This window comes from Ips typographus, linkage group LG6, assembly GCF_016097725.1.
Source record: "Ips typographus isolate SLU linkage group LG6, UJ_Ityp_2.0, whole genome shotgun sequence".
Lineage (NCBI taxonomy): Eukaryota > Metazoa > Arthropoda > Insecta > Coleoptera > Curculionidae > Ips > Ips typographus.
In genome coordinates, this window is record NC_138427.1 from 3,438,315 (window position 1) to 3,510,403 (window position 72,089).

The window sequence follows — 72,089 nt, forward strand, 5'->3', positions numbered from 1 at the left end:
AAATTAATGGAGGACAAGCCGCAAAGGTATGCTTGAGGGTTCAGATTGATGCCTCTACTTTATTTTAACGACCCATCGAAATAAACTGCATACAATTTAGACGTCGGCATTTTTTTTTTGCCTGCAACCACTAAGCCCGCAATTACTCACTCTCTAATTACGTTAGAATATATCGAAACGAAAAGGGTGTATTTTCTCTATTTTCAAAGTTGAGCACCAGAAAATCAAGTTTGAATGTGCACTTTAACTAGAAGATTTGCTATTTTAAAAATTTAATTCTATCAAAGTGTATTTTGGCAGTTTTTGTAAATAGAAACTGTAAAATAGATATTTGGTACCTATGTGTATATGACAAAATATCTTAAAATTCTTTTTCTTACCGTACTCTAAATCCAGCCTTTCGTAGACAATCTACTATATTTGTTTAGGAGGTAATACCATGAAAAACGTTAAATTAAATCTAATTGAAAGGGTCGGTCTAACCGAAATCAAATCATTCCAAAGCTGTGTATGTTTGCCCTACATGAAATAGGCGGACGAAATAGTAATTAGTATCTGGACGTCCAGGCAGAATGTGTGAACTTAAAATTTATCTGAGGACGAGTTTTACTGCATTACATTAAGTTAGATAGTTTATAGCATACAGCATAAAATTACCAGCACTTCATTAAAAAGATGTAAGGCAAATTAGTTAGACACAGTCATAGAATAAATTAGCCACAAAACAGATACCAGCACCTTACATTGTCTCTTGTTCTGAATGTCTATGACGATAACAAATGAGCCGCTGCTGGCGATAATGGGGAGAGAACTACGTGGTAATTTCAACTTTCTAATATGCAGATAGGTCCTTGGGTTTATACGAGAGCATAGCAACATTGATAATGGAAGGTAATCTGGTTCAGACGTCGTTGCTGGCTTCGCAATGGTAAAATTATCTCGGTCCGACGACTACTAAAACTGGGTGTAAATTAAGCGCTCCAAGTTTAGAATATTTTAATATAATTATCAAAGAATGATTGCGAACTCAGCGAGCGGGAATAAAAGCAGGCGTTGTCTTTAACTCCGATTAAAGTTATGCTAATGCTTTCTAATTTATATTCAACTTTTTTTTTCAGAAGCCAACCTATTATTTGGATATAAAGTCGATTAACGCGTGAGGTCCATAAAATAAAAGAATAATATTCTTCCTACACTCACGTTTGATAAATTTAAAATAGCTTGCCTGTAATAATACGTTGAAAAAATGTATACACACACCGGCAAAATTAGGGAAATGGTCAAAATTTACATTTAGTTTAACATAAATTTTCTCTGGAACCAACGTATTTTTAATTGATCTCAATGTATCTCCACGTACTTTCCTGTATCTCACTGTAAATCCCTGCGTTATAATTTGTATTTCAATAGTAGCAACTCTCTAAAATAAAGACCACTGTTTTCAGGATAATTGAAATACAAAGTAAAAAAAATGTTAATTAGGAGCCAAAAAGACAAATTTGTATTATTACATGAGAGATTTTTAAAAATTGACTAAAACTTTCATGAAATTAACAACTTAAACTGTATTAGAAGAGCAAATGTAACTTAAACTAATCTAAACTTAACTTACAACAAAAATCATGGAAAAATTTGTGATTGGTTAATAATTAAATATTTGTAATGTTTGTACTTTTTGTTTGTATTAAATTGGTATTGACTGCAGATCTACAGCGCCATACAAAATTTGAATGGTTTTCACAAATTTTTAGTCTTGTTTCAATGTTATCCAAACATTCCTTCTTTCTTTTCCAAAAAAATTATTGTTATTCATTTTTTTTTTGTGATTCCATAATAACCAACATTTGGTACAAGAGTATATTGGTCTTATTATGACAAAATTATAAAAAAATCCCTACATTATTTTTTAAATGGTGGTTTTAACAGTTTTTATACTGCAGTTAAAGAATATCAAACTATACTGTGGTAGTATAAGTAAGTTGCGTTTTAATGGAAGGGAGAAAAACAAAGAACAGGACAATACAAAAGGCACCCTAAGTAGGACTTATTACCTCATGAATCAAAACGTTGACGTCATAATGGGACACGAAATCAATCTAAAATTCAGTCTGCAGCTCGACTTCCGAGTGAGCACAATATATTCCCCATTTTCCCCCATTTTCGTACCTCCAGAATTATTTTCAAGCAGAAAATGCTGTTAGGATGCTACGTCATGTACACTCCTACACATATAAAAGAGATCATTGACGATGTAGGTAAGGTCTTCCACTTGTAAGGTCATTTAAATTCGACGTTGTTAACTTGAATAGTCTATTACTTTTCCCATTAAAGCACTATTTTGGCTAATTTGATTGGCTGTACTTATTTTTTGTGTAAAAAATCATTATTACAAACAAAGTAAAGTAATTCTGGGCGAGCTGCATTCATTTATCATTTCAACAACTTTTTGCCTTTAAACGGAAAATAGACCTGAAAGTGGCGTCATTATTCATCACAGGCTCCACTCTTTGTGCAAAATTGACCCGCTTTTTACCGAGGTCCATTTGTAATGCGAGACGCAGATGTTGCTTGCGGTCAGCCACTCGTTAAACTAGTCTCCAGAAAAGTTCGTTCAGGAATAGCGTGACACCAGTGTGGCCGTTGGCTAGAAAATATGAATTTATGCAATTCAGCCCTGCGAGGAAACTAGTTTATATTTCAGCGACTAAAGTGTTTTAGAGGGCACTTTACATTTGAATATTTCAAAATGAGACTTTTCGAGCTTGTACGATTCCATCGTCTCGCACGTTTGGACGGGCCTTATTTGTGGCTCTTCTGATCATCAATAAAAAGATTGTCCATTTTGCAACAGCATCTGTCATTTCTGCAAACACATCCGGCACATAATAAGCGTTTGCTGTATCCAGCGCAATGGTGAATAGCATTTACATCAAGGAACTTTTTCAATGTGAGCATTGTCAGTGATACGATAGTAAATGTCGTTCTTTTTTCGGAGCAGAAATATTTCGTGAGTCTAAATGGAAAAGCTGATGTTTTGATGCTGGATTTGGTTTCCCATGACGCTCTTCAAATGCATCTATTCTGGTTTTAGAGCGAGACGTCAACGTTGGAATATAACTTCATTTCATCATTTTGTTTTATGGAAATATACCTATTGTGATGAGAATCAACAGTAATCCCCTATTAGTCATTGTTTCAATTTAATTTGCTGACAACATAAGGTTGTAATGGAGAGAAGAACAAAGAGTGTCGTGTTCCTTAACCTTCCTAAAACCTTGACCACTTAGTACTAGCATATGAGTTTACTACACTATATTCCAAACATTTTATCCAGAACTATCCTCAATGACATCGGCACATGCAACAAGACGTATATCACCAACAATCTAACGTCGTTCACCGGAAGTTTTGCCTCATTGCTTTGGCCGGTACAGGATCCATAAAATGCTGAGCTGGATCGCCTCATCAACAATGGAACTATGACTCAAGTGAAATGCAAGAGTAAATGACAAAAAACTCAAACTGTCAGTTTGAGAGATCATATGAAGAACGAAGAGATTAGAAGAAGAACCAGAATAACGGATATAACCGAGAGAATAGCCAGATTGAAGTGACAATGGGCAGATCACGTGGCCAAGATGAATAGCAATAGATGGACATCTAGAGTATTGAAATGGAGACCCTGATAGGCTGATGATATTAAAGCCGTAGCTGGAAGAAACTGGACACATAAAGAGCAGGATGTCTGGAAGAGACTTGAAGAGACCTATCTCCAGCAGTGGAGAAACTACGGTTTATGAAGAAGAAGAAAGACGGTTTATGAAAGAAGGCCCTGTATATTATTCTACTGTTGATTAGAGCTCGTCGACGCTGAACTGTGCATGCAGAGTTCTGTGGCGAATCCTAACAATAAAACACAAATTACCGGCACACGTTTTCCTGATATTGAAAAGTCTCAATTGTAATTTAGCGTATTGGGTTTCAATAATAATTTAGGGAGGACATTAATAAATAGAGCAATGGGCCAGAGCTGCGATTACATTGTTCGACGAACAAATGACAATTTTCAAAGACTTCCTACTGTCGAATTCCAATATAAAAGCGAATTAATTTCGTTCGACGTTTAATTTCCTACATTCCCTCGGAGTGATGTTAGGGAAAGCGCTGCAAAGTTCGTTACAACACAATAACATTCTGCAAAGCCGAAGCGGTAGTCGGTGACAGAATTTAAAGTATGCTATAAGAATGGCGTCAGGACGGAGCCGTCTGCTATAATAAAACGATGTAATGTATGTAAAGGTTGCTTATTTTAATCTCTTTTCGCCATTCGATGATACCTTTTGTAAGTTATTGGGGCACCACGTATTACATCCGGTTTAATTTGTATTCTATGGAAAACGGTTCAAACTTGCACGATCATTCATCTATAAAGACAGATTCACGAGTATGTAGAAAGCCCTGACCATAAACTAGACTAGAAGACATGTTGGAAATTCAAATATTTGGTGCATATACCTTAGGCTAGCTCGTCGAGCCATGGCAACGCTAATATATCACGCTAAGCCTTCAGCATATCAAGAAGAACAGTTCAATAAATTGTAGTCTTTTCTTTCTGTTTTTACCTTCACGTCTTGGAAATATTGCAGTTCAGGAATGCAAAGTTCTAGTTGAAAGTTAAAAGTTCTGTCTGTCCAAACTAAACTAGTAAAGTTTATTTGGTTTAGTAAATTCATAAATCATTAACTATTTTCAATCTAGTCGATGTTAACTTTTATAGCAAAGAGTGTTGCATTCTGAGAGGTTTATTAATAGTATTTACATAGAAAGTGAAACATTTTATAATAATTTTGTAAACAGCATTACAACATTACGGAAAAGTTTGAGACAACCAAATTGTTGATCATTTTCAACGCCCTGTATCTTCGAAATGTTTCAGCTCAATGTCATAAACAAAAAATGGTATGAACGGCTTTTATTTATAGAATCAGCTCCTCAGATTGATTTTTAACAAAATATATCTTTTCATAGATACACAGGGTGTCCAAGATAAAGATGCACTACCTGGGGACTAAATTAGGAAAAAGTTGAGCAATTAGAAGAGCATATACCCCCATAGTGTTATCAAAAGTAATAATTTTCATTTCAACATTTAATTATTCATTTTCACAACACTCGCCTTTGGCTAGTATCGCAAACTTCATCTTCGTGAGTAATAGCTATCATTACCTGCTCGTTGAATAATATACCATTATTTGAAGATCAACTTTCCAAAACCTTCACTTTTCAAGTTGTCCTCTGTTTTACCACTTACTACCAAAAATAACTTTCAGAACACGATTGATTATTTGGTGAACATCTGGCTGTACCATATAGTACCTTTAGTAAGACCCACTTGGCAACGTTAATAAGGACAGAAGCTATATGGGTAAAACAAATTGGTGGTTAATCTATGATTTCAAAGTTGTGTAGTAAAACTAAGGTAACATATTCCAAATAAGTTTTATTTACCTTATAAATAGTAGCTAAAAAGAATATTCATATTATATTAGATATGCTACTAAAGGCACTGCCTTAGATGTTCTTCGTGATTTCTTAGCAAGTTCTGGAAATCTTAATGGTATTATCCCAATTAAATCTAATCTTCCTACAACATGAAACTACGCGTCGCACATAAAATTAGGTTGCCTTATTTAACTACGGGATTACAGTTTGTTCTCAATTACGCATGCGATACAGACGGGTAATGCTTACCCTAAAATCTGAAACTAAGAAGCTTATATCTAGTTAGCTAAATATTGTCGATTCTAGTTGAAATTTACAGAGAAAAGAGAAATTAATAAATCCTGCTGTTATTGAGAAGATTAGATTAAGGCTTAATTCCAGCCTAGACCTTAATATCAGAGTATTATAGAACATAATTGGGACTAGTAATATGGCTGTCCAGATTGAACTTTTCGAGGGCCGATAATAGAGGAATTAGGTCTTTAGCGGCCAACTATTTCATGAAATTCATTGGCGTAGCTGATTTAGAAAGTTTTCCAAGAAACACCACCAGCAAATGAATATAAATATTCCCCTGGGAGTGCCGCCATCGCCCGGTCTCGTCTTATTTATTGTAAGGGTTAGATTGCACTCCACATTTTATAGATGGCAAAGAGAGAAGGAACTTTAATACGTTCTTGGAATAGCTTCATCCCAAAATCTTTTCATATAAGATTTATCAAAAAACTTCCAGATCACTTAATTTAAAGAAATGAGACGTACACCAAAAAGAGCAATAGTAAAGTATGACAACAAATTTGCAAATTTCTCAACACTTAAAATGTGAAACGAATATCCCAGGATATGAATTTTAAACTTTTCTATTATGGCGTTCTCAGATAAGAGAAAATGTTTATTATTTTTCGCCTACTTTATATGGCCACTTTGCATTTTACTACAATGCAGCTGGAGATTTAAAGTGATTATGCAAATCCGAGCTTTTTAATAATGCTGAATTATTAGGCCGCAAAATATCGCAACCATGTTTCTCTATGTGGAATTGTATCGGCTGCGCTATGCCAGCCTCGAGAAACAATTATTTTAAAATGAACAGTGGAAAAAACAATTAGACTATTGCAATTAAGCAAGATTAATACTTCAGTTCCGCAGAGGAGCTCTACACTGGTATTAGCATCATTATCTTGGAATTAATGCATCGTTAACGTTATGTAGCGTATTTCCTCCATTTGATACTAATGATACCTAATTAGCGATCGATACGCTGTAATCAAGCTCCAATGAATTGTATTTATGTTGTAATGAAAACTCTAGATTTCAACGGGGAAACTGGAAATTATAATTACTTTCATTATACCATTACCAGCTTAGGTGTGAAAATTATTGATATAATGTTAACTATTGCGAGTTTCCTGATTACTGATATTACTACACAGAAAATCGAACTAATTTAGGATGATTAGTAAATTCGAATATTGGCGATCATCCTGTATATTATTAGTTCACTGCTGCTTTAAATAGTTCTGTAGTAGATTGAGAGAATCATGTTCTTAAGTTTTTGATATTCTCCTTATTTCTAGTGGTTTTCTGCCATAAACTTTCCTTTGAAGTACGGACTTTGTAAGATAATATTTGCTTTCTTCTATCACAATATATACTCAAGCTTTCAAGCTCTTTTAATAATCGAAAAGTAGTAGTCCATATGCACACAGTGGAGTAGTGAGTGTAAGTGAAATCAAAACTCAGAGTCGATCTCCACAAATATTAATATTTAATTGATATTTATGGAGATCTAATAAATAATCTAAAGATTTAATTAATATTTGTGGAGATCGACTCTGAGTTTTGATTTCACTTACTTTCTTTTAATAATGTTTATTACTTCCAAGTACTTCTTCATTTTTTCCATCACTGCTTTGTTGGTCACTCTGTCCACCCATGATATTCTCCGAATTCTCCTGTAAATCCACATTTCTAAGAGTTTTCTTTGTGTTGCCTCGATTAATGTCTATGAATCCATCCCGTAGAAAATAATAACATTGAAGGAGTCTGATTTTGATGTCAATGTTGAGGTTGTGACTTTTAAACAGTTTACCCATTTGGTCTGTATTTTACACCTGATCCCTGTGAGTGGTCACAATAATTATCATTGAATATGGTTCACAGATAGGTGGACTATACTACTCTATCTATTGGTGTGTTCTGATCGTTAAGTCGTACCTTCCACCAGTTTCTCTGCTAGTTTTAGTATGCTTTTTGCCTCCAAATATGTTTTCTGGACACTTGACGTGGTTTTGACATGTTTTGAAAACTTCTCTCCACTGTGTAATGCCTTGTGGTACGTTTTTGATAGACTAAAATGATTAACTACTAGGTCATACAAATACCTTATTGCAAAAAAAAATCCTACACAAGGCAATCAAAAGCACACAAAAATGAGCGCCAACTGTCTGACAAAAATTGTGAATGCAGTGTTTTCATCACAATAAGTAAAACGCTTTTTATTCTGCACGTTATGCATTCATTTAAATGCACAGAAGATCCATCAAGGTATTCATTTTAAAAACCTGCATCAGGGATCTCTATGTATTTTTTTGTCATTGTCCTAACACAAAAACTTTTACATTTATTACTCCTTTAACGTTGTTCGTGAAAGTGTACCCTTTGTTAATTAAGTAGCTTGTAAATATTTGTATTACTATGTAATTAGAATTGTAATTAACGTGTAAAATTTTCCCCCACTATAATAACTTGTACATAAATATCCCATTAAACTTCCCGTAAGCGGACACTACTGAGATCTGGGATTCGTTTTAGTTTATTCGATTCGGTGTCTGATAGATTTATGGCCCTATAGGATTTCAAGCCCTGCACCGACCACGTGATATGTATAATGATTACGTGATATTGCTCGCCAATTTTGTAGACCCGTTTTAAACGCCATGTAATGGATTTATGTGCAATATACCCGAAAACAAATGATTTATTACTAAATCTGTTGTTATTGGAAACTGTTGAGCATAAGTTAATTACTTTTCCCTTCTTGTTAGAGGACTGATAAATTTTAAGCCGGTTCAAATTATGCTAGGAATAAATCAGAGAAATTTCGAAATTTCCGCAGAATGACGCTTTGTTGTTGTAATTTGGATGACGGGATCCGAATAATAGATACATAATGCATTAAAATGATTCTTTATTTCCTCCAACATAAAAACCTCAAAAGTAACTGACTTGGAAAGAGATTCTGAAGGGGAATTGTTGTTTTATCGTTCCCTTTGCGGAGTTGTTATAACACCCTAAAGCTACTCAAACTTATAAGAAGTTAGTCTGAAAATGTATTCGGTTTGTGTCAATTTTATTGTAAACTCACTCAAAGTGTCGGGTAAGATTACAGAATCGGATAAGCTATTTATCTCAAGAGGTAATACGCTATTCGTCTTACACATCACACACACACACCCAAACTGAAGTTTACAATAAAGCTATATTTGTCTAGCTCAGCAAGGCTTATAACACAAATTTCTCTCTCAAAGACGTATACACGTTACTTACACAACAAACCCCCTTTTTCGTCGCGACTTGCTGACAACTAAAAACGTTCATCTTCTAGAGCTTTGTAGGTTTCTCGCCATTTATCACCGACAGACAGCGAGACAGCACCTATTTTGGCACAAATGGACCGACGAGACTCAACAATACGACACGAGGAACATTCAGAATTGTTGTTTTCATTGTGGCCGCCCCCAAATTAAGTTTCCGAGGGCGGCCTCGGTTATTAAGGTTCTCCCAGTAAAAAAAATGATTGGTCGTAAATTTCTTTACAGGCGCTTACACCCCGTCGAAGTAAGGATCTGGGTTAAAGTGTTTTTACAGCAAATACTACTTCCTTTATCCATTAAGGATACTGTACTATTACATAACGTCTAAGACAGTCCTTCTTGTCAGTAAACTGACTCCTCAGTATGTCTGTGACCATGCAATTACATTGCCTCCATCAATTCATATTTTTGACCAGTCAATTCGACGAAGGTTCTTCTTTTTGTTTCTTTCTAATATGGGTGTTCTTATAGGTAGGCTAATGCCTGTTTTGTCCTATTATGCCTTTTCGGACGTTGATGTAACGCACTTTTTCCAGCGTTTTGGAGGTCTGCCTGACACGGTAAAAATTAAAAGAAAAGAATGTGTATGACCTTAGAGGAGTCCAAGAAGGTAGGCCTCATCATCAACGAGAACAAGACCAAAATGTCAGATGGAGAGCAGGAAGGGACAATAAATAGATCAAAACAATGCGTAAACCAATTTCAGTACCTAGGAGCAGATAAAACTCTAAAACAAGACTTATTTAGATCATCCCGACTGATATCTAAAAACTCTAAAGTAGGGATATATTTGACAGTAATCAAGCCAAATTATTATGCGTGGTTCGGAACAAACATGGGCCATGACGAAGCAGAAGACGCTTTGAACGAAAGGTAAAGCGGAAAATCTTTGGGTCCACAATAGATAAGAGAACGGGTCAATATCGATTAAGAACGAATGAGAAACTCAAGAACAAGTACAAAAAAACGAGTTTAGGACAAACAAATGAACGTGTTCTCAAGAGGATATGGAGGAAAACCCAGTGGAAAAGAGACCTTTAGGAAGACCAAGCCTTAGATGGAGTACCTTAAAAAACATAACACAGTACGTATCGGCTCTTATCAAATGCCACTTTTAAAATTCTGACCTACTTGAGATGTGTCAGCAAATTTAAAAACTAAGTTTGTTTTTAGGCCAGTTCTTCCTAATTAGTCGTCTTTTAACATGCAGCTGCACAATATGCGCCGTGCTCTAAATTTTTAATCAATCTAGACTAGAATTTACTTGACAGCGGACTTTAAATAATCTTTATTTCGCTTTCGTTAATAAATTGCTCTTCAAAAGGTATGACATTTTAATTATCTTTTCATTTACGTTACTAAAGGCGGGCTGCCGTTAATTAATATGTTTTGTGCCCTTTAGTTAATATTAATTAAGGTGTCTAAACACGCCCTTTTCAGGAGAAAAATCTCAATTAGAACGTTAGCTATGTTTTTACCATGTTTAAAATTCGTGGTAATTATTTCGAAATTTTTTATTTTAATTACTTGGGGTGGCTGGTACTAGATAGCATTATTGCAAAGCTTTATCATGTTGCTAATTAGAGACTGAACTCGAAGAACAGATTTAAATTTTGACCTTTAGAATACGTTTGTATATTGCATACTCAGGTGGAAAGTGTTTAATTTCTGTCGAGAAAATAGGTTATTAGGTAGAACTTTATCTCGAAACAGCAATTAAACTTCTCACCGTTGTTTGTATCCTATTTTATTTTCAGCCATTTATCAGAATCTTATCAAACTTTTAGTAAATCATTCAGTTGAAATATTGATCGCTAATAGTCTCTAACAATAATATAGTATAAGTAGGAGTAGTTGTGACTTCATTAATATTTTCAGCTGAAACGTTTCTTAGAGTGCTTTTAACATGGAGATTTCTGAGACCTGAGCTGCAAGCTGTTGAAGAGGTCGTGCAAGAAAGTCTCTTAACTGTAAAAAGTAAGCCCAGATATGACAAAAAGCATATTGACAATCAACTGGGTGCAAAGCACAGTGGAAAGGTAATTTCCATCTTTCCACCTGGTTTACACATAAGAAATAACGTTATTACATAGATTGAAAATAAAATGTATTAGTCGCTTCAAAGGGTTCAAAAATGATCCTAAAGGCACAGGGAAATATATAAGTAATCGGACCTAACAAACTTAGTCAGCAGAAATTCCTTGCCTGATTCGACATACATCAAAGGACTTTGTCCTTTCCAAGTAATCGAACATGTTTTATTGTGTCAAACGTATGAGATGTAGACCAAGAATACGGGTTTCGCTAAACGATTTAAGCCCTCTGAGGGGATTTAGATGATTGCCCGACCGTAGATTGGACATTGACCGGAATATCAAACTCGGTTCGTTTGGAGCTTAGTTTGAAAACGTTTTCCATTAAACTTCCCTATTTCGAATTAAAGCAATTCGAAAATTGACTGCCCTTTTCATGTATGATTAAATTGAAGTTCTGCTCACCTTACTCCGCAATACCCTGTGTATGAAATCGTCACAGTATACAAGTTGTAATCTTAAGTGAAAAACATGTTTTACTTATTAGAGGAAAAAACATAAGTAATTTTCTATGTTACACAACGGAAGCAGAAAAGTAATGTTGTGTTACCTTACTGCCAGTGTAGCTTTACGCACGGCTTTAAAATGTTTGTTTACGCATAGGTTTCCATCGCGGAAACCACGACTTACATCGGCTTTTGCTTATTTTTACGGCCCGTCTCTTACGATAATATCTCTTAGGGCGGTAAAGTAAAATAAACCATGCCCGTTGTTTAAATTTCTTTATCAAAAGTTCATTTGTACGTATCATGGGCCTATCAAAAATAACTAGACCTTTGACCGAATACGGAAAACACTGCTGCATCAGGAATAATCTTATTCTTTCAGCTCGTGATACGTAAATAACTATACCGTATCTATAGAATTTGGTAAGCAAAACATTAAAATTTATCATATGAATAGCTCAAGAAAAATGGCTGAAAGGAATGGTGGACACTCTACTGCCCAAAGGCATCAATCTTTCTTTGAAAATCACACAAGGTAGTTTCACAGAGCAAGTTTCAGCACACAGAGTAGATCAAGTTCAAACATTTTAGACGTATTTGTAAAACAAACTGATCGGTTTGTACTTAAAAATCTCTATCTCTACCACTCTATCAAACTCCTCTCTTCTGAATTGCACTTTTAAAGCCTCTGAGATTTCCTTTTAGAAATAAGTCTTTTTTCTATGAAAATCAGTAACTAGTCATACAATAAAATCTGTCTTCATTATTTCTTAAAATTAGAACAAAATCCTTATCTTCAAAAAAGTTATATACTCGTCGCTTTTGGTCATAAATTAATTTTGTTCAGAAGTTCACCTCTAACTGACTGTAACAGACATGATCAAAAGCCACTATAACAAACACTTATTCTTCCTAAATAACGACATTTAAAATCAATACATTTTGGAGGTACATTAAACTTTCCACGTTGCAACAGGTTGTTCAATGAGCATTTTATGTAATACAAGTTTCTCTATATTTTTCTACTGGGAGAAATACCACAAATAATCATAGAACTCACCAGAACAGTCGACTTCATACCGAAAAACGACATCCCAGCAATTTAATCCTCCAAGTTTAATTGAAGCAACGGAGCGTGAGAACGACTTCCAATGTGATATTTGCTGGAAACATCGACCTGACTTGCGGTTAATATTTTCGAATTTCATTAAGCCTCCGACAAGTTAAATACCCGAGAAATATTATTAAAATGATATTTAAGTTGACGTAGTATTTGAAAATTCACTAATTAATTTAATATTATTTATTAGCTAATTGATGTGGTTTGAGGTTTATTGATGTTTTGTTGAAGGTATATATAAATGTTTTATAAATTCGGTATGTGTTTAATAGTTATTAATTATATAAGGGGATTAAAAAGCCTTTAATCCACGAAAAATGTAATGTCGTTAATGCCCGAATTTAATTCAACGTTTTATCCACGATTACGGCTCAATTACGAATGGAAAAGCAGACAAAAATTCCTGTTTTTGAAAAACGTCAAGATTTACAAATTTACTTTTACAAATATAATATTAAACTGAAAAGTATAAAACCTTGAAATCAGAAGCAACTTTATGTTTGCTACCAGCGAAAAGTAAAAGTGTATACAAGAAGGAATTGGTGGAATTCAACAACTGGAGAAAAAAAAGGGGTATAGCAGAAGAAGCAATTACAGAAGAGGTTCTATTATCTTATTTTTTAATGTGAAGAAACGGTTTGCTGCTTCTTCAATGTGGTCAAAATATTCGATGTTAAAAGTGCATAGAATTACTGATAATTCAAAGTATGGTAAACTTAATTCATATTTAAAATCCGCATCAAGAAATCACAAACCGAAGGAGGGCAAAGATACTGGAGAGAGAGCAAATTGAAAAATGTTTTAGAAAAGCACCAGATCAGGAATATTTACAAGTCAAGGTAGGAAAGGTTCACGATGTTAATATTTCAATTTACATATGAAATGTTTTATTTTGAACCTTTTACAGGTTGCATATTTCATGGGAGGTGCTTGTCGATGCAACGAATTAATTTTTTTGGGTATCAGCCAAGTCCAAGACAATTTTTTCGAATTCGAAAACAAACATTTCAAGAAGCTTCACTTCTGGCTATATGTGGATGGAAAATGTACTACACATCCTATAGGCGTCAATATAATTTTGAAAACTTTTTCAAAACTGGCGTCATTTCTTGGATTTTCTGATACAGAAAGTTTTACCGGACATGAAATGAGTCGCTCTTCGGCAACATTATTTTGGAGAATTATGTTGGAAGTCGAGTACGGTAGCGGAAAGTTATACCTATTGAAGATTCATTGTGCAGCAAAATGCAATTGCTGAAAAAATACAAGTATTCCCAGTTTAGTGTTTAGTTTAGTTTACGCGGCTTCGTGCGTAACTTTTTCCATATCGTGCGTAAAATGCTTCTTACAGCACTAGTTACGTAATATACTATAAGTTAACTGCATTAAGTTAATCCAATAATCATTTTTAACACTACCATAATCGTAATTATTCGGGTACCATCAGGCTTGACAATTAATTAATTAGTAGGAATTACCAGATCAAGTAAAGCGCATTTGGTTCCCTCCCGTCCAATTATTCATTAATCTCCACATTATCAATGCCTCCCCCCTTTTTGCGGCTTGTCCTCGTACGCAAATCCAATTAGACCTAAAATCCGAAATACACAGCAAAGATAACACTGTAATGAAGCGTTGGCAAAAATATGCGCATAATTGGTGGGAGAGAAAGAGAAGCCAAACTTTTAATGTGTTTGTTTTCTGGATGCTCTAGGGTGTGCTTAATAGCCACCATATTAAAACCAGTAAGTGTAAAATAAATTTTGTGTCTCGCCAGAGCTCTCGTAACCTTTAATGACTTTGTAATAAAGGCTGCTTTAAAGCTTTTACGTTTGGAACATGCTTTTTCATTGTCATGAAAACTAAAGTGGATTAGCAGAAGTTGTCAAACTTTGAATGATGATGACCAATCGTCCAATGTTGACAAGTTCTTTAAGTCCATGTGTAACCATATTTCACTTTAGTATCAGATATTGCACTAGAAACACTCCTTGCGTAGAGGAAGGAGTTATGGTATAGGATTAATAACTAGCAAATGTCACGTTTTCCCTGGATAAATACTAATTTGATATTAATATATTGTCATTTTCCACATACGTGGCATTAGTACTTGACTCTATATTTACCTATCTTCATTCTTAGGCATAGGTTACCATTTCTCTTAACAATAGTAAATAGTTAAAATAATCGTAGTAGTATTTCAAAAACGATCTTGGAAAGTAAAATTTCTCCTTTACAGTAACACCTCATATATTGAACACTCCGTTTTTTTATATGTGATTAACCTTTGAAAAGGAGTCGATAGCTGTTCTCAGCCCTTTTGCAAAGTCAAAGGTCGGATTCTATTGAAGAGAGAATGCGGAGAGTGCAAATGCGCCATAACACCACACAAAGGGTAGAAAAGCCGTAATCCTTTTGCTTTATACATACGGAATTAGAGTCGAGATAGTTGTGCACTCGAAGATCTTGGGAGCTTAATATAATATCAGCCGTTGAAAAATAATACGACTGCTTTTCTCCTGCTTCGAAAAAAAATAATATCTTGTCAAGTTTTAAACTAAAAAAAAGTTTAAATAGAGATTAATATATCAAATTTTGATGTTGGAAGAAGGTTGTTTTTTAAATATAGATAACATATTACATCACCAAACATATTGCTAATAGTAAAGTCTGTTCACGATTTTCGTGAACACTACCATAGATTTTTCACATTTATTTGCCCCAAGTGTAGTTTTATAATGATTTTCATCACTTCAAGAAATTGTGAAATACCACATCATCTTGCATCCAACATTTAAGCTCTCCCTGAAACATTACAAGGTTCAGTAAGCCCATTGTGTGCTGTCCTATCAGCATGATATTTTACCATAATTGAATTGATGCTTGATTTGAAAATGGAGAGTATACGAACAGGTTTCATGTTGTTTATTTTATACAAATACTTTCGACTAAATATTTCCTGGCAAAAAATCTTTTGACCTATTTCCCTAGCAAAGTTTTGCAAAAAAGGCCATTTTAAAACATAAAGGTCCCGAGAATATAATCAATTATGAATACCTACTTCGACAATATTTCTAACTTTAGTTTTTATAAAATTTAAACTTTTGACTACAGAATCAATTAAAACATTTTCTCATTTTATCCAGTGTTCTAAAAGCATATTAGACAATTCCTTTTTCTCCCTTAATCACATTGGAAAAACTTTTGGAATTTTTTAGGTAAAATGTGCAGATTAAAACTTTTAAACAGCAACTCTCGCTTTATCAAATTTGTTGAAAAGCGTGCATTTAAATTAGTTTCGTGGAAATGATTACCTAATTCTAAATTTAAAACCAACTAGCTCGCTGTTTACAACCGTTAATGAGGAACGTAGACAATTAGGTAAACAGTTTAGGTGTTAAAGTTTGTTTTCGCTTCACTATAAAAACACAAATAACTGACTTAAACCTTGACAAAGAAATAGGCAAATTAGTTAATTGGTTTAGTTGACTGGGATTATGCTTCCAAAAGTTTGTATGTGTTACAGCAAACCTGGGCTTACTCGAATTTAAAGTGAAACTTTGCCAAGGCTTAGTAAAATAAACTTTGTTCAATATAAGTTTCAGTATACGTAAAACAGACGTCGCTCTAACAAATTGCTCAAGACAATTGCTACAGCACATCGGGCACATCAAACTATTAAACTGATCTTAGTTTGATAGTTTAAAGGAGAATGTCTGATAATTTATTTGAGTTAGTAAGTTGTTGCACGCCCAGAGTGTCATTTCCTATAAAGGACAACAATCACAGCTAAGGGTTGGCGAAAATTGACAGTTAAGTAATCGATTTAGTAGATTGCAAAGACAAAGTTTTAGAATACCTCAAATGGTGTAACCAGAACACTATTTTCTCATTTTAATGGTAAATAACTATCATTACGCCTCGTTTTCACAATATTTTTTGGATGGTGTTCAAAAAAAATTAAAAGAAGTATTTTATTGTTCTTGGAAATACAATGCTTTCCGATGGATATTTGTTTACGTACTCAAATGCGGTGGTTCAATTGCTTCTGATAGAAATTTGAAAGCTAAGACAGAATTTGCTTATCTTTTTGGGGCCATCGAATGCTTATAAAGAGCTGGGCTAAGACTGAAGTTTTTGTTTTGATTGTTGTTTAAAGTTGTGAGACCTTAAGTTATACGATATATGTAGTGCAAAGTGGAAGTTTTTTGCATCTTACTTAGGAGTACGCGCTCCATTGAGAACGTAAATTCGGTTCAATAAAATTTTAATATAAAATAATGACACCAGACATTGACGGTAATTTTTGGAAAATTGAATTAAAGCTTTTAACATTTTCTTGAAAATACCCTTCTCTTGCCTTCGACTCATCTTTTTAAGTCAATTATGAAGTTCAGCCATTAGGTCCGATTATCCTTTATCGGCTCTTAACTGGTCGTTATACTACCAAATTTGATAAAGCGTTGTTTAAACACCCTTGGACTGTATAAGGGGCTTTATATTAAGCTAAAATAACAACAAAACATCCGAAAAATCGCAATTTTATAGAATGTATACAAGCAGAGTAAACTCTTTCGTTCTTCCTCGATAAATTTCTCGTTTCCTCGCTGTTCCCTGTACTAAAATGTATACAAATATCTGTCAAGCTGAAATAAAATCCAATGTACTGAAAAATAATTTAATTTAACTGCATCAGGCACATGCCTTCGAAATTAAATTGCCTGAAAATTTAAAATATGCTTACACCACTGATATTCTGAAGACGCTGTCGAGAAAACTGATTGCTGGAAATTCGGAAGGAAAATATTGATTTGTACATGTAAATATACGTATGCATGTACTCAAGAATGGACCACTCAACATTATGAATTCCTACTATTCCCAAATTTTCAAGTCCAAATTATAAATCGCAACCCCTTTTTAAATTATTACATTTTCTATCACAGAGTCTCTATAGACAACTTTAAGTACTTATTTATTTAGAAACGCGAGTTGAACCTGCTATATCGAAGCAGAAAAATCAATCTAACGGAATATATCTTAAAAGGTCTAGAAATTTGAGCCTTAAAGCCGGTTACATTTCCTCCCCCGGTTTGCGTATAAAAGCCTCACATCTTTTAATCTATCAGCCACTTTCTTCGTAAAAGTTTAATAGGTTGCGTTCAATTCGGAAGGCTCTTTTAGGCACCCCTATTGTAAGATGAATTTATCAAATTCAGGTCCTGAAAAATAAAACCCTTAAAAGCACTTTAACTCTGCATAACCGCGATAAGAACAAGAGAAGGTCAATCAATCAATTTTTTCCATTAATCTTGCTTTATTCTGTAAAACATTGCTCCTATCCATCAAAAATTCATACCTCTTACGGCTAACCGGATTATGTACTTAAATTCTCAATATACATCTTTAAGATATAATGTACGAGTTTCCATATCTATTAGAAAGGAAATTTTGTTTGTTTGTCGTGCTGAAAATCTTTATGCTTGATGAACTAAGACACACGTCGCTTTCTGTTTATAACGCAAGGAAATGTTACAAAATATTTTTTTATAAAATCATGCAATATGATTTTTAGTGCAAAAAGTTTCTCTTTTTTGTACTATCCTATATTTGTATGAAATAAAAATCATAAACATAGTTTTTCATTTTTAATTAACTATTCACTACAATTTAATGTTAAAAAAAACATTACAATTAGAACAACTACTTAAATTTACATTAGACGGAAGAGAAGAAAGCACTTGATTGTTATCAACAAATTGACTATCAGTAGCCGAAGACGCTGGTCGAAGCGAACAGGAAGGTGTGTCTGCTCCCAGTGCTCCATCATTAAAATCAGTTGGAATCTTCACATATATTGAAGGTTTGCATTGTTGTGCTGCAAATCTTGATGAAGGTAAATCAATTTCGAAGAGCTTTGCTGTTTCTATTCTACTGAATAAAGGCAACTGTAGAAGACTTCCACCCAAGACAGGCTGAGTAGAGCACTTATTGTTTTTGTAAAAAACAAAAAGGCTTCTGTGAGGTGTTTGAGGTCTGCGTAAATTGATGTATTTACGGTAACTTTCTAGTAGTTTGGTAACAACAAACGATCTTGGCTTATTAGTTTTGATGTCTGGAATTTTTGTTAACAAAATATCTTCTTTTTCTTCTATGTTATCAAGAGTTATTTTATTCAGTTCATCTCTTCTGGAAGCACCTGCCATTCCAAAAATTGCAACCACCTTCATCATCAAATATGTGCTATCCGGGGCTTCGTTCAAAAACTTCTGTACGTCTTTTTCGGACGATAACTCACTGAATTTTGTTTTTAAAATGCCATCAACTTAGGCTAATTCTTAATATTACAGCATTGATTTGACCATAGAAAATTCCGATCATAAAGTAGATGGTTTTACTTCTTTTAATTTGGATGAAAAATAAGATAGTTCCATTAATCTTTTTAAACCTTTCATAGGTCGCCTCATATACCTATCCCTTTTGACTTCATTGGGATCAATTTGGAGTCCCCAAATAAGCAATAAATATTTTTGTTTATACATAAAAAAGTCTTGTTTAGGTCCATATTTCGGGACGTTTTTGACCATTTCCTAATTAACGACCTGTGCCTCACAAAATATTGATGTATCCGAAAAATTCGAAAATTCACAATGGGGTTAAATTTTTTCTCCTTAAATTCTTTTCAAAAAACGGTTTTTTTTATGATTTAAATATTATAAATTAAAATAAATTTTTCTTGAAAACTAAAGTGGTTTTTATCGCCTTTTTAGAGACATCCTGTATTTCTAACCCATACAAACCAAAAAAAAATTATTTCAAATATCTGTTTTGTTAAGCAGAAAACGACACGTATGTGGTAGTCAACCCCTTTTGATAAATGGGTCATTAACAGTAAACAGCAAAGATAAGAGCTTTCCCTTGGATTTAGTTAAAAAGGTCTGATGTCCGCTGAATACCGAAACAGACATCCAAAATGCAAATACGCGCAATTTATCAAGCAGGATGGAATGTCTGAAGCAGATACTGGATAAATTTATCTTGATTTCTTTACATATTACATGTGTTATTCGTTATAAATGGCAAGGCATTTTGGGGAAAACTATAAATTCAATGAAAGCAAGATAGTGAAACTTTAAGTCAAAGTCAAATTCATGGACAATTTTTCATATGTTGTAGCATGTGTAGCAGCAAATTTTTATAATTTCTCGAGTAAAGTTTATAGTTAACATTAATTTGGAGTTTACACTATACTAAACTGAAAATAAGCATTTTAATGTGATTAGCAAAGTGAACTACACGTAGGTTTTAAAACACAAGAAAACCAGCATTAACCATTTGCAGAACTCGTTTAAGTCCCCTTAAATCGCTCATTGACTCGCCTAGATTGCAGTGCATCTTTTATAATCCCCACAATACAACTAAATAAAACTAGTTTCCAGAGAAGTTGAGAAAGAAATTCTATTATACGAACTTTCCAAGGTTTTTCAGCTCTCCTTTGTCTATAAGAGAGGCAATTTATCTGCAGAAATTGATGCGGTTTTATGGGCTTTCTTAGGTGCTTGCAAGTGTAATTTATTTTTGTTACACTCAAAGAGGCACTTTTTTGTTCCAGAAGGGTAAAAACAGTGGAAATGAGTCGGATGGCTAATGATTTTATTTTAAATATAATTGGAAACTCGACACGACTACCTGCAGGCCGATTAAACTGTAAAACTGTAAATGTACCAACTTTCTTGCTCAATTAAAACTGGTTTGGTGTGTTTATAGCTGGAACAGCAACAGCTGAAAACAGTAGTTTTAATTAACTAAAACATTTCATGTGTCCTGCTTTTTGAATTATTTTATATTTGAATCGCTTAACAACAGTAATAAATGTTTTTAAATTATTAACACGATTGGTACCTAAGATGTATTGAGTTACATACAATTTATTATACGTGAGTGTCTGACTTTTAAACCTTTTTTAACAAAAGTCGGTAAAGTCCAAATATAATTACATTTTGACTTTTGATCTGATGTGCAAAATAAATTTTAACATTTTTTGTTGGTCAGATTGAGTGTCTTCCATTTACACTTTTACTACGCAATGTATATTTATTTTGTGTTAAATCAAACTGACAACGATGTCGACTGACCTACCAATGAAAATCACTATTTTTGATAAAATGTCCAGTTGGCATATTTAAAAATTCGGTCTTTCGGAAATTTCACACAACGACAAAAGACAAGAGTAAATTATATCTCAAAACTCTGGATAGTTTTTCAACTTATGTTATCCATTTTTCAGATAAACTAGCAGTTTTGCTAAGAACAAAAAGTGCACTTTTTAAGGTTATAAGTTATTAATAGAAATTAAAATATGCTCTAAAACTTTTCGCTATCGTATAAATTGTTTCGAGTAAGCCCGACAGAAATACGGCGTTATTCCATTATTAAGGCCCCCGTAAAACTTTTCAGATAATTGTAATTTACTTCTACCGATAAGTGATAAGCTGCTCTGCTCTTCTCACTTGCCGTCACTTTGATTTATAAATCTACTTTAGACAATAAGACCGTTCCATTTCCGAGCTCCTTTATTTAGAACATTACGTAAAAAAGTGAAAGAGCACATTCTAGATGTTGAAAAAAATAATTATACTACTTTCGATATGTTTTACATAAGATTTCTTCTGTCATTCTATAAGAATGGAGACATTTTTAATATTGCTCCAGGCATCTTCTACATCAATGTCTTCATAATTTAGCTGGATCTAAAAAAATGTTGTGAATATTGTTGTTTAGTTTTAGTAACTTTCGTTTTTGTGGTGTTGTTCTTGCCTCTGGATATCTAGGCGTTTTTCTTCACATGTATCTTGATCTTGCTAAGCAGAAGACTATGATCTGAAGGGACATCCGCCGCTGGATACGTTTTGAGGGATTTTACGGAGTTTTGGAATCCATTGTTTATAAAGATGAAATCAATCTGGTTCCTAACGACTTTTTGGGCGTATCAGCTGGAGAATTCATGACGGTGCGTGAGAATCTTCTTAGCTTCACTTCGAGACCTTCCTGACCTGTGAGTGTACCTACCAGTATCTACGCTACCACCGGCACTGCTTTCTGGATAACAGTTATTGAGCCACTTCACCAACTACAAGGTGATGATTCCCTCAGCAGGAATAATAACATTACTTAAAAATTTAAACAAAAAACGCTCTCATAAAAAGTGATGAAGACATTTTGGTCATATTATCTAAACTCACCTTGTTTTTTTTTCGTGAACAATGAAATGAAAAGTTAAAAAGCATTTGGGTCCGGTCTTATTGTGGATCAGATATCCTCGTTATATAGAAAAGAAAATCCGGTGACGTCCTGATAAAATAATGCTCCTCCACACAGATATATTTCACAATGCACCAGCCCTAGAAAAAATGACGTTCCCAACTCTTTCGTTGAGCTTTTGCTCCAGACAGGTCCCACTTGTTATTTTTAGGGTCTGCCGGATTACTGGATCGGCTGAACGCAGCCAGCTATACATTCAGGGTTTTAGCATGGTGTTTTATTCGAGCAATTCGAAAAGGTTTTCTTTTTTTATTTTAGACTGGCGTGACAAATTGAAGGGTCGGATCTAAATGCGTAATCAGATTTCGCACTTTGCTTCACACCGCCCTGTATTTTTTTGTGAATTTTACGGTTACCTGTGTAAAATATTCTCAATATCTTTAAAACAAAAACATTTAATGAGTTATTCTATTAAAAAGCATGTTTACAAGTGTGAACAGATAATCCCTTAATAAATATTAATGAAACTCAAAATTTTCCTCGTAATCTATAAAAGCTTTTGAAGGTTATGCAAATGCCCAATGAAAATGCTAATTTCATTTAAACTCGCTGAATTCGAGGAGTTCCTAAGTTTCTGAGATTTTATTGTGTTCACCGGTGCAGTTCGTAGCACAGCGTAATTTCCTTTTGTAACTAACAAATAATTGTAGTTCAATAGCTAGAAAAGGTGCTGATTATCGATATGCATCTTAGCAGAGACTTTGGAAAGTTGATCCATTAAAACTTCGGAAATTTGCGAAGTTTTACACAATTTCGTTGAAATCGCTGAGTCTACAACGCAAACTGTTTAAACCTCGGCGTTGGCTACGTTCAGTAGAATAAATTATTTTATATTCCAAATCCATTTTATTGAAATTAACAGGAACGATTCATATTGAATATAAACAATTTTTTTAGTGTTAAATGTATCAAGGGCATTAGGTGAATGTTTTAATGTGGACATTTGATATTAATCAGAATAAGTTACGAATCAAAACAATAGTACTGATACTCAAACATCATATTCTTGTTATCAAAGCTTTTGATAGTAAAATTGATGAGCCCAAAGAATGTCAAGAAAATATTTTTAGTTTTGTGAATTGTTCGCAAGAAGGCAATTGGAATTCAATATATTTACTACTATTCAATTAATTTACGAACCCGGTGCGGGTTGCAGAATTCGGGACGACTACATTATGGTGTTATGAGGCGGAGTCTCCGACCGTCTCTCTTACCAACGCATGTCTAGCTTAGTTTATATCCGATTGATTGGGCGCTTCCCCTTTCTGCATAGCAGTAGCGGTGATTTGTCATCACTAAAAATAGCAATGATGCACTATGTGCATTCTGACTGTAACCTTGCCTCGCGCATTTTATTATTTTTCCATCTCCGAATATCTGCTTTAATTCAATGAATTTATACTTTTAAATAATAAGTCCATCTTTTAAAGTAATGAGTCTTCCATTCGTGACAATATCAATCGCCAAACATACTTTATTCGAGCAATAACCCTGTTTAACATGATAAATGACAAATCTGACAATGACAAAACCTCCTTTTTAATAACAATTCGACAAATAAACTTTCCTTGAAATACGTGTACAACTTATTCGACAATTGATCTTTGGGATACACTTTAGTGGCCAAATAGTTATAGGCTATTTCATAAGGCGGATCCAGAAACACCTAATCATAATCTACTATTGTTGACCTTTTGTGCTTCTTATTTCCATTCCATGGTCACGAAATTCTTCTGCTTTTTCAAACAGATTGCCTTTAAAAGGCTTAATTAACACCGTCGGATTCCAAAGGAATGACAAATAAAACAAAACAAATTCATCTGACGATGACAAGACATCTTTTTGAATTTCAATCCATCAAATAACAATTTGATAAATAAATTTGCAATGAAATAAGAATGCAACTTATTCGACAATTAATCTTTGAAATACACTTTAGTGACCAAATAGTTATTAGCTACTTTATTAGCAGATGGAACAATGTGTAGTGACAACTTTAGAAATTTTCTTCGCTTGCTCTTTCTGTTTTTTGAGAGACATTCAGACACGTACCTTTTATGCGATCAGTAGCACTCAAAATTCCCTCTATGAATATTCCACGAGCCTATATAACGTGTCTAAAGTTCCGTCTCTTAGAAGTGCGATTTGATTACATTTACGAGACTTCAGTAAAAAGGCAATTCCAGGCCACTTCTTTGGTTCACCACATAAAAGGATCGTAAAATATCTTTGACAATGTAGCAGGGTTGCTTTCTAACTTAAAAGCTCTCGGTGCTGGCTCAGACGACAATAATTTTCCCGTTTAGAAAATTTTATGTTGGCACACTTCGGTGGCTACTAAAAATTGGTTGTTGTTTATTCGTTCCGAAAAAATTATATACACATTCAGGTCATGTCACTCTGAAACAAACTGACTTTAATTCGATTATAAGAGGCAAATCCGGTTATCAAAAATTGATTGAATTTTATGATTTTATTGATGGGATGTTAAAACGAGTGGCGTGACGATTTTAAATTTCATGTCACAGGTCAAAGAGGATTCATTGGGGTTTCGTTTGGATGTTAATTGTTTTTCAGCGCTTTGTCAATTTGCTTTTGTAGTATAACATTTAGATCAATAATTATAATTTAGTTTAACGCACAGGAAAAATCAAAAGATTTTCTGATCGATGGTAATTGCAGCTAGCACTGCGTGTTTTTCATCATTTTTGAAGTTTTATGACGGAAAACTTCGATGAATCGCAACTTTTTTTCCTGAAACAAGAACGACGGTTTTAAGACGGATAATATCGGCAGTAAATATAAAGTGCGCCCGATATGGAAGATTCGAGAGCGTAAGTTTTGAAATTTTTACCGAAAATTGATAGCGAAATAGCGAGATGAAAGGCAATAAAACTGCTTGCCTATATTCGATATAGAAAGGGAATTTTTGTTTGGCGCAAGCTTGGTATAAAAGCTTTCAAAATGATAAGCCGATTTAAATGAGTAAACGGAATACGATATTCAGGCACGTTTTCTACCATGTTCTTACTTTATGTACGTAATAGAGAAAATCACGTAATCCCTCGAATGACTGATATTTTCAATGGTTGTTACTTTATCATATGAACTTGTCGAAAGATATGTTGATATCCTACTGATGATATCTTGTCCTCCTGCTTCATCGTCATTTATGATTCATGTTCAACATAACAGCAACAGTCTTACTAGTTATTAATTTTGCAGGACATCTATAGAATTCTGCTCGAGGTGATGCATTATATCTCGGCCAAGGAGAGAGATCCTTACCTATCGCTAAAGAGTCTTGCCATTTAATTGGAAATAATCCTGGGTCAAACAGATATTTAGGACATCAGAAAGCACATCTGCTGGTGGAACCTAATTAAAAATGAAATGACAACCTCATTGCAGATGGTAGACGAAAAAAACATGTCGGTGATCATCTTCATAGAGTGCTTGATTAGGAGCAAGCCACTAATCCACAGTTTTGTCACATATTGGATTGAAGTTGCATGAACAAGGATATTCATATTGTTGTTATGGAAACTTGGGTACAAAACAACAAATAAATGGACACACTAACAATTGCACAAAAGAAGATGGAACGAAATATGTTGGAAGTACTACTGCATGATAGAAAACCATCAATTGGATCCGCCAGAATCAAAGATAACTGACATTGCTGAAGACGTAGCAAGATTAAAGCAGGAAGAAGACAGAAATAAGCAAGACATTTCATGAGAACGGAGGAAAATATAGATAGACAAAGGTAACTGACGAATAGCGACCAAGAGGATGCAGTAAAAACCTAGAAAGTCCAAAGACTAGGTGGAAGGACAATCTCCAGAAAGTAATGGGAGTGCAATGGATGAGCAGAACAGCTGGCAGAAGCGTATGGAGACAGCTTGGAGAGTGAGTATGAAAGATGGACCGAAACACGCTGAGAATGATGATGATGATGATGATTTCGCCCACAAGTTCTCCAAAAAGGTTTTCAGTCCTTGAGTGGCTACACCATAACCTAAACAGAAAACAGTTTTGTGTCAAAAATGCCACATGTAAGCTATTATACTATCTCTCAAGATGAAAGAGTCATCACATACAAGAAATATAACAAATATTACTCAGTACTACTCCATGTGCAGTAGTTTGACAGAGTCATGCATCTACAACGCACTTACAACCAGTTAAATAAAGTTTTAGTGGAAACTCTAACCTTTTACTCTTTTAGTTACGTTTTAAAAGATACAGGGACAACTTAGCCAAGTAAGCCTCTCTACCTATGGAACTGGGGGTTTTAGGTACGTGCCAATCCTCAAATCCAAAGACTGTAACCCCTAACGGCAAAAACATTAAACATTTAACATCCTGGAACTTATACAACACGAACGGGAAAGGAGATTAAGTGATTAAGCCAACAGGTTTTCCTACTTGCGTGTCTGGAGTCACGAAATCCGCGAAGGCGTGTTCCTTTAATAAAGCCCTCACAAAAATACCTAATTTGCCGCTTATGAAGAATAATCGCCGTCTGGCTTCTTTCAACACTCTAATAAGAAATGAAAAGGGACATTTTGGTCGGGAAAACGTGGACTTACCAAGAAACGTTTATCGATTGGGCTAATTAGAATTCTGCTGGTGATCGCGGGCATAGGAAAAGGTAACAAAACAATAAAATTCCGAACGACATAAAGTGGACAATAAAAATAAAAACATAATGGTGTTCAATAAAAGCTTTTAGCGGAATCTCCCCTCAGTGGCATTAAATTACCAGGAGGAGCAGTTTCCTCGGGCGCCCTTCGCTGGTTGTCTTCTAAACAAGGTTAAGAAACTGGCGGCTTCCAAATAAGGATTTATAACGGCACCGAAAAAGCACCCTTAGGTTTATTAATACTAAACCTAATGTGTTTGAGACAACGCATTATGGAACGAAACTTTACGTTCTGGTTATGTGGTGATTTATTTAACCGCAGACCTGTTAGCTTAAATGCGAAACATTCTTCAAAAAGCAAGAGGATATTCCTTAAATATTAGAAAGAATTATTTGGGTTCCAAAAGCTAAAAGTGTTACTTTTACATGTTATGCATTTTGTCGACACCTTTTTGAATAAGGAAATTGAGATAAAAAACTAAACAATAATACAGTGTATTTTATTTCCCAGTGAGAAAGAATAAGCATTTATGTAACACTGCATTAAAGGTGTCTTATTTGGGGATTTTTGACTCGTTCATTAAATGACAGCTGTACACGTCAAAAATTACAGAAAATATTTTAATCTGTGTTTTTAATAACTCGGTTAGCATGCGTTGGTGTAGCAAAGGTAATACAAATCTAAATGCCGCTATCTGTAATACTAGCTTTACATCGAGGTTGACGTGTGTCATTTCTGTTACTTGCCAACAAGCATACCAACCCACTTAAATTTAAAAATAAATTGATAATTGAGTACATGCTTGTTAATGTATTTTCCAATTATTTTATTTAGTGTAATATTATTAATTTCTTAGTTAATCAAAGTTTACAGAAGATTTGTATTTCCACATGTCACAAGGGACTAGAAAGATAAATGAAAAATAATTGCCAGGATTTTACTCTAAAAATCGTTTTTTTAATATTCTAACCTCAAAAACAAACTACGATAGATTATTTAACCATGTCAAAGTTTAACTGCTGTCCAACAAACAGTTTGCACAACCAAGTAATAAGTCATCAAATCTTCAGTTTTTTCGAAATATCTCGAAAACAAAAAATTGATAGAATATTTTCTTGGCATCTAATATTTTTTCGAGGAAGCTGAACAATCACTTTTTGACTGAATGTTAAGTAAAAAATCCATCATCAAAGCTTTAATGTAGAGTGTATGCTCTATTGTCGACCTTACTCTAAACTGACAGGTCCAGAAATCATTAGTCATACGAACCAAATCAGAAAACACATAAGGTTTGTCAGTAATCCTGTCATCCATTACTAGTTTATTATGATAGATTTATTTGACGTAGATTCGTAAAGGATTGGATTACTTTATACAAGGTATTTTTCGAAAGTAGGTCAAATTATACATTATGTTAGCCGAAACTTCATTGACGACGACAAAAGTTTTGTTATTAGTTAACTTTTCCTCTTGTTGTCTTTCAATAGCATATTGCAGATACCCTGTTCAATTTCAACACAATTCTAAATCACCTGTGTAACTTAAACGACCAACACCTCGACCTTTTACAGGTTATTTTGAGATTTCAAATACTGTTTTTATCCAACGAAAATGACCAAGACTGAACTCAATCCCTTGTCCCAAAATTACTTTTCGGTTAATACTTTGGCAATGGTAGTTGGCAGATTATATTGGTAAGTAGTTTGGACGTTTCAGCTCCCTTTCATCTTGAATGAGTGTCGATTTTTTGTTATCGACTCTCAATGTGATACTATGCTGTTAAATACCGGTCTAAAACTAATAATATTTCAAAATTTAGGTCAAATTTATAAACATAATATAATAGGTACAAATTATAGAAAAAGTACGTAACATGTTACAATTTTAATAACACGGTGGATAAGGAAAACTTGGTTGCTTATTCTTTATGAAAACCAGTGTTACCAGGTCTGGAAAAAATTCCCTCTAAAAAAATTAGATTTGGAAAATACTTTAAAATTTTTTTGAAACATGCTAAATACTAATACAACATTCATCCATTTAACTTTTTGATTATGCAAGAAAAATACTTGTCAATACACAGGATTATAAAAAAAAATTGACGACTGTCCACTTAACTGTTTACTGACTTGGAAACTGTCAATTACGACCACACGAAGCTATAAAATTATAAAACATCATCTAAAAAGCGTTTAAATTAGTGTTAAACGTACCTTATTGCTTTATAAGTGAAATTTTGACAGGTAACAGGTCAATTTTGGACATATCTTAATCAAAAAGATGGTAAATGTCAAACAATACACACTCAAAATTATAATTATATAACCTTTCTTAAAAGCAGCCCAAACAATACAAATCATATTTAATGCTTGTTTATAGGTCTATGAATACAATGTTGACAGTTCTGAGATAAAATTGTATGTTTCGGACCAAATTTAATATGTTACAAACGTGTCAACTGGCAAAATCAAAACCATAGTACTATTAAACAAAAATATTTTTTTTAAAAGCGTTTAAATAAGTGCTGAACTTCGTTATATGTACTTTATAGCTTCATAAATTAAATTTTTACAGATAACACCTTGATTTGGAACACATCTAAATGTGTCAAAATGGTGGTAACTGTCTAATGCCAGCTAATGAAGCTATAAAACTACTAAGCTGGTTTGAAATCAATATAATTATTGTCAATCATATTATCGTATTAATATGCATTTTATAGTTTCATAAGTAGTTTTTTGGCAGTTGTGACATGTAACTGTCTGTTGTGGTTATATTTTGATCTGTCACGATGATAGTCTGTCAAATACTACTCTATTAAACTATGAAACATTGTTTACCCCCATTTGCACCGTCGTACTTGAAGCCAAGCTTAAGTTGTGTGGTTGAGACTGTGTCGAACACAGTTTGAAAAAGTCACAGTCTGGACCATGCTTAACTTAAGCTGGGCTTGAAGTTCGACGGTGCAAATTGCGGTTAAAGGCAGTCCAATCAGTTCAAATCATGCACCTTTATCGGTCTATGAATAAAATTTTGACTCATCATTTGAAAAGCGTTTAAATTAGTGTTAAACTACGTTACAGTTATAAATCATATTAACTGCTTGTTTATAGGTCCATGGGTAGAAATTGGTTTATTCTGAGCACATTTCAACGTGCTATAAACTTGGAAATTATCAAAATCTTTTCCATGGAGCTATATAAATACAAAACTTTTTTAAAACTCTGCTCTATCTGTTAAAATTCGCATTTAATGTTTTTTTAGAGCTCTATGAGCAGGATTTTTGACAAATGTGACGTGAAGCTGGTTTCTTTGAAGCAATTTGCAGCTTTTTAAGACTAAAAATCTGTGCAATTTTAGTCTTACAACTGGCAACTTTTTTAAAACGCTTTTGGGAAAATTATATTATTCAAAGTTTGGCAACACCAAGCCTGACAAACAGAATTAATTTTCTTTCTTTCTGTTTGATCAAACTTCTTCTTTTTCCGTTTTTTTTTAAAGCTCGAAATAAAAAACAACAACACCACATTAACTGATCCTTAATGAAAAGATTTGAACAATAACGGAAAGTTATCCTTTGTTGAAAGTTTCTATCCAACTGACCCTTATTAACATTTATAACCTGATTCTGGATGTAATCGATATGGATGCATTATATTTTTACTGCTTTTGCTTATAAGAATGGTCGTTATATGCTTTCACGGTTATACTACCCATTTATTTTACGACACTCTCAGACTTTGCATCGCAAAACAGATCGATATTGAGTCGCCCAAAAATAGAGAAGTTAATTTTATCTGCGAGCCAGAAGTCTATTAAGTTTTTCTAGCACCAAGTTTATGAAGAAATTAACCTGTTTTATTAAAGCCCTAGTTAAAGTATAGTTAATTTGACAAGAGTTTTCTAATCTTCATTATACCATCTTAAACAATTCATGTTTACTGGCGACGTTCTTTAATAAAATGTTTTTGTGCTTTTAAAAAACACAAAGTTGAAAAGGGAAAATCATAATAAAACTTTTTAATTGAAACGAAAACAGCGGTTTTGCATAATTGGGGAAGATTAACTTTCACCGAGGACTTTATCGGTGTCCAAGTGGGGCTCAAAATTTCTGAGCCGTTTAAAATGTTTGAAATGGTTTTACGTGAAAAGGCTTCATAAAAATACAAATAAATGACTTGGGTATTTTAAAAACCGTTTTATTAACATTTTTTGCCTAAAGTAAACTACACAAACAATAATGTTGAACAATAATACTGCATTCATTTGAGCTATATGTTACAAAATTAATAATATACAATAAAAATTCTGAAAGAAATAAGTCATAAAACTTGAATAAATCTGCATTAAAAAGCTAAAAATGTAATTTAAAATAAATTTTCAAAATATTACAAAAACTTGGCAATATTATTCATAACACGATTAGAGGTCATACAGATTGTTACAATTAAAACATTTCATCCTATACAAAACAATTATTATTTATTATTATTTCGAGTATCTCTACTCCACATTTTTAGTATCTTATTATTGTTTTAATGTGGGTTTTAGGATTGTTATACCAGACATTTTGCTTTTCTCAAGGATTTACTGTAGGCAAACTAAGTTTTACTGTTGAAAAAGGCAAAATTTCAATAATATATATGGGTTTTACAAATAATAATACTTTGCACCTCCAGCGACCTGAACATCGATTGTATCAATTTAGTCTTTCCATTTGGCTACAGAATTATGTACAAATATTATTTACATACTTGATTGAATTCATTACTATAAAAACCGATAATTACTGAAAGTTTCGTTCTCATATTAATAGTGCAAATTGGTTACAGTTAAATAATAAATATTCTTAATATCTGATATGTATTTTAGTTTTGACTCCCCTCTTTTTAAGTGTTTTAAGTTATTAATTGCAATAGAAACTGTGTTTTTTTATTAACAAACGTTTAGATACTTTATAAACCTTTCTGCACTCATACGAAAGACGAAACTATCAATAAAAATCTTTGTATTCCAGTCAGTATCAAAGACTGAAAACTTTATCGGTATACTTGGTTGAGAAGAATAGTGATAAGTAGTCCTAATGAGGGAATAACCAACCGATGACTACCTGCAACAAAAGAAATAAAAATCAGAATATTTGTCAGCATTCAAAAATTATTTTAATTGTTGGTGGTATTCTCAGTAGTATTTCTTAAAGTTTCTTGAAAATTATCACACAAATAATTTCATTAGTCATTCAATATGGCCGATTTGACAATGATGACCGTCATTATTAAATGTTCAAAAATCAGCCGAGTTTTACTATATAGGGTGTTACAGAATACGTATTAAAAAAAATATTTGTAGCAAATGTTTTACGTGTTCTAATGCAATAACAAACGTCGTTGGAATTGCTTTAGAGAAAAAATCTCCCCATCATTGATTATGCTGCTACCGAACGAGTTGGTCCTTATATTTGAGACTGCATTACATTCACCAAACAGGTATTCAGGAGTCTTCCTCATGTCCATAGAAGCTCCAGTCTCCGCGTTTTCCCAGGCATATCCGCTTCAGGTGGCCTCTGAAGTGATAGTGTCCTGAAGGGAAACCTGTGAGTGAGCGTAGGTTTCTTCTGCTCAATTTTATAACTTTTTTATTCCTTTGGTTGTAACCTCCAAGAAGTTTCTTAGAGTGCGGCAATCAAGTGAGTTCCTCCTTCAATTAGAGCTCGTGTTTACAGGAGTAATTCCCCAAGCCACAAAAGAATTCTGGTCCTGTAAAAGGAATTTAACTTCTTTTTTAGCCAGAATGTTGGTTTTCTCATTTTCCTTAATTTGTCTGTGTCCAGAAACTTGAAGCAAGATGACTTTATTATTTCTGCCTAGTTCATTAAGTTTGCCTATCCATTCCCATACCATTTTAGAGCTGACTAGGGTTGTTCTTCAGCTCTGTTATGGCTGCCTGACTATCGGTCAGAACTACAATATCCTGCTTGCGATAGCCGAAAGATACTATTTGGTTCATGTCTTATACACTCCCGCTTTTGTTGCCTTGTGTTGTTTGGACCCATCCGCATAGCATATAATCGTGTGTTTGCTCATACAGTAAGTAACAGATTCATTAGTCCACTCTCTCTTGTTGCACAAAAAAACGTACTTCCAAAGTTAAATTTCCTGATAGTTTCATCTTTTGGATACGTTGGATATGAAATGCTTCTTAATAGAGATGTCCAAGCTCTCTTACTTACAAGCATTCACTCTTCAACTCCGTTCATAGCCACTCTAAACCCTAAAGGGCAAGGGTGTGAGGTTAAGCAAGGGTGTGAGGTTAAGCATGCCGCTGTAGGACAAGTTCTCATGACTCCTGTTATGCATAGGCATGCCAATCTTTGTACTTTGCTAAGGGTATGCCTAGCAGTATCTTGTCTGGTTTTATTGTACCAAGCAGTTACCCTATACGTAATAATGCTTATAATCATGGTGGTATACATCCATCTCAGAATGCTTGGGTTACAACCTCAGGTTTTTCCTGTCAGGCTTCTCTACACCATTAAGGCCTTTGTGGCTTTACTGGCAGTTTCCTGAATGTTTGTGGTCTAGTGTTATTCCTAGAAATTTAATTTCGTGATTGAATTCCATGAATTCTTAAGATATTTGTATCGTTTTCAGATTTACCTGCTTCCTTCTTCTTGTGAATGATACAACAGTGGTTTTGGCTGAATTTATAGTCAGCCCCATGGCAGGGCACCATCTTTCAGTGACTTTGATATCTCTTGGCTACTACGACGATGTCATCTGCGTACCCTATGCAGTGTAGGCCATCGGTGCTTGTTAGCTTGTTAAGTAGTTCACGACTAACTCAACATCAGAGGTGAACATACCTCTTCTAGAGGAGAGCCACAAGTCGTGCCAACTTTAATGGTGTTACTACACAGCAGTTTCAGCAGGCCTTGTCGCAAGCATCTCGCTTATCAAATTCGTAATTGCTTGTTTTGCAAATTGCAAATTCTTTACACATGTTATTAAGGAGATTTACTTGCGCCAATAAAAACTGGTGTCCAAGTAAATCTAATTTACTCTCTTACAAAATCTTGAAATACAAAATAAATTTTTGATAACTGGTTACTTAACTATTGAAACGTATGTTGTTTTATCTATAAAACAATCACCACCTGCAATCTAATTGCTTCGAGTCCCTTTAGCAAAGCTCAGCCAGCACGAAACTGAACTTATCTGCAGGTTGAAACGAAGACAATGCACTTCAATGTTTGATAATGCCTGACAGAACTTGAGAGCTTATAGACTTTGTAAGATGCAAGACCCAGCGAGGCAATTACGATAATGTGCAATGTCTCCCTGATTCTAGAGCAACCCGGACAATGTCTTTGTCCTATAGACGTATCGGACGAGATAAATTTTCCATTAGATTCTAAAGTGATTGCGAACAATGAATTGCACTGCAATCCACAACTGTTAAAATAATATAATACAACTGAAAGTCCAAATTTAGCGGGTTTTCAAAGCATCTTCTGCTGAACACACAAAGGTGGAAACGTATCTTTGACTAACAATTCATGCAAATTGCAACTGCAACCGCAATTTATCTCTGTCGGTGCCACAAAAAGAGCCCAGCTAAAATAAAACAAACTAATCCAGGTCCTTTTAATCTGCACTAAAGCCTGGCAACGTAGTAAGTCCCACAGACATTTTAAAAGCAAAGTGGTCAGTAGAGCCATAATATAAAGCCAGAACAGCCATGTTTATAATCTTCATTCACCGTGGTTGTTATGCAGCTTGTTATTTACCTTAACATAATTATTTTGAAGTGTTTACTTTGCTAGATAGTTATTTTCGTGATTGAATACCAGCTAAATCTGTTAGGCTAGAATAATGAAAATCATTAAAAATTTAAAACAGTATTATGCTAATCTAGTGGATTATTTGTAATTAAACGGTGATTTTCAAATAACGGCGTTCCCATGAATTATACAAATTTTGCATACATTAAAATTTTAATTGATTTAGGCAAGCTTTCCGTTTGTAGCTTCAGTCATTTTACCTCACATTATTTATACATATCGTGTTAAAGCGTTCAATTTTGTCGATATTCAACTACCTTTATTAAAATATATATCTTGCACACTCATATTTCCAGCGTTGTTGTTTTTTTGTTGGCTTCACAATGGTTTCCACAATAGCTTTTATTCGTATATAGATTAGAGCCGCCCTGTTCCATTTTGTCCATCCAAATCCCACTGATGCGGAATCGCTTTAGCAATCAAAAGTCTTCAGCGTTGTTAACTGCGACTTTATTGCAAAATAACATATCCACAATTTACTAATCGCACTTAAGTCCTTCACCTAGTTTCAGAACATCAAAATGTCCAAATTGTCAATTTGCAGTTAGAAAACAAGTTTTAACTTAAATTCGGATACTTTAGCAACTAATATTTAACGCCATTTTTAATCTGAAATATAAAGAAAATTGTAATATAATGATAAAATATTCAAAATTCACTAACTTCACTTGAGTTCTTCACTTAGTTTTATAATCTCAAAGTAAACAATTTTGCGACTATCACTTGGTTTTAGAGAACACCTTTTGATTAGGCTATTTCAGCAAGCAGTAGAGTTATCGTCGTCATTTTGGATGTGTATTATAGAGAATACAATGCAGATTAACATATCAAAATTCAAACAAAAATCCGATTTACATGAACCACATTAAAAGAACAAAAGTAGTAAATAAATACTGAACATGTTACAACATCGATTAAGCTATAACTAGAAAAGCCTTTTTTTTCAAAAGCTATAAATTGCTAAATTTTACTTTTTATACAGCGAGAACAATTGTCCTGAATGAAACAAATAATTCATATTAAATCGTACAAAAAAATTCATCTGCAAATTTATGAATACCCATTTTTAATTTAAAATATCCACTCGTTTTTTTTGTTATATTTTTAAACTCGAATTGACATTAATCATAATTGAATCCAAGGTAAATATTACTTTTTGTTTCATAACTGTATTAGTAATTATTTTGTTAAGAGAAAATAAGCAGCTCATCGTTCTGTCAGCATTATGAAAATCTACGAGGTCGCCAGAGCGCAGAATTTCTATTATATCTATGTAAATAAATTGGGCGTTTATTCATCTGAATCCATTTCGAAATTGGATTGTTATTATATGTTCATTAATATGTGTAAAATGAATGATGCTAGTAATTTGGAAAAAGAAATATTTTCTTTGTGTTTATTTTCGCCAATGTTTGCGCTCCATTTCCTGTATTGTTGACAATGGAGATTGGCTTTAATTAGATGCAGATGAGTTATTAATTTTTTGTCTGGCAGTGAACGAATGGAATATTATATATATTAATTAAAATGTGTAATTGCAATAAATCAAGTTGTGAAGGTTTAATTTTCACAATCGCTGCTTGTATTAGTTTTAACGCAATAATTAACAAAATACGTTATTTTTTATACATTATAGGAAAATTTATAAAAGGTTGGCAGTTTCATAAAATAGGGTTTCTAAAGTTACCGTATTGATCCAATTCCAGACCAACAACACATCAATTCAAAAAGGGCCGTTAAAATTACCCTATCGGGTAATTCGAAATGCTGAATTGTAAACTCACCAGATCTATCATCCCTAGGTCCCAAAACAGACGAGGGTCTGGGTCTCGGTTTCGTTTCTTCTAATATTTCGTTGCTCTCTCCTCGGTATATGTTGAACAATGTGGCCACGCAACTTAGTTTGGCTTTACCACTCTGAAATAGAAATATTTTATTAAGCAATTATCTATGCGTGCCAAACACTTAAGTTTTGCTATTAAGTAAACTCCATTTATTGAAATTGTTACGTGGTAATTTGATTTGGGAATGATGTGTGTGTGAAATCTAATTCGGATTTTACGAACCATTTTTTTCATTTCACATTTTCGCTAACATTCTTGCGATAATTTTCATAATACTGCGTGGGTAGTAGACCCAGCACACCTTACCAAAATCATTTTCTGTACCTAATCATAGAATACAGGGTATGCTACAAGAAAATACGAATATCTTACTCACCTGAAAAGTATCTTCTTTAATATGCAGCTCAATATCTGATACTGTCACTACTTGCTTCTGTTTATTATTATTCGTCTGAGTTCCATTGAGTGTCTTTGTAAATTTTGGTGAGACCTGAACAGAAAATCAACAAAATCAATTATTCTACTTTTTCAAGAATGAAAATGTATTTAAAAAAATTACCTTTTTTCCATTTAAAAACCAACTAATATTAGTTGCAGGATACGAGGGTTGGCTAGTACAGTTCGCGTAAATAAAATCACCAACATCAGCAAAATTTCGGTCAATCATCATAGTAGGATCTCCTGAACTAGCATCTGGAAACAAAGACTCAAATAATTTCTACTGCCTAAAATAAGCTTATTATCAAAACCATTAACCACTAAGAAAACTGATATAAACTTTTGTTAAGGAAATATTTTAGTTTGCAAACATATCTGTGCAAAGCAAACAATTCCGTATACTTTGAAATGAACATTTGTTTACAAGCACTTTATATACATGAATAAATGAATCAATATAAAGCGCGCGGAGAATGCAAATTGGCCTTATCTAGCTCGTTTATATGCCAAACGGAGACAGAAACTGCATACTTATGTAAAAATGGGTGTACAATTGAAATTCATGCAAAAGCAAATAATACGAGATATTGATACATACGTGAACTTAGGAAGCTAAAGATCACCCTTTGATATTATTAGATATACAGTTCATAATTACTTAAGTCTTTCATACCTTTAATTAAATACTAAGCTCTATAAATGATATTAATTGGTCCTAAACCCTTAACCAAATATTACAGTTACAAATGAAGTAAATGGGATGGGCGTTTGCTGTGTAGCTGACCTGATTACCGCAGGAAATTCCATTTCCATCTGCTAACAGGGACGGTGTTCAAATCTAACCAGCTGCTTGTTTGGAAACCATAATTCCGTGATTTTGAATAATAAAGGGCCACTATTTTGGATTAACAAAGAATGTAATTACTTGAAACCCAAATTTCTAATTGAGAAATGCGGTTACACTTTAATTCATGACAAATTCGTTTCTCTTTGGTTTTTTCTGCTTTTGTGTTATAATTAAGTACGCAGTGAAGTAAAGTAAAATGCTTCTTACTGCACTTTTTATGTGCCAGTGACTTACTATGGCACTGACACCATCATCATCACCATGTGTGTATGATAAATAAATATATCATACTAGGAGCTTATTTAATATTAAAACCTTTATTAGTATAACTGGTATAACTGTTTGAGCCGATATTCTTCTCATGTACACAACATATTTAGCATTCAGAGAAAAGCGAGAGGGGTGATTTTCCAGATAGAATACAGATCAGATACAACACGGAGAGGATATGTCCAAAAACGGATAGAAGAAGGATAAGAAGATACTAAAATGTGGAAAGAAAGAGAAATACTCGTCAACTATTTTATATACGAAGAAGCTGTCGTCAGCGTACTCTGGTATATTTCGTGAATGACAAAATCATTATATCACTTTGTGTAATTCTGAAATTAAAGCAAAAGATGGATTTTATATGGACAACTTTGAGGATTGTCCTGACAATGCTAGATACAAACCTAAAGTGAACTTTGCAGATTGTTTGGGGCGCAAACTACAATAGTCAGAAATATTGATAATTTCCTTTTCAGATTACTTCAGTTTGTCCCCGAATATTATGCTAATGACAATTTCAAGTTTTGGCCAGAGCTAACATTATACCATCACTCAAGAGATACTCAAACCTAGCTTCGAAAACAGCACATTCTCTTATGTTTCCAAAAAGATAATTTTCCAAAAGTGCCCAAAAGAGTGTTTTTGGACTTCACTCTCTAGGAAGGTTTAGGGTAAAGAACAATTAAAATTGCGAATTTACGAAAAACTGAGAGAAATTATTCTCAATTCCATCCAGAATTTTTTACATGTGCGTCTGGTAGAGCAGAATGGACCACTCCAAATAATTCGATAGAATAGTTTAGTTGAGTATCGAGGTAAATATTTTGTGCCAAAACTTTTAGAACATACGTTAGTGATGATTTCCTTCAGAACGAAATTAATAATATCTAATAATATAAATAATAATATTTGTAACATCATTAATACAAATAAAATAGTACTTACGCACAACATACATGTAGCCAGAATTCATTTTGGTGTCAAAATTTGGTGCGTCTGAAGAAACTTCACATTTATATCGTCCAGTCACCTCTGGCTGGACATTTCTCAGAACTACTTCGTTTGGTGTGCTTTTGCTTAACTGTAACAAAAATAGTTTATTAAAAATTTATGCTTTTTAAGTAGTGTATGATTACAATTAAATAAAATGACTACACATACAGTTCACATTGAATATTGAAATATTTAGTAAGCTCTATGATTCGTGAAGATGTTTCGTTGTCAAAAAAAAAAACAATTTCTTGACACAAATTTTGCAGAAATGGCTATGTGAATGGGAACTGCCAGAACACGCAATAAACTAAAATGGTCAGTCAGATCTTGAAATGGTTGAAAGCAAGGAGCAGGACTCTCAAGAGATATTTTATTAGAATGTGACAGAAGAAGCTGACAAAGGCAGGTTTCATTCACTTTCTGCATAATCTTGGTAACTCCCTATCTTATTTCAAGAATTCACACCCAGAATGTTGGATATCATTATGGCTATTCTCACTATTGATGCTCAGCTCTACACAAGTCAATGTAACTACAGCTGTACCATTTTTATTCAACTCCTTGACAGTTATTCTTAAGTATTTATACTTAGTGACTTTCCCTACTAGTTCTTATCAAAATTGTAAAAAAGCACATCAGATTTGTCCAATTTTCAAAATCAAGCAACTTGATTAAGCGGACGATGCATATTATGGTTGTAGTAAACTTTATCACACGGTTTATTTACAATTCAACAATAGAACTGAAATGCAATTAATTAAAGCAGTTTATTTCTAAATAGTAGTGGTAAATTACGATGCATTTATGGCCACTCTATTAACATATTTTATGGATAGTTTAATTAACGTTTCGTTCTGACCAATTGTATTTCGTAATAAAAGTTAACTGAACTTATTGTTATTTTGGAGAATAAATTTCAATGTAGAACTAAAACGATAATAATATACGTTGATATCAATAGTAAATTGTAAAACTACTAGAAAACGCCCACAACAGAAATATGAGCTAAAACCACTGAATAAAGATATAACAAAAGCAGTCTTCTTTAATATTTGTTCTCTGTTGCTTGTTATTTGTCCTCTCTCATCTTTCAGTTTAGTTATTTCGGCTTTTCCTTTACTTTGATTTTGTTGTGTAGTACCCTCATGCTTTTATTTTCTCTCTATATCTATCTAAATTCTTATGGCCGCCTTGAAGATGGCTTACAAAGTTATCATCCATATCTCGGAAACGAAAAGATTTGTTATGATGTCATAGAAATTAAGTGCAATTTGGAGTAAATCACCAAATACTACATAGAAATTAACCAAAAATGTTCATAAGAAACAATCTTTTTAGAAGACTATAATCAGATATTATATGCTTCACTTACATTATACAAAATTGTGTTACATTTTCTTGATAGGCTAGCAGTGCGTTATTAATTGTTTACTATCTACGTGATTAACACGGTATAACTGTTTATAAATAAAAAACATAACATTTATATACATAGAGTGGTTTATTGTAAATAATGAAAGGAAATAATTTTTAGCATTCGGATATAAATAAAAAATTTGAACCAACCATTTCGGTATTATTTCCTTTCATTTTATTATAGTTCTTGAAGTCAGAATTAGACTAAAAAATAAGAATAGATAGTGGTTCTTCACTTGTCATTATGTTTTTTTTTGTTGTGTGTGACGAAAAAGACATTTCTAACCCATTCGAGAATGAAATTAGCTCTTTCCAGCTTTATTAGAATATTCACTTCGGTCGAAGCATTTCGGAGATAATGAAGTAAATTAACCAATAATTTTGCTATATGAAAAATATAACATTTTATTTACAATTTGAAAAAAGTAGACATTGGTTCATTTTATGTTAGCTCAATCCTATACTCTCTCGAGAGATGATAGTTATCCATTTCTGCATCCACCAAACTTCCAATAGCGTAGAAACTAATAAAGTTTGATATAGAAATATTACATTCTGAAAAAAGCAAAAAAGAAACTTGGTTGTGAAGAGCGACTGCAGTTCCAATTCCAATTACTTCACGATTTGTAGCATATATGCAAATTTCTTTTAACGCTCCAGTATTTTTTAGTTTTAAAATGTCACATGCGTAGTTTTAGTTATTTTTTAGTAGTAAATGTAAAGTAGAAATAATTTACATACGTTCTAGCAGATAAACCATGCGGGGATGGGGCTAGTAGAGTAGGTAGTTTTGATATTTAACTTAAGTTAAATTGCTTATTTTCTTATGTTAATCTAAATTTATTACAATGAAAACCAAACAAATTTGTTTGAGTAAGTTATAAATCAAATTAAATTAAAATCTCTCTTTAGTGTGGTTTTAGTTAAGTTTATTTTCTAAGTTAGTAATGTAAGTGTTGTACCTAACTTTATGTGTGTATAGTGTGTATTTGATTTTATTGTTTATGAGCCAGATTTAAGGTAAAAACGTGAAAATAACTAGCATACTGAACCTAGTTACCATTCCTGATATTGTAATCTATATTTCAAAACAATCCAAAGAAACGTTCTTGCATTTAAAACAAAAGACAAAATTAATAATTGTAGATAGCATTAAAGTATGTTTCTCAAAGCATTAATTTAAAACGTGAATGTTTTAAACGTGACAATGTTTTAGGGAGCAAAATTAAACCCGCAGGATGTCGCACTTGAACAACTGTTCAAGTCGCAATGCAAAAGTCCCAAACTCGAAATCCGCCTGCAAATACTTTAAAATGTAACCGGCATGTTTAGCATTGTGGCTTAATTAAGTGGACTTTTCTAAAATATGTTCCATAACAGGTAATTTGCTTCTTCGTCTTTTAGCATAAATTAAAAAAGTCGCCCGTTGCAATCGGGACTTGCATGAATTTCAAGAATTCTGTTCGAATCGCACACAATTTCCATAATTTCCATCTGCCAGAAACTAAAAAGCGCTGCGAAAAAGAAGAAAATATTGAAATTTTATTTCACACGTCGCAACGACATGTTCCACAATTGAAACGAGAGTGCGTTATTTTGCTTCACCAGCATGCATACTGTTTTAATACATTATGCCTTTCTCGCACACTTATTTTCCAGTAACGTTAAAAACACCTTTGTCAGATTATATTACGGCTTTTATTTCATCCTTTAAATACAGACTTACATTAGAATCCACAATTGTTAGAATACGCCTATAAAGTTGGTTAGTTATTAGAAAGGAAAATTGTCATATTGTAGATGCTTATAGAACAATCATGGACGAGTGTACTTGTGTGTTCGACCAGGTTATCTGGTGTTGCGATTTGTGATTGAAGTATGTTTTATTTATTCTTAAGTCGTTCTGTGCGCAGAATGTGGTCAGAGTTTCTCCGCTGTTGTTAACGTGTGCTTCATTGAAACGTTTCTTCATTGAGTTTCCAATTCTGGCATTCAAATCCCCCATAGTCAAGATTATTTCCTTATCTTTATCGATTTCATCCTGCAGGTGCTCGTAGAAGGTGTCAATTTCCTCTTTGGTTTTGTTGGCGTCCGGGGCGTAGACGCTGAGAAGATGTATTTTGTCGATATCTAGAACAAATCTCTCATTGACGTAGAATGTATCTTTTATAGTCTGCGTAAATTTGTTATTAATTAGCAGGCCTACACCGGTTGTGGCTCGTTTGTGTTTCTCGCCTCCACAGTATTCGAATATGTATCCTTTATATGTAAGATCCCGCTTTCTCTCTGATACATACGAATATGTATAAAAGAACAATATTGTTAAACTCACTATTATTAAAAATTTCTTTTCAATTTTAATTTATTATTTATTTTCAATTATGGTTCTTTCCAATTGTTGAAAGAAAAACTGATGTTCCTATAAAGTGTCTTTTCCGCAGTCGACAACTTCAGTCAGCGTGCAAGAAGGTATATATTCCGCACTTGTTAGGAAAACAACTATTTGCTCATAAAACGATCAATCTAAAAGCAAAACAAAAAAATTGTACTTACGTCTACATCAATCCCTGGTAACGGAAACACTTTGGTATTGGGCAACTCCTTAGGAATAAACCTGTAGAACTCCTTTGAACCTTTATACCATTTTACTGTGTAGAGCGGTTCATCTTCTAGATCGTACTTGCATTGTAAAGTTATAGTTTCTCCTATTCGGACTCCCTGTGGTATGTTTATTTCAATTTCTTTCAGACTTTGGATTCCTGCAAATAAAAGTTTTCTTTATAGTCGTAGTAGACGTAACTCAAACGTAAATACACACAATTTGAAAAAATTTAAGACACATCCAAGAACCCGAAATATTCACCTTTGTGAGAAGTTTACTGCTCACAACACGAAAAGAGTAAATTTTTGAGGATGGTTTATGTATCACACTGTTTATATTTTGATACAACTTTGACAATTATTGGAAAACTGTTCTGTACCGCTTATTAACATGTAGTGTTCATCATAAGTGTGTTTCGAACGTTATATTAACGAGAAAACTGGCAACTCCTGTAAAGTTATAATCATCCTGATCAGTTAGAAAGATCTGTAAATTTAATAGGAGCTGAAATCTATTGAATGTGTATTTTAAATGGCTGTAAAAGACTTGATTTTCCTGACATTAACAATGTTTAATCTACAGCGAAAAACTCTTATAAGACAAAAACCCACTACTAGGAAGATCAAAGCGATTCGCTAAAAACCAAACATTTCAAGAACCCTCCATCCTCAAGTATTAGGTAAGACATTTCTTTGAAGGTGCAAACAGCTTTACTCAAAAGTAACAAATTCTTTTGTAGTGGAAATAATGCTGGAAGTTTTCAGATAAAATTCCCGCTCTGTATGGATGAAACTTTTATTCCTACACTTCCTTCAATGTTTCCTAACAACTTTTGTCTAAATTTGCCACAACACAGATTGGTTCTGACAAAAAGAGTGGCGTTCTCAGATTTATTTTACCACGTATTTCATGAAGAAATTGAATCGGCACTCTGGCTTTAAACTAATTATATTTACTGTCTTTGAGGTTATGTACAGGCCGCACAGTTCAAAACGATGTACAGTTTAGTTTGGAACCGTATCACTTTTTTGTCTGTAAATGCGTTATTGTGATTCAAAAAACATATTATGTGTATACAAATATTTTGCGGATAATAATAATAAAATAACTATTACCCAAAGTTTATTATGCCAGGCCGTCAAAGACTAAGAATTGACAGACCAAATTTATAGTTCAATTTAGAAACTTATCAGTTTTTCTTCTTTTTTTAATCTACTACAAGTTTCAAGGTATTTGCAAAATTAACCGATATCTAGTTAACCACAAGTTTAACTCAACTGTATGAAACTGACTTTAAAACACGCTTAAGTCGAAATGCATGCACATCACAAATGAGGCGATTAGGCTACTCTACGGTATGCTATGGAATAGAACAATATCCAAAGAAAACAAACATAGAATATACAGTGACGTAGTTAACAGCATTGTTACCTATAGTAGTGAAGTCTGGCCGCTAAAAGAAAAAAACAATAAAATCATTGGAAGTCACAGAAAGGGACTATTGGAGACGGTAAATCAAAGTTGGATAGATTCCGGAACAAAAGGATAAGATAGATTATGAGCGTGAAGCACGCTATGATAGACATTCAAATAACCCGACTTAAATGGTACAGGCATGTCTAGAGAATTGTAGAAAATAGGATACCAAGGAAAGCCCTTCAATGGACGCCCCAGTGAAGAAGGAGGAGGGGAAGACACAGACTGAGCTGGAGAGAACAAGATATAGACAAGAACATCAGATCCAAAGGGTCAAACGAGATCTTATGGCAAGAACCGAGACCAATAGCAATTGGAAATCATCTGTTCACCCTGTATATCACTGTGATCGTCTAAGTCTCTAGATTCATTGTAATTCAGCTCACTTCTCGTACGTTAAACTTATTAGCCAATAACAGCGTGCCATAATACTAGTTTCAAATTAAAACATAAATTTCCAATCTCAATTTTCCATGAATTTTATCGTAATGCGACGAAAACACCTGCCGCAGACTTAATAAGCCCAACGTAAACAATAAATTGAATTTTGAATAATACTTATGGCAAGCCTGGAATAATACGATAAAACTCACGCTTCACACCACTATAATTTCATGTTGATTTTCCTACTAATAAATGCATTGAAATCAGTCAATGTGATGATTAATGGGCATCCTTTTTATATTAATAGATAAGCCAAATTTAATTATAATCGACACATATTCCATTCAACCCTAGATGATGGAGCCATTATAGTGCTTAATGACGCCATAACCAAGTTCAATAATAATTTCCTAGATTTTTAATTTGAAAAGTTTCATAAGCGAATCCAGGTAGCAAACGCCGTATAATTTACTCGCTAATTTCAAGTAGGACGTAGTAAAATGCACCTGGTAGCAAATTGCCCCAGGAACTATACGAGCTGAAACAAAACTTTGGCAGTCAACGGGGTTTGTGTTAAATGTGCATCTACCTCATTGGGGTTGCGCAAGAAATCACTGTTTATGCAGTTAAGCCTCGCCAAGGATTGTTAAGTTTCTTGCGCGGTAGTTTATAGAACCTGTCAAAATGTTTCATTAGAACTTTGCTTAGGGATTTCCGCCCTTCATTTCAACTTCCGAATTGTGTGAGTTGTGACTGGTCGCTCCAAGGTACGACATATTAATGTAATGGAAGTTTCGTAAGTTTGTAAAGCTTATGAATTGTGTTTGATATGTTTTCATGCTTAAGACAAGCAGTAAACATACGATTGACGATGAATTTGGTATAATGCAACAATGTTGGATAACAACTATAAAACCTCTCGTACTGTTTTTTTTTACATTTTTTTAAGCCGAAAAGCCGAAACATCAATAAATCATGAACCATCACATAAAGTGATTTAGGATTATAAAAAACTGATTTAAAGTCAAGAAAATATTAAAATAGCTATTTATGTAACCAGTTACGAAAAGATCGATTTTGTGTAACGAATGAATGTTTGTAGGGCGAGCGCAGCGAGGTCCTACAATTTGAATGAGTTACACAATAAGACATTTTCGAAACGTGTTGCATACATAATTTTTTCTAATTTTGACCAAAAAGCTGTGAAAACCATCTTTTAAAGTGATTTAACACAAATATTCACTTTCATAGCACCTTGTATAAACTGTGACATGTTATGATGGATGTCGCCCATATGTTTCTACGGAAATGCATAAAAACAGGGAGTGATGAAATGAACTTTTCATAACTAGTTACCTAAAGTGATACTTTATGTAACTAGTTACATAAAGTAAAACGTTTTGTCACTCTAATCAGTTTTGAAAAGTGTCACTTTATATGCCAAAATTAGAAAAAATAAGTTATACGTATTTAGTCACTCTTATGCAGCATTGATTGAGAGTATTCAAAAATATATTAATACAGAGTGTCTCATTTAAAATAAGCAAGTTTTTGGCATAACCGGGGGTGTCACAACATTAAAATAATTTTAGTTTGATTGGGCATGCTGATTTTACTATGTTACCAAATTTTCTACACAACACTAGAAATTGGATACATTATTGCATTAGGTCGGATTATATTCCATAAAGTAAAAAATCATGATAGAATTGCCAAATGTATCACTATACCAACAACAACAGAGTTTAATTAATTATTTAATGTGCTCTAAATGCAATGTGGTCAAAACGGTACCTGATGATTACGAACCGCATTTACCACTAATAAAAGCAACGTCCGAATAATAATGCGAACATTTAGTGAAGGATTTAATTCAATCTGCTTACTGTTTTAGTTAATACATAGTTTGCTTAGAATTTAGACATAACTGAATTTAAACTTTATTTCAACAGTGGCGGAATTGGAAAAGCGTTAGTGCTCTCAAAGTTAGTCGCAAGCTTGAGCCGATTAAGTGTGAGCTCAAAGTTTCATCGTCTTAGAGAATTAATTCGTTCAAACTTCCAAAACTTATTCCGTAATCTAAATTAATATTAAATATTTTGCCGTGCTAATTTTGAAGTAATGCATCATATAACTGAATCGAGTTTCTTCATAACGCTAGTCAAGTAAAATTCTCATGTAGATAAATGCTTTAACTTGCAAAGAAACTTCCATTTTGGCCTGATTTGTGAGTAATTATATTACGGGTAAGTGACGTCTGAAATAGCTTTTCTGCTCGACTTGGTAACATTAATCATTATTCCTAGCCTAGTTCAATCCCAAGATCTCATTCTTTCCGGCAATATCAGGGATATGTGTGATTCTCCGCTCGACTGGCTTTTCGCTATCCAATAGGTCCTCAATTTACAGAGAACGATGTTTATGATGACTGAGCGAATTTTCTTGGTTTATCTTTGAGAAAAGTACATCAACTTTTTATTTCATAAATCTGAATAGAAATTTTCAAACCGAAAGAATGAGTGATGAACGGTAAGATTCATTCTATTTTGCTGTAACAGATTTTGTTTTTTTTACTTATTTTGTAGAGAGCGGAAAAATATCACTTTCCAAACTTAGTTTCACTTATTGTACAAATCGTAAAGTTTCCACCGTTCATAAATAACAATATAATCTCGAAACCGAATATGAAATCGTTTTCCAAACACTTTTCGGCGCGCAAACTAAAGTTTAACCGCTTAAATAGGTTTTACACTCTGTTGCGCCATTTCCCGTTTATTTCGGATTAAATCCAACTTATATTAAAGTTAACGAGGTTCAACTGCAGTTGCTGGTTCAGTTCTGGTTCAACCGGGCGCTATAAAACTTCCTCCAAAGTAGAATCAGCATGTTGTCGTTTCAAATAAACGCTTTGATGTTATTGTGGATCATGAATAATTTAGATGCAGTGAAGGGGAAACCTACTGATGGAGTTTCGAAATTGGGTGTTAAGTTGTTGTTGGATTACGTATTGGAATATATTTGAAGCTTAACAAAAACTGTAGTTACAATGTGGGCAAATCAGAGCCAAAAGAAACTATGAAAAAATATCTCACTATTTGAAGCAGTTATTGCAAATTTTAACAGCCTGTATCTCCGAACTGAGAATTTAACAAACAAAAAAGGTTTGAAAGACTGTTTCTCCTAGAATCAGGTCTAGAAAGATGATATTCCAACTGGCCCAAGAAGGACTGTGCTATCTCTTAAGGAGACTTAACATACTCAATCAGGCTGATTGATTTGGAACGCTTGTTTAGCAGATCAGCAGATTATGTGGTAAATGACACATATAATAACTTGAACAGTTGAAGCAGCAATTCCAAATCGTTTTGGTTTTATTGATGGTTATTTCAACCTCTTCAACCTGCATTCAGAGGAAATTTTCACCAAAGCCCTCGAAAATGAAGAAGGTGGAATACGGCATTCTACTGAATAATTCGCGCTATGCGGATGATACAGTACCTCTCGCCGAAAACATGTCCGACGTTCAAAATATGTTGAATAACGTCATAACATCTAGTCGAAAATATGGTCTAACACTCAACGTTAAGAAGACCAAATACATGATTGTTACCAAAACTGAAGTGCCAAATGAGGATCTGTATGTGGAAGGCGAAAAGCTGGAAAGAGTCAAGAGCAATGACTACTTGGGGACAAGTGTCAACTGTTCTGTGGACTATTGTTCAGAAATAAAGATTCGAATTGAGAAGTTCCGTGAATCCTTCATGAGTATCAAGAAGCTGCTCTGTAATCGCGATCTGAGCCTGGACCTAAGAACTCGTATGCTCAAATGCTATGTATTCCCGATTCTTCTGTATGATGTGAAAGCTTGGAACCTGAACGTATATTGCGAGCGAAAATTGGAAGTCTTCGAGATGTGGACATACCGTAGGATAGAGGTCCTAAGAAGAACGGAGAAGGGCGTGGAGATCCTACATGAAGTTAAAAAGAGAAAACTGCAATGCTTGCCTGCAAACCTTGCAAAAATGCAGTAATCTCGGTGCGAACTGGGGGTCTGACTGCACTCCTGGTACTTTCCTCCGCTTTGCCTACGCAAAAGGGGAAAAGCCAGTCCCCACTCACCAGACCCTAATTTTCCAAAACTTTAGGATGTAAAAACAGAGGGACGAATTCGGCGGTTTGGAGACCCTATAGTTTGCCACGACCACAAGAGATGGACAAGCTGACGAAGAAAAATGAAATGGAGGACAAGAAGAGCGCCAGAAGAGCCCTCTCATACGGCCCAACAGACTTATTATTTTTAGAGATTTGTATAGCTTTTTTTTATTCGACTTAGAATTAGATTGTTCTTTAGTCGGTCTCTTGTCGAGAAAGAGATTTTCTACATAATCCTCCCATATTTTACGGTTTTCGTTGCGAAGCTTGGAAACTACTGGGGAGATAATATTATAAGAGGATATTAAAGTTTACATGGAATTTCCTACACCCGATATAACGTAATCCTTGTTTGGAATCAAATGTGATTCATGAAGGACTTATTGACCTACAACACCCCCCCCAGCCACCACCTAGATCCTTATCATTACCAGTAGGAACAGCAATTTGTACAGCTTTTGTCGTCGCATTAAAAGTGATACCAAAATATCGATAAATCTCAAGTAGTAAACCCTAGAAAACCAACACCCATTTGCCACCTAGTATACAACCCCGAGTCCAGTTGTTATCTAAAGTAGAGCACTCTGAAATTATTTTCCAAGCCATTATTTCAAAGATCGGATAGTTAACGAGACTCGTTCCGGCTACCTTCTCGATTTATATTCAAGGCAATTTAAGGCGGTCGAGTTTGGGTCACAACGACCGCAGTGATTAGGGCACATTGAGATCTACTAGCTGTGCCTTTCTTTCCAGTGTTAAAGGTCCAAAAGGTTTTTTTATTAATGTTCTTCATGGGCTCAGTTACGATAATGAATGACGGATTTTAGCTGTCCAGAAATGTTTAAATCTAAAAACCTGGTTTTAGGTGGAAGGTTTTTAGGTCTATGAGAAAATAGTATATTTTAGTGTTGTCATTCCTTTATGAGAATTTTTAATAACTTGAAAAAACATTCACAGAGGATTGCTCTATCACCAGATGAACGAATTTACACGCACGATAAAGTCAATCAATTACAAAGTTAATTAAACTTTGAATTTCCAGTTAATACACCTCTGTATGAATTACTAGCTTGGAGCGTTATGTCATTCACTATCAGTAATTAATTTAGCATCCAGGCACTAAAAATCAAACCGTTTTAAAACAAGCCTTAGGCAAACAGTACGATACTGCCACGCGTTTTACTCAATATTTCTGATGAGTTCTTTTGTAAAGCAAACACAATAGATGTTGTTTTTTCGTTCTGAACGACTTGGCTTTGTTAAACTTATTTCATTTATGGAGCAATATTGCTAATTGGTCTTTTCTTTATTTGCAACACTGCTTTCCAAACATACAGAGTATTGTTAAAAAAAAAAGTTTGACTTACTAACTAATATAACTGAAATTAGGTTAATTTTCCTAAAAAAGTAAGTTTTCTTGGTAAAAGAATTCCAGTTACTTTGTTTCTTTTCAGCTTATATTGCCATTCTCAGCCACTCTATTACCTCTAACTAAAAAATTTAAAATGATCATTAATATATAAAAATTGAAATTCATGTTAATCTTCATCAATCTTAAAGTTTTTCTTCTAGCTCTATTAAAATATTGCTACCTAGCTTCTACATAACCTATAAGTTTTTACGAAGTTAAAATCTTTATTCTGTATCATTAAAATGCAATAATGTTACAATCCAACAAATTACCTGCAAACTTTTACCTTTGGAATTAGATTTTTTCACTTTTACTACGACAGAGACTAATTTAATCTTAATGGCATAGAGAAAAAATAACAAACCACTACTAATATCTAACTAACATCATCACATACATTTTTGTGGAATTTAGAGTGCAGTTTTCCACAACGTACTGAAAAGCTTGGGTGCCATTTGCAATACACCCTGTATATTGAAAACAATGTTTATGTTTATGTAATGTTAATGTAATCAAACTTTTTTATGTGCTAATCTTGTCTAAAAACAGTAAGCCTAGTTCTGTATGAGACAGAGTTTACGTTCATAAAATGTAATTATATTACATTTCAGCAGAATAAGTATTTATTTATTTAGAATTCATGGAAATAGAACATAGAACATTTTCCTATATATTTTTTAGAATTGCACTGATGGAACCAAAAATTCAAGCATTCACAAAGTTTATTTTAGCAACAACAACCTCGCAACAAATGCAATATTTATAACTGTAGGCAGTTCATTATTTGAATTGAATTATTCAAGCTTTGAATAATGGGAAAATACTTTAACCAACATTACATTATTACACACATGAAATGTATGGTAAGTAAAACATTGACATAATAACTTTACACAAAATTATAGAAAAATATAACTTTTCCTTTTGGAACATCAGTTTAAACGGCGTGGTTTAAACTTAGAAGCACAGAAAAAACTAGTCACATTTTCAGTAATTTATATCAGATGATATGATAAAAAATCAAGAACAAAATTTCAGCTTTCACACCCTGTATCTTTCTTCTTATTAACTTTTGGTAGAGGACAATTTAGCTAAATCGTATTATTATGTCAGGAATATGCTGTAGCTCTATGTCCCATTACTTATGGTCCACCCTATATATATAATTGATAAAAGACTGCTCTCTGTATTTTTTCCATTAACAATCCACTTTCAAACTCACATTTTAATTAAAAATATCCAGAGACCGTTTTTGAAAGAAATCACTATAAACGCTTTGTGCTCTAAAAAGATTCAGGTTAACAACTCTCTTGAATATTCTTTGGACATGAAAAAACTACTAAAAAAGCACAAACTTAAGCCAAAACAATTATCACGTCGAGCGTTTTCGTCCGTGACGTCGACTCTCCATGAAAGAATAAAACACATTTCCATGGAAATCCCCTTCTTTCCAGAGCATGAATAGTGTTAACGCTACAGCAGTGTCGTGGGGCCGTTATAAAATCTTCTCAATTCGCCATGCTCCTTAACTTCTCTATCCCGAGAGGGTACGCAGGTTGTTGACAAACTCATTAAAAGTGAATTGCCATATTGCTGTTAGAACAATGTCGCTAACTTTTTGAATGAGGGCGTTGTAAATGTAGAAATTATGTCGGGTGATTTGTTGTCAACAATAATTTATTGTGGTGAGGTGATAAAGGACCTATCATTATTGAAATCAGGTTGAATAGAGAACCAATAATGGAAGAAAAACCAGTCATTTATATCCCTAAGCCTCTGAAATAAGAGGATTTCTTTTGAAAAACTGACGATTATCCGAATAAATCTCAAGTGTTTACGAAACGAATACTGCAATCCTCTTTCAGTCGGACTGAATAGCAAATCCACTTTGAGGAATTTATATCCGGTTATTTTGTTTGTGCACCATTTTAATTACACTCAGCGTTCTCAAAGACCTAAATATACAGTTTTAGCCACCGAAATCGTTCATTAATAGTATATTACGTTCAAATATGTATAGAAATTTAGAGTTGATAAATTCGATGCGTTCTATATGTTAAAAATATTTTCATTTTTCTGTTACTTCCAGTATAACCGGAAGTAGATTTCTACTTGTTTATTTTAAATGGGACACCTCGTACATTTTTGCATATATTATACATTACGTTCCACATTGATAAGGGTAAACAAAAATTCAGTTCTAAAAAGGGCAGAAAATCAAGTTTTCAAACACTCCTATTTTTATAATTTTTGTCTTATTCCCTGTTACATATTAATGTCGTTCTTTTCATGTCCGGATCATACTCTATCCTTCCAAACACACAGGTACAGGTCAGCAAGTGTGGAGAGGTTCCATGTTTTAGATTTCTCCGCAGGATCACTGAGTGTTTTCGTCCTCTGGCAGCATTCCACATTTTTGCAAGTTTTCTCTGCACCTCGAGACTCTTGTGCGAAGTCTGTTGAGTTTCTCTTTCTGTTGGGTGATTGGGTCTTGAACCTCAGAGCGCCAATTCTAGAGCTTTCTGAGAAACTTGCAAAGGTGCTGTTGCGGGATCGGAGTCTGGGGCTGGCTGGTTGACGGCCATAAAGCGGATGCCTTGGGGTCGGTCTCTTAAGTGATGTGAGGTGGTGCTATCTCAGCGAGAGAGTATATTTGATGAAGTAGTGTAAGTTTCAGGCAAACTTGTTATTCGGCCAAACCAGAGACGTCGACTTGCTTTACATGAGTAGATGCACACCATACTGGAGCGGCGTATTCGGCTGCAGAGAAGCTTAATGCAAGAACTGAGGTTCTCAATGTTTCTGGCTGTGCTCCCCATGACCAGTCACCAGTCCAGTCAGTTTCTGGAGAACCTTGTTTCTTGTTCTGTGTTAAGGTAGTGGTGCTTATATGTGAAAGTTCGATCTAGTGTTGCACGGAGGTATTTTGGTGTTAGTTAGTTAGTTTAGTAGTACTATATTCATCTGGCTCCTTGCCTTCATGTTGCGAAGGGAGAAAGCGCACACTTGGGTTTTTGCTGGAGTGGGTCGGAAAGAATTGTGCTCGTACTATGTAGAAAGGTCGTTCAGAGCATTTGTGAGTTTTCTCTCTACCTCATGGAAACTATTTCCTTGGGCTGATAGCGCTGTGTCGTCAGCATACATAAATTTCCTTATTTTCGCTGTGTGGGTTGATCGTTGGTGTAGATAAATTTTCTGTAGTTTACCGTATGGTTAAAGGCAGATACGTAAATTAAGGCAGTTCCTGTGATCTTCTCTTCGAAGCCATCCTCGATGTATTGGACAAAGTTTAAGACTTCGACGCTACAAGATTTCCCCAGTGAAAAGCCAGCTTGTTCCGATATTAGCTTTCTCATCATGTTGAGAATCATTCGCTCTATTAGTTTAAACGTCTGGCATAGGAGGGAGACTGGTCGGCAGGTTTTAGCCTCATTTGGCTCTTTCCCAGGCTTTAGGAAAGCAACGACCCTGGCTTGTCTCTTGTCTTCATATTTTTGGTTTCTTGAATATGTTGAGCAGCCACTGAAGTGTTTCTAGTCCAAAGTTTTTAATCTGTTCTGCTTTCCTTTTTTTGGTTCCATGGCGGCAATTGCTTTAGTAAGTTCTTCGGTGCTATTTGGGGTTCGAAAAGAGTCGACTTTGTGATGTATCCAGTTATCCTGGCTCTGTTATTTTTTTTATAATATTTTTAAAAATTTAGATATGTATTATAGGTTACTTACTCAAACTGATCATTTTTCAAGTAATTTTTTTTATATCCTAAATACGCATAAATTGTCTTTTTGTATTTTTTTTACCTAATTTTTTAAATTACATTTTAGCTCTATTAGAAGTACCGATATTAAAGTATTGCAAATATTCAATATGTTTCCGTTTATCTGAAGACACAGTTACAATGCTTAAATGCTTAAAGAAATAGTTAATTACAAAAAATTGACTTTTCTCCCTTAGCGCAAATATTTATTAAAATATACATACTCCTTGATTTCTAAATTTCAAATTTCTTTAAATATTTGATTTTAATAAACTTTTAATGCACAGTTTGGGTGGATATTCCTCTATTTATGGTAAGTATTTCAAACAATATCAATTTTCGATAAAAAAACCCGCAGGTGTAAAAGCAAACCTCGCCACAGGGAAAATAAATCAATCGGCGCAAATTCTCCCGTACGCGTGTAATATTTTCCCTCGGTTTCAAATCAATTCCCTGACGGCTCTTTAAAATTGAGAAGTTACAGTTTCCCACTTCGAAAGCCCTTAAGATGTTCAATTTCCATAATCCTGCAATTCGAAACGCTAACCCATCCCCGGGGATGTAAATTAATCAGCAAATGGATATGTAGGAGAATCTCTTCTCTAACGGCGGAATGCTAACCGCAGGTTTTGTAAGGGATCAAAGATGTTTGGATATTCGACTCAAACGTTCGCTTTTAAGGTAACGGATTTGCCCTCTAGTAAATAATCCCTACTTACTAAAGAAAAAGACGAACCGAAGCAACTTTTTAGCTCCGGTAACAAACGGCGGCCTTCCTGCTATCCATCACGAACAGTACAGCATTATTTTTAAAAGTTGCCTCTATGCATCATCAAGTGCCTTGTCAAGTTTCCTTTTGGAGAAAGTTGAAAAGAAACTTTTTCGTATCTTCTCATATCAACCCATATCTTAACCACTTTTTAATGCTTCATGCGGGGGAGTTTTTCCGCATGATTTATGGATGCTGTTTATATTATTTTTTAAGTCAATAAGCTTCTGCTCGTGGCACGAAAGGGAAATCGGTCAGACGTAGGATATTACGATATTACGTTGGTTAGCGAGGGATAAAATTTGGATTCAATTTTATGAGTTTTTTTCGGAGCCATAAGAAAGTGGTGGGACGGGATTTTTATGACATTCGATTTATGATTCAATTCACGGATATAATAATTTGTTCTCGTATATGGTTAACTGTGAATTCGGTGTTAATCCATTCTAATTGATAATTAACGATTGACATTAAGGGTATCCGGCAAAACAGTTCCTAAATTTTGGAAAACTTCTAAAATTTGTCCTCTGCCTAAAAACTTCTATTTGTAAAAATTTTAAAATATAATAGCCGATCAAATTAACGAATTTACATCTGAGATGAACGTACTACCTAGAATTCAATCTGGATTTAGAGCTAATTATATGATGATGGTTATAAGATACTTAGACAATAATCAGGTATCCTATTTGGTACTGCTAGACTATAGTCGTCAGGCCTTTGATCTGGTTGTGCCTGAGCTTCTGATTGAGAAACTCAAATATTATAATTTTAGTGAAGTTGTTTTTGTGTGGTTTCTAAAGAACCCGAAAAAGATAGTAGAATTGGATAGGGATGTTCAAATCCTGTTACCGTTTGTAAGAGTGTTCCGCAAGGAAGCATCCTTGGCCATCTACTATACAGGGTGGTCCGAATTAATTGTAGGATACTTAAAGGGTAGAAAGTACATGAAAAATAAACGCCAAAGTGCCTTATAAACTAGGGTCGAAAAGTGCCACCCTAGCAGGCTTTAAAGGTGTGCCCCTAAATAATAATATCTTTTCTTATTACGATAACATTAATTTGTCATTTTGAAGGTAAAAAATACAGTTTAATTTCTAGTGCAACTTTTTTTCATCATGCATTAGCTTAAAAAAATGACGATATCTGAAAAACTATGCAAAATAAAAAGAAATGTCACGACAAGCTTTTTTAGGACAATGTATGGGCTACCACATGTGCCATATCAGAATGCCAAAAAAACACAACTAAAAGAAATTTGAACTTGCCAAACTTTTTGAACGGCTCTCGTATCTGTTCAGATTATTTTTAAAGATCAAAAAAAAATCCCAAATGGTTACTTAAAAATGGTGAACATGCATGCCAAATTTCATTCGCGTAACTTTTTTCATTTAGGAATTAAAATTAAAAAACTGATTTTAGGGGCACACTCTTAAAGCCTGCTAGCTCCGCTAGGTGGCACTTTTCGACCCTAGTTTATAAGGCATTTTGGCGTTTATTTTTCACGTACTTTCTACCCTTTAAGTATCCTACAATTAATTCGGACCACCCTGTATAATTTATACAGGGTGTCCGTTTTACGAGCCTCACCATGGAGATCTCGGTTATTTGAATAAAAACTGCCGTTTTAAACATTTAAAAATTTTTATGTCCGTTTCCCCAACATTGGCTAAGTTGAGTTTAAGGGCAGCTTAGATAAGTTTAGTTTGTGTTCTTTTGGACTGAACTGTCATATTCAAATCTCAATTTAGCTTAAGTTGTACTTAAAATCGACTTGTTGAAACGACATATTTGTTGAAACACTCACTGGAAGTACATTTTTCGTAATTATTATTGTCCAGGATTAAATTACAGCAAATCAACGAAACGACGTATCTAATAAAACCTACTAAATTAATTATCAAGAAAAAAGAAGCAAACAAAAATAAGTACCAATTAATTACTTGTAGCTCAATAAAATTTCAAGGTAAATCCATGTATAAGAATTCCTCGTTTATTAGATTTACGCTCAAGATTCTTTAGCAATATTAAATCCAATTTCTTACGAAAGAAAACGGAATGGTCACAAGCATTTTGTATTTACGTATACGGACAAGATGCCAATTATGGAATGATTGACGTTGGCCAATATGATCATTTTAGTAATAAAAACTTGACCTTTAAATAATGAAAAACCCATTTTAAAAGCCATTTTGCAGTTGTAGTTTCCTCTTAATTTGGTAACAAATAATAATAAAATTATCCTAACTAAATATTTAGTGGCAATTGGACTTTTTAAAACTGAAAATAATTTTTATTTTTAACTACAGTTTCGATTTACTTGTAAAAAAATATGTTATTTTAGTACAAAAGTAAGTCTAGTCTGCGACATTGACGTTTGGAGTTCAAATCTAGCTATTACCACTACTATTTTAGTTGCTCTTTGTTTACGAAAAAACCCTATATTTTACGAAAAGTAACCAACATAACCACAATAAAATGTACACTGTGTGTAAAAAGTCTAACAACCCTGAATTATTTCGAAAAATATACATCAGACATTATAGCGATGGATTGAGGTTATGTTTTTTTCCTATAGATGTTTCAATTACATTTTCTTATTCGATCTCTCATTATGATCACATTTCATGTAACATGTTGTATGGTTAACGAAGAGTTGATAGCTATAAATTATTAAAGAATACTTCAATTTCAAGTAATTATTTATTATTATATTAAGTTTTCTTTAAACATTAAATAGCTGCCAAACTGTTCCAGTTATTCATAAAACATGTTACATAAAATAAGAAATAAAAGTGAATCAGAAAACATAGTCATTCCATTAGAAAAGTCTTAACCTCAATCAATTTATTGCCTCTTACGTTTTATATTCGTGATTGTCACAAAACAGTAAAACCTTTAAAATGCGCCAAAATGTATACAGGGTGTTCTTTTCCATATGTTGTATATCTTTCGAAATAATTCAAACTATCCCCTGGTACATACATATTAGAGGGTTAAATTGAATTTTCTACAACATCTTTTGTATATTCACCTTTAAAGATATCATCATTTCATCACTCATTTCAGCTTGGTGGAAACTAATTCAGTAAAACGCTTTTTTCAAATTTAATTTGACTACCCTACTATCTGAAGAATTTACATAAAATTTGGAATGTCCTGTATTTTGCTATTCTGCTCATTTTATTGTCACTAGAAAATATCAAATTTTTAAGTTAAATCAAAATAAAATGCGTAAACGTTAATGAAAATTTATTGTAAAACTCGTTACCGACATCACTCTGAAATTACACAATTGCTTTGAAAAAGTTTTAAGATATAATTTTTGATAAAAACTTGGGCTACTTCCACCAGGAGACTAATTACTTTAAATGCGCTCCTGCAAATATAGCTTATGCTTCAAGCAAGTAATAAAATGCAGTCTAACTCTTACTTAACTTAAAAATGCATGAAAAAGAAAACGAAGTTTTATTGCAACATTTCGCTATGATAAATGACACCGTTATAAATCAGTGACTTGGAGCTAAAGTTTTTCAGATTCAGCTTTTCTCAGTTTGCGAAATTAGTTTTTGAAACACTGAGAAGTGGAACTTTGATTGTGGGTGTTTCGACATATTTTAATTTTTTACAAAAAAAGCGTTATATGTGGTTTAACAATTAATAGTCTCATATGTAGTAGTATATGCACTGGAACCCTAACTCACCAAGAATAGTCATGCTAAACACAAAAATCAAATATTGGCTCACAGATACTCCCATGTCAAGCATTGATAATAACGCACAAACACCCACACACAAAATCGAGTCATAAATTGGCTGTTAAAGCCGAGTTACCGCACTCTCACAAGATCCCCTACATCCTTAAGGGCATTTTGCCGTCGAGAGAGAATTCGAACCGTAATTTAGCGCCAAATTCAATGTGCCGCCCCAACGTTGGCGGTTCGCGCGCGGAAACTGAATGGTCGGCGGCGGTCGAGATCGGCGTCGGGAAGCGCCGTTTTACTGAACCCGATGCCACTCCCACGACCGCGGATTGTCTTGCTCCATGATCGTGATGTTGTGAGTTCCCGATTTTTTCAGATTGTGTTATTGAAAACTCGCATAATTCTCGAGGTCATGATTCGCATTTTATTATAAAGAAGAGAATTAAAAAAATCTCTTAGAAATTGCGAAAGAAAAGAATTTAATCACCTTGTAACTCAGTTATTTTTGGGAATTAAGGGTGGATCAACCACTTAAAAGAATCGTTTTGAGCTCCTCTTTCCAGTGGTGTAGAGTGAAAAATTCTGTCTTAAAAATTGCCTACAGGGTGACAAAAGTGGTGGTGAACCATCATACTTTTTTTGCACAGCCTGTATACTGGAAGCAAAAAGGATTTTTTTTTCTACTTGGGTGCAGAATTTGATACTTTTTTGCACGCATATGACTGCAGAAAGTTTGATTTTTCCGCACTAGGAAAAATAAAATAAGTGCGGAAAATAACTATAAATCAGTTAAAATTGTGGTCTGAAATTTGAACACGGTTTAAAGTCAACCCAGCGATAAAATCGCCTGTAAAACCCACTTGGAGTAAGAAAATTATTGTTTTAGGCACATTTTTGGAATCCTCATTAAATTTCCTATCCGATAACCTGAAAAAACACTACAAAATTTGGCACAGACAGAAAAATATTTACTTTTTTACCGTTAATTTACCGATCACTAGTAGATGAATCTAGTCATTATTTTTTTGAACCGCACTGTATCTAAAACTAGACATCTGATTAACATTTTCAACTATCATGTCTACTCAGGGTGATTCAATTATCCTAAAACCACTTTCTTCCAATATATAGTTGGAAGCCTCCAGTTTATAAAGAATATCTGGCAAAATATAAGTGAAAACAACTGTCTTTTGAAAGTTTTTTTTCTGAGACAACTTAACCAGCTTTAATTTAATTTCACCTTAAAGATGTAATTTATAACTTTCTTGCCACGAGTTTGCTTTATTATTTTGTTCGAATGAGCTCTGACATTTACTCCATTGTTTCTCTTCGAAAGCTTAACTTTACAGAATTTTTGTTCTTGGAGTGTTGGAGGTAATTATAGGATCTACTAAGTGAAGTTTAATTCTTTTTGATTAAACTGTCACGTACATATCCAGTGTTGCGTAGTTAAAATTGTAGAGGGTTTAAGGATTTTAGAGAATTCATTCAAACAAATTTTCACTACAAAATGAGGTTTAAATATACAATCAATGTTGAGAGAATTACTGGTTAGCAAAACACTTTCCTGATTTTGAATGATTTTTCCTATTCCATTTTCTAAAAGAGAAAATTAAACAAAATTGATCGGTTTGTAGACATTTTCAATCAACATTGAAGATCCAACTCCCGAAACCTAACATCAACCATTATATTATAGTATAGAGATTTATTTTTTTCAATTTTCGTCAGTAAAACCCTAGGGTCAGCTACACTTGAAACATATAACGTAAATAACATTTTTCAATACAACCTGGGAATATTTCCATTTGAATGGCACTAATTTGGAGATTTTCCATACATGCAAAATGTCGTTCACACACGGCACACCTAATGACGTAAATATTAAAAAAAGCAAATCTATTTGAAGCTCGTCACGGCTATTTGACAGATTTGACGAGATTATCGATATTGCTGTCCCAGCAACACTGCTTAAAGTCAATCAGGGTGAATAATTGGTTTTGATTATGTACTTTGTCCGGTGGTTCTAAATGATAGATTGACGGCACTGATGGATAACTTGGTCTGTGATTGTGTGTGCCAATTGGAGCTCTTTGTAAAAAAATTAACGTGTCGTTTCCATCATTCAATAAGTGCTTCTTTATGCCTCTATTGTATATAATCTTTCTCAAATAGGTCATAACACAATTTACAACAAACTTATTTTTCATATTTTATTGATATTAGAACTTTTCATACCAAAACAGTGCTGTTATGAAATACGCTTGTTACAACATCCCACACCAAGTTCTGATTTCAATTTAATGTTTTAATTAGGACGTGGGCTAAAACATGAGCTTATGATGAGCTCATCCCACATAACGTAACACTGCATTACAATACATATAAATCGGAAAGTTTATTCTGAATTGTAGTTTATTTATAAAAAAGGTATTTTTTGGTAATTTACAGGACTTTGGAAATGCTTTAATAATTCCAATGGACGGTTTTTCCGCGTGTATGACATAGACGAGTTTCTTCAGTTATGTTGACTATTGCTATCTGATGGTTGACAGCATCTTCCAATCAGCTGATTTATAACCTGAAAATCAATTAACGAGTGATGTCCGCAAAGTGCAATGTTGCCAAATAACACATTTTATAGTCCGATACAAAGTATTTCGATGTCAATTTGACAAAATGTTTTTAGGTTAGTGTTGTTAGAACACCCAGTATATTAATACATTTTTGACTACTCCTGACAATGCTAAGTATGTATCATGTATCATAATCTATATCTACTCCTATATTCAATTGTTTTTTCTTGTTAAGGTAAAAATATTACCTATACAGGGTGCAAGGAGTCAGGGTTAAACGGCCAAACCAATACCATGCCTAGAGAATTGGATTTTAAGCAGAAAGTTGTAATAAAACCTTTAAAATAGCTACTTTGCAGCCACGTGACCATATGTAAAGTCAAAATATTGCTCAAAAGAACACGTGATAAAATTTACAAGGAACTTTTGTAGATCATATGACTGTTTTCAATTATCAAATTTATCTTCAAAAAAATCGTCGAAAGGAAAATATAATCTTAAGAAACTTAAGAACGACACAGTAAGAAACCAAGTAAAAAGGACATTAAAGACAAATGTAGTCTGATTGCGGACGAGATTGATAACACAGAAGAACTGATACTTGCTGAAACATCAACTAATGTCAAAGAGAACCTGAAGAAAGCTGGAGCAAAACATAAACCATGGATGGCAGAGGAAATTTTGTTACTCATTGAAGAACGGAGAAAACAAAACAAACATACAAAAGGGCATTCAGTGGATGATGCCAAACAAAAAGAATTGAATGAGAAATGTCAGAAAATAGAAGTTTTGCAAAGCAGATTCGATGAGTTTAATGAACATAGGAAAGTGAAAGAAGTTACCGGAAAGTTCAAAAAGAAAAATGTGGAAAAACTTGTAAATGATGTAGGAGCGGTAATTGTGGATGTGGAAGAAGATAGTAGAGAAACTTGGAAGAAGTATAGAGCACAATTTTTTTATGAGAGAGAAGAGCAATTCCCCATTCAGGCTCTTTCCAGAGAGAGAAAGTTAATTCTTCAGGCTTCTCGACGATGAGTTCATCACATTCCTGACTGGCATTTTTAATAACATCTAGAATACTTGGAACATTCCAAAAGAATGGCTCTCTGACTCTGACCTGACAATAATATGTTCTAGAGTTCAAATCCTGGGGTGATAAACATTTAGTTCAATTCAAGCCTTTTAACTAACTTACTAATGGTAAAATGTTCGATTCTGCACTTGAATCTAATTTAAGTTTCAACTGATTTGTACAAACTAAAATATTTCCATACCAACTTGTAAAATTTTGAGTTTTATTTTTATTTACCAGTTGCTTTAAACTTTTTTGTAGTAAATCATTTTTAAAAGTTTCCGACAAGTTATTTAATCTATTATATTTTGTTTTACATATCCATACAATAATAATAATAATAATTTTAATCACATAAGTTTAGTAATTTTATGGCTTTGCAATAGAAAAGGTACAACATAAATCTCTATCATGCACCCATGCATTTATGTATTATTCGATAATATTAATTGCACTTTTTGTCCACTAACTAATAACAACATTAACTGTAACTGCTTTGAGGATAATTATTAAAACTCCCTCTCTGTAACCATAAAATAATAATATAGCAAAGTGATAATTTATAACACGGTTGAGTTTGATAATGTAATCGCGAAATGTAATATTGGGAAAATAAATTAATACAGTGGGCAAATATTTTGCAATTGGTCAGTAAATCGTGGTAAATCTGCCGTTAAATAAACCAACATCAGATTTAGCGGTACAGTATGTTTAAAACATTATCAGCGCTATTTTCGTGCATTTTTAATTAGCATTCCAACATGTTATAAATTTCCGCAGAGTTTTACATTAATATAATACAACGCAATGCAACTGAACAATAATTTAATTTAAACCGCTGCTTTGGAGTACACAACTTAAAAAATGGTCTCGACTTTAAAACAAAGAACAGTCATTACGAATATTCTTAGGAAGTTCCTGCAGATCCTTAGCATCTCTGGCATTTTATTATGTTTTTATTTTTTCTACGCCGTTTTAATTAAAGTTCTAGAATCGCTTAATGAAACCAAGAGGGCTTCGTTTGCATTTTCCGACTTAACTTTCAGCAGCAGGTGTCACTTTTAGATTACTGACGATAAATTTTCGCTTTGCAGCGCAAAATTGATTGTAAAATTAACTTTTTAAAACTGCTGAAACTAACCTAAACACAACTGGAGGAGTTATTTATTATTTACCGTAATTGGGAATCTTTTAAGTGTGTCACAGGTGGCCAAAAATGCATACCGGCAATTAACAGCTTTGTAAGTGTTTATCTGAGGAAACTTGTGAGGCACGAACGGGTAATATAATTCTAAAAGCACTTTACACTTAAGTTTCCAACCAACTTTTTACGAGTTAAGCAGATTGTGAATATTGCATTAAGTAAGATGTTTCTACAAAAGTTATTTTCAAGTGAAAAGGTGACAGTTTTATCGTGTGTTTAAAATGTACACAGAATGTGCATCAAAATTGTCATAAAGACAGCTGATTGGTCTTGGCAACGCTTTTCCTTAAGACAGTCATTTTTTTGCTTGGAAGTGCTAAGATTCTGAAAAATAACTTTTTGTTTAGAGTCCAAATCTTTAAAGTTAAAGTAAAAAAAACACTTATTTTAACACAATATTACTTACATAACACATATTTTATCAGTTAACTTAAATAAATGAGAGAATTAACTTAAATAAACAGAGCCTGCAATGGCTCCTCAGCATGTTCAGCGTATGTGTCACGCACCTGAAGATCCCTAAAGAATGGAGGAAGGTTTGTGGGGTCGCGTTACTGAAGCCTTGCAAGGAACGGACTAACCCTAAGAACTTCAGACCCGTGTCCATTCTGTGCTATTTCTGCAAACTTCTGGAGCGATTGATTCTAAAGCTTTTGTTCAGGGAAGTCACACTGTCACCAAATCCTCAACTAAACTCAGCACATAGATGATGGCTTTGAGAGAAGGAAGTTTACTGGAGTGACGTTCATCGCTTTGACAGCCGCTTGAGACATTGTTAACCATAGGAGGCTGTTAAGAAAGCTCTTTGATACAACAAAAGACTGATAGGCTTCCTATGGTCATCGGTCTATTCCTCCAGAACAGGAAATTTTATGTTTCACTCCAAAACAAGTACAGATGGAGGGTCCAGAAAAACGGACGCCGCCAGGCAGTGACCTATCCCACTCTTGTACAACGTGTACAACAACGACCAGCCGATTCCTGACAATATAAGGCAATTTATTATGCCGATGATAGAGCTGTGGTAGCCCAGGGCACTGAGTTTACCAAGGTGGAGGAGGCAGACGGTCGACCTTGAAGAGCTGGCAATCTATTACCAGAAAAACCACCTAAAGCCGGACCCCAGCAAGTCTCAGATCTACGTCTTCCACCTGAAAAACACAGAAGCACAAGTGCTACATATGACCTATCTTGTAGTGGAACCATGAAATTTGGATACAACGAAGAAGAGAGATCCGAAGCATCTCCTGAACAATGTTACTTTATAATTCCATCTTGATGGGATGTGTTGTTTTTAAACTTAATACTCTATTTGTGATGATACAGAATAAACCATTGTCTTCATTAATAAAAACTGACATTTTGTTTAAAATAATGACACCATTCAACAAAAAAAGCGACACGCTAACTAAAAAATAACCAATTTCGTCAGGGCCTTCTATTGCTAGTAATTATTAATGTCAAGTGATGGGACAAAGCAATTTAGCCAATCAATCACTGTAAAGCCTTGTAGCTAACTTATTGTCCTCCCAGAGATAATCTCGATTAGTGTGGACAATGTCGATACTCAATTTATTTGTCAGCTACATTGAATTACCGCTTAAGATTGTTTGCTGGATCTAGCAGGGTTTACTCTTGTTTCCTGTCATCTGTTATTTGCGCTGACCACGACAACGTCTTTGTCTGTTTATCGAACTATCCACAACTTAGCTTCCTAATATTATTTTATTGAAGTTATTAGTAAGAAATATTTTTAGGCTATTTTGGTTTGATATTTTATTCTATAGAGACTGTTTTATTAATAAATTAACTTAATAAGTTTAGGAGTTAAGTAAAGGAGACTTACTGAAGAGATATTGTATTTGGCCCTGCTGTTCTTTTTCACTTATTTGAACTATTTATCCCTATTAATTTAAATTAAATTAACATAACCAGAGATGCATTTTATTAAATTATCCTCAAACAAACTAAAATTTTAATCGATCATTTTACGTTCCAGAAAACCAGCTTAATGATTTGACCTTATTTATATAAGCTTTGAAGAGTTCAGCAAGACTTCATAAACGAAAGGTTTTATCCACGGTTAAATGATCATCGCAGTAACCTCAAAAGCACTCTCCGGAATTAGATATGGAAGTAATATTATTCCGATATAGATAAAGTAAGAGGAACATTTTAAAGATATATTTTTCTAGTTTGGGGAAAGTTATGTTTGATACTTTGCTTTACCTGAAAGATAAGTTTGGTTGCTCATATATATTAGAAAAAATTACTAAAGTCTCAACTAAATCGGTGGTTAACCAAAAGTTGAAATGTTGACAATTTTATTAATGTTTCATACGACTCATAAAAACGAGTTTTATGAAATACATTTTTGAATATGATAAGCAACTTTATTGCTTTTGACAATTATTTTCACATTTTGATAACGTTTTAAAACTGCTTTTTTCATATTGTATATTAAATGATGTAAGTATAAGCAAAAAACACTAAGTCTAGATTTTGTTTTCTTTTGCTTGTTGTTACACTACAACTTAACTGTGTGAAGATGGACTTTTCATTGATGTAAGTATGTTTGAGTATTTCAACATCGCAATTTATAATTGTGATCATTTCCGACAGCCTTGCCATTGATATCATGTCCTAGACATGACAACAACCTTCAAATCCGTGCATTTATACTAGAAACAGTTCTCGGCTTAAATACGGGGGTATTTGCTTGCTGCTTTATGTTGTTTGTGTATACCAATTTGCGACACCGAGAAGTATGCGTTGCGGCTGTAAGTCGGTGTCTTTACCCGCATTTAAACCTTTGCTAGATTGGAAAGTAAATATTAGTCTTAAGGAATAATGTCAGCTTACTAGGATAAGACTTTGCAAATAGTTTAAAACTATAATAAACTGTATTTACTATCACTTACTGAAAAAAAACAAAATTTTAACAATAATAATGTAATAGACAGCTAAATGCTTTGAATGAAAAATATTCCTGTACGAAGTGACCACAAAGTTTTAATTTTCAGTGAAACGTTAATAAGTAACGTATTTAATAAATTTTTATAACTAGAATCAATTTTGTTGTATAATAAAGTTGAAAAAATTGAAAGGAAAATATAGCTTTTCATTGCAAACACTAATTTTGCATGTGCATTACACTATTACACTATTTTTAAGATAACTTAAATAAAAACTAGTCTTTTTTATTTATGAAGAACTAAAAGTTAAAATATTGGGCATTTGAACTAGAAACCTAGAAAGACAAAATAAAGAAAGACAACAAAGCCTTAAATTTAGCCCAATTCAGGATAAAATTTTTCATAAACTCACTCAATTGATTGTTTGGTGAAAGCAAATTTCAGACTTTAATTAAGTTTTTTGTTGTGGAATAAAACTCAATTAAAACGTTTATTTAAATCAAAAGGGTTAGAAAACAAGCTTTTACAAATACTTTCACTGGAAGTTACATCAATTTAGTGTATACAGGGTGGCCTGTATCCAATATCTAAATAATCGACTTTCGGACTGAGGTAAGTTGCGTTATGTCATCATATTTAAACCTATAGATTTGTGGTAGCATTTTTTCTGCACCTTTTAATTGGATTGGATGCTAATGGTGATTTCACTATCTTTTTTATTTCTTTTACAATACTGAATAATATATAAAAGCAATATATGCCTCTCCAGGAATTATAATCACATACCTATCGAATAGAAACATTCAGTAAAGGGAAAGACGCGATAGGTATAATATCAAATCAAATTGGAAAAGCAATAACACAAAATTGAAATTATCGATAACTCGACGATCGGGAATTCCTTAAGAAACGATTTTAAAGTCTGGTTTGTATAAGAAGTAATATCCCGAAGGGTCTCGAAACCTTAAAAGCTCGAAATTTAATAAAATGCGGTCTGGATAATGCAGATAAGTTATTAAAGTTTAATTTCGAACCAATTTTGCGAGATCACTTGGACGACCTTTTCTTTTTATGAAGCTTCTCCTGCACCTCTTCTCGATTAGACATGTCTGATTGATTTTCGTTTTTTCTTTCAGAGAATAATTTTAAGTCTTTCAGGGTAATAAACTCTAGCTTCCGTATCAAAATAAACTGTCTGGTTCACCTGCCACTATACGAATTAACTTATATTTATCCCAAGCACTGAAACCTGCCGGAGTTGTGTGCAGTTTCATTGGTCTCTTGAGCCAAACTTTCTTCAAGATGACATTAACTAAATCCCTCAGGTATGTACCGGGCTATTCCGTAAAATGATGTGTTATAAACGTTTTATAAGGTATTATGATAATATGTTCACTGCCATAGAACGTTCCCTTCGAGAACTTATATACTAAATTTAATCAGCGATTAGACCTTACAAAATTATGGACGTCCTTGCTTCGGGGTTTATATTTTATGGTGTTATGGACCTTATCACCTTAGAGAGTATAATTTCACCTTATTTATAACACCTACGTGGGGTATATAGACTTATGGGACCTGCACTAATTACTATTTGGAAAAGGGTGTCTATTCATTTTTAACAGTTAATGTGATTGATGTTGTTTTAGAATAGTTCTGCATTTGCACCAACTTTCATTAAGACAAAATTTAAGAGAATAAGAATTTGATAAAAACTCAGCAGTTATTAAACAGAAGAACATGCGATTTTTACAAGTCTGTTGTTTTCCATTCTGTTTGCGTGTTTATGCCAGTATTTTCTTCTCTGTTTTACCCACCTTCCAATGTCTTGTATCTCGCTCCGTTGTTTAAGGTCTCTTCTGATTCTGTCATGTAGAGTTTTCCGAGTTTTTTTTTATTTGATTTTTATTTGATTTATATAATTTCAAAAATTGCACCGCAGCTAATGAATGATGCATAAGTCCTCTAACTTATTACGCTGCTAAATCGAAATTGCCAGTGCCAATTCGTTCAGCTGACACATTTAAGCTTTGTTCCTGGTCGAGGGTCGAAATAGAACGAATAATGCGGGGGGGACAGCTGTGAGAAAATCGTCATTTTCATTATTGTTTTCCCTTCGCGGTCGACCGATTCGACCCCAAATTGACCCGGAATTTTATTTATCGCATTAGCCAGTATGCCAGCTTAAATGGAGAGGTCTCCTCCAGTTGATTGGAACCGAGCGAAACATTTAATGACAAATAAAAGCAGCTTGTATTTTGGCCCCAGGTTAATGGATATGTTTTATTTTCGTGCTTACAGGTTAATTCAATTAACGAACGCCCCAAATCTATCTCCTTTGAATCGTCGTATAATTGGTCTATTGATTTTGGTTTCGGGCTAAAAAATATCGAAGCAGCATACCCCAGAAGGGAGGGTAAGCTATTAAAAGATACAACCAAACTACGGTTGTGTAATCAGAGACTAATGTAAAAATGTAATGTACTAGTCACAGTTGGTCATTGGTAGCAAGAAACTAAAGCTATATCGGTAATATAGTCTATTGTACAACTAGGATGGATAAAATGTTCCCTATCACAGGAGGGCGATATGGACTGGACAATCCATTCGACTTTTACAATCTATTTTCAGCTCAGAAAAACAAGAAATTTACTCCGTTCATATAATTGGGAGTATATACAAAAAATCAAACAAAAATAGAATAACGTAACATTGCCTAATGACTGGTATATGTTGATTTGTTTTGATTGGACACATATGTCACAATTAAGTCTTTTCCGCACTAGTGCAAAAAAAAGCCTCCCGACGATGATGAAGCTGAAGGTGTGGTTGACAATGTGGAAGTGGGAGAGGAAGATTCTGAAAGCGAGCACGAAGGCGAAAGTGACAGTGAAACGGAAAAATCCGTGGGACCCCAGTTTCTTGCTAAAGATGAGAAGATGCTAAAGAGAGACCCATCTATCTAAGGCCGCATTCCCAGCCAATGAATTAATTACTAATAATTGCAGAGTGTGTGATGCTGTCCAACAAGTCGTACGACCCGGTTGAATCGTACGGTAGTTTGACTGAAGAAACATTTTGTCAAATACAAATTCGACAAACTAAGGAGAGTTTGAGAACCGTTTTTTGTTCATCTTTTAATTTAGCATAGAACAGGTCCAAGATTTGGCTCTATGTGTCAATACTTTTTATGATTTAGTTACTTGGTTAATTTAACAAAATTTTCCAAAAAATTCCAATAGATTGACGGTTTGATTGGTATTATTTATTAATCTGATGAAAAACAAAGCAGTTTATCTAACAATAATTAATAGTAAAGTTGCATCAACCATCAACCAAAATGTTCCATTATTCAGTAACTTTACCAGATACTTCCAGTTTGGCAGTTGTGTACCCTATCTTACAAGACTGAATCTAATGAACCCGGATTATGAAGTTTAGACGGAAATTGTAATTGGAAAAGCAGGGAAAACACGAATATCTCCTAAAGATTGGGAAGCAGTTGGCAAAGCTGGGGATTTACTATGTCTGGTATTAATCCATATAAAATTCGAAACAATGATGTTTGATGAGCTTTTAACAACTTTTAAAGTATTATGGTAAATTAGTAAATTTACGTTTAAAATGACGTTTTAAATGAACAAATCAGTCAACATTTTTAAGTTTTTCTAATATGGATTTGAAATAAAAATCATAAAATCTCTGTCTGAAAAAAATATCTTATAAGGTAGAGTATTTTTTGATGCAAACGTCATAACAAAGGATTCCATCAAGCCTTTGCGTAATTTTCTTCCCCTTAAATTAGAAATTATGTACGTGCCATTACGTTCCTATTTCAGGTCAGGGTATCAGAGTCGTTTTATGGGATGGTAATTTATTTTCATCTGCTTGAGACCCGGATTTCGTAAATTTCTCACATTCCCGGCGTAGCGTTTCCTTGTGGAACTGCTATTTGTTTATGCATACCATGTTTTGAAAAATTAGTGTTCCAAAACAAGTTTGTCCCTATTTACTATTATCTTAAAATTGTGTTAAGAGGATAGTGATTACTGTAAAGCCAAAACCATATTTACTTTTCAATTTTACTGCTCCGATGAAATTTCAGCTAAAAATTATTGTTGGTTTTATTTTTGGTTGAAACATTTCTAAACACAAAAAAAATATTTAGTATTAAAAAAAGAACTAAAAGCTTTTTCTACGTAAAAATGACGTCACACGAAAACCTTCTACGTCACGAGGCACGTTCTGTCGCCTAAAATTCTTACTCTAGCGAATTCGCTGAGCTTGAACTATCTATTCTCATTCATTATCAATTCTTTATTGTCTTGCATCCATTGTGTTCGATGTTTTATATTTGAATTACCTTTGTCATGTTTTAAATCTATTCTCTTATTAAAAAAACGTTTAGAACTGCATAAAGTGTCTCAAAAATCGTTTACAATCAACGAAACCTTCTAAATACTATCCAAAACCTCCTAAAAATTGTTAGAGGAGTCTACAAGTGTCCTAAACCTTCGAAAATTCTTTTAAACAGGCCAGATGCCTCTACAAATGTTTTAACTCTTAGAAAAATCGTTTATAATGGCCAGAGGCTAAGTACACTATCGAAAACCACATAAAAATTGTCAGACGCCTTTACAAGAGTCCTAAACTTTAGCAAATTTGTTTAAAATGGGTAAAAGTTTCTAAATTCTGTTGAAATCTTTCCAAATATTGTTAGAGGACTTTTCAAGTATCCTAAACCTTAGCAAAATTGGTTATTGTGGCCAGAAGCCTCTCTGAATATTATCGAAAACCTTCTTAATGGAACTTGTGCACTCTCACACCATATTAACAAACAATTTTCCCTTCAATAATAATTGAGGAACAAGCAAAGAAAGAATTAATAATCACACTGAAACAGACAACATTACAAGCGCTAAACGCGGCAAAACTGAAACGTGCCTCGTGACGTCACACGGCACATAGACCAAAATTAGTCGTTTTGGCGCTTGGTTTGAGTTTAAACTTCAATAGCTGTTAAATTCGTTATGCTTTGTCAGAAATAGAATAAACTAATTAATCAATATTTATCGAACTAACACAAAAGTGTGCAACGGTCCTATTGTCTTTGTTTTGATTGACATATTACAATATGACAGGAAGATAGCATATTATCCCGTTTGTGTTGTAGGTAAGGTCATTGAAATTGCTTTGGTTGTAATAATGTTAAAGTGACAATCAAACGTCGTAATTTAGCTACGTATTGAACTAAAAGCGCACTGCAGACATATGTATCAATCCATTCTCCCGGATCCTGTGGTTTAATCGCTTTACAATTCAGTTTCCGAAAGGACTTAGTTAAACTAAGGACCACAGACCAGCAAATAGATTTCCACTATCCAATAGTTTCAATTAAAGAAAGACGTTTATCATTCTGAAACTAAATAAGCTATTTTACTTACCTTAGGCATTTGCGACAATTTTAACTGATTTCCAAAAGTTTTTATCGATAATCTAAGAAGAGTGACTTTGCATATAAAAGGTTAAACTTTCAAATTCACTTAGACAAATGGGCGGACCTACCATTAGTTGTGAGCCGCGTTGCAGAGAGGGGTAGTGATTAACATTGCAAAAACTTGGGGAGCTTTAATTAGATTTGCTCAAATTTCCATTAGCTTTTGCCGAAATCTTTAAAGAATTTAACTCGGGTAAA

General features: G+C 33.7%; 1 protein-coding gene across 1 annotated transcript; it reads right to left on the reverse strand.

Moving 5' to 3' along the window:
* Window positions 1-30,905: 30,905 nt before the first annotated feature.
* LOC145730638 (CD166 antigen-like) lies at window positions 30,906-58,885 on the reverse strand. Its single transcript, XM_081981956.1, has 7 exons — window positions 58,628-58,885; window positions 42,929-43,134; window positions 38,912-39,047; window positions 36,971-37,104; window positions 36,788-36,901; window positions 36,352-36,484; window positions 30,906-31,837 (listed from the first exon to the last, which is right to left on the reverse strand). Exons 1-7 carry the CDS (start codon window positions 58,689-58,691, stop codon window positions 31,767-31,769), a joined length of 858 nt encoding a protein of 285 aa, XP_081838082.1. The 5' UTR covers window positions 58,692-58,885; the 3' UTR covers window positions 30,906-31,766.
* Window positions 58,886-72,089: the final 13,204 nt, after the last annotated feature.

What these genes read in the sequence shown, in the direction of transcription:
- LOC145730638 (XM_081981956.1), bottom strand. Translation starts at nt 58,691, where the DNA reads ATGCTTGACATGGGAGTATCTGTGAGCCAATATTTGATTTTTGTGTTT. An exon ending in GTTTAGCATGACTATTCTTG is followed by an intron (nt 43,135 to 58,627) that starts GTGAGTTAGGGT and finishes TTTTATTTGCAG; the next exon opens with GAATCCAAAGTCTGAAAGAA. An exon ending in TTAAAGAAGATACTTTTCAG is followed by an intron (nt 36,485 to 36,787) that starts GTGAGTAAGATA and finishes TTTCTATTTCAG; the next exon opens with AGTGGTAAAGCCAAACTAAG.